The 72,089-nt window shown below is 26.2% G+C and overlaps 5 protein-coding genes across 5 annotated transcripts; 1 reads left to right on the forward strand and 4 right to left on the reverse strand.

The window, feature by feature from the left end:
• Window positions 1-10,645: 10,645 nt before the first annotated feature.
• Window positions 10,646-14,068, reverse strand: LOC132928895 (uncharacterized). Its single transcript, XM_060993840.1, has 4 exons — window positions 13,872-14,068; window positions 13,617-13,772; window positions 12,393-12,560; window positions 10,646-10,822 (listed from the first exon to the last, which is right to left on the reverse strand). Exons 1-4 carry the CDS (start codon window positions 13,953-13,955, stop codon window positions 10,646-10,648), a joined length of 585 nt encoding a protein of 194 aa, XP_060849823.1. The 5' UTR covers window positions 13,956-14,068.
• Window positions 14,069-14,328: 260 nt separating this feature from the next.
• LOC132928896 (zinc finger MYM-type protein 1-like) lies at window positions 14,329-16,746 on the reverse strand. Its single transcript, XM_060993841.1, has one exon. It carries the CDS (start codon window positions 16,744-16,746, stop codon window positions 14,329-14,331), a length of 2,418 nt encoding a protein of 805 aa, XP_060849824.1.
• Window positions 16,747-21,936: 5,190 nt separating this feature from the next.
• On the forward strand, window positions 21,937-33,568 carry LOC132929893 (histone acetyltransferase KAT2A-like). The gene is made up of 12 exons (XM_060995524.1): window positions 21,937-22,185; window positions 22,625-22,724; window positions 23,401-23,570; window positions 25,574-25,708; window positions 29,118-29,251; window positions 29,333-29,530; window positions 29,599-29,693; window positions 29,761-29,866; window positions 30,901-31,027; window positions 32,339-32,523; window positions 33,005-33,225; window positions 33,291-33,568. The coding sequence occupies exons 1-12, from the start codon at window positions 22,072-22,074 to the stop codon at window positions 33,407-33,409; spliced, it is 1,704 nt and encodes a 567-aa protein (XP_060851507.1). The 5' UTR covers window positions 21,937-22,071; the 3' UTR covers window positions 33,410-33,568.
• A 2,221-nt stretch (window positions 33,569-35,789) lies between these two features.
• LOC132928897 (zinc finger MYM-type protein 1-like) lies at window positions 35,790-38,207 on the reverse strand. The gene has a single exon (XM_060993842.1). It carries the CDS (start codon window positions 38,205-38,207, stop codon window positions 35,790-35,792), a length of 2,418 nt encoding a protein of 805 aa, XP_060849825.1.
• Window positions 38,208-48,138: 9,931 nt separating this feature from the next.
• LOC132929855 (uncharacterized) lies at window positions 48,139-50,223 on the reverse strand. Its single transcript, XM_060995462.1, has 3 exons — window positions 49,594-50,223; window positions 49,271-49,415; window positions 48,139-48,748 (listed from the first exon to the last, which is right to left on the reverse strand). The coding sequence occupies exons 1-3, from the start codon at window positions 49,754-49,756 to the stop codon at window positions 48,379-48,381; spliced, it is 678 nt and encodes a 225-aa protein (XP_060851445.1). The 5' UTR covers window positions 49,757-50,223; the 3' UTR covers window positions 48,139-48,378.
• Window positions 50,224-72,089: the final 21,866 nt, after the last annotated feature.

Genomic DNA, 72,089 nt, shown 5'->3' on the forward strand with positions numbered 1-72,089 from the left:
AAAATTATAAATTGTATATTATTATTTTTCTTTTCCAATTTCTTTTCTTTTAATTTCGCTTGTGATGTACCGATAAGTAGCAATACAAGTGATCGGCGAGGAAACACTTATTTTAAAATATTTATTATATATGAATAAAACATCATCACTAATATCTCAAGTCCAGAAATTTATTTAAAATTAAGATTTTCTTTATAAAATTATAAAACTTATATTAAGATATAAATAAATAAATAATTGTCAAAAATGCACCAATAAATTTTTAATATACACTCGTAATGCTATAAAAAAATGTATACTTTACTTAGCTATGTTTATAATGTTTAATGATTTTTTAAAAACATACAAACTCCTATAAATACCTAGCCTTATTTATTAGTTATATTACTTAATTAGGCTCTGGCACATAGGACGCGGGCTGACTGTGTGGTCTCTATAAAATAATACAACCTGATCGCTGTCCGCGGCGGTCTGCGTACCGCGTTCTGTGTGCCCGAGCTTTTTGAACATCGAACTAAAATATTATTATATCTTATCGAATAATAAATATAATATTATTATAATACACCTATAAAGTTATTTCACTATTACCTAAGTGGTTAGGTATAGTACCTATAGTTTTTTTTTTAATTTCTGATTAAATGCTCAACAATATTTTTTTAAATACTTAACAATACCGAAAAAGGTATGAAAATTAAAAAAGTTATGAACACGTCAATTAACAAATGTTAGAATCTTTTGCCGCTTAGAGCATTTGTCCCTTTCGCCCTCCCCTAAATGCGCCACTTATGTTATGAATTGTGTAATGTTTATTCTTAAAATAATATAATTAGTATTTTTAAGAATAGAATATAAACAAATTGTTGTATTTTTTAAATTTATTGAGAATATGATAAAATATTTTGAATATTCATAACATTATTATAACTCATTATAATACAAAAACTTAGTTGAATAACTAGAATAATCAAATGAACGAAAGGATTAATTTACTATAATATTTGGTATTAATTGTGATTCAATACTCGAGTAGGTATAATATATTTGCAATCAAACATTTCAGATTCAGCAAGGACACAAGGTTATGTAAAGACTAAAGACTAAAGATTATAAGTTATCATTATGTATTAATTAATGAATTTAATTTTAATAATATTATGATAATATTTGTTTAAATTATAAATTAATCAATCAAGTACAATGTTCTTTAAAGTTTGGGAACGGTCATTACACTAATTGGAACTGATAAACGATATTATGATGTAGTTGAGCTTGTTAAATATTTTACATTATTATTATTAATGTACCTATAGCAGTGTTCTTTGTTATTTCTCCGTATAGGTATTAAAATATCCATACTATAGTAATTAAGAGATTAAAAACGTTTTGAACACCTGCAGGTACATATTATATTGATTATAGACAATACTCATAATTAATATAAATGAAACAAATCTATTTAGCTATTGCTGAAAAGTATACTAGCTACAAATCTATCAACTAAAACATATTATAAATGTAATCAACAATATGTATACCTTCCCCATTACCTACACTCAGCAGATATTTTTATAAACGTGAAAAATATTTACTATTTATGTAATGAATAAGCTTGTATAGTGAAACCTCTCGTAACGGACATCTCCCAATAACTGTCGGTTTTTCGAGAACGAGGACGTTTTCGATACTTTTTATGGAGAAACCTCTGATTAGTGGATTACCTGTTTTAATTTTAATTTAAAAATAATGACAAAAAGCTGTAAAAATCATGCTTATACTATAGAATAACAATAACAAACTTGTTTAAAAACCCATTTTTTTTCACAAGATTGAATTGTATTTATGTATGTATGTTTTATCTTTTTTATATTTGTATAATTAGGTATGTACTTCTATTATTAAAATATTAAAATTATTATACTATTAAAACATTAAATAATAATATTATAATTTAATTGAACTTCGTGCATATTTTTTCCTTTTACACATTTATCCTTTATGAATATCATACCCCATTTCACCCTCCCCCCTCTCCACCCCTTTGTATTGTATAAGAAATTTCAGTAACCGAAAGTATCCACTATTCGTCTATTCAGTCATTTCAATATAAATGTACGTAGATGAACACAAATTTCTTGAGTAAAAAATAAATTTACTAAATTAGATAACTACAATTACAATCGGACTCTGGTGAAGCCGTGAAGGTGATATGTTAGTCCAGGTCCAGCTAATAAATATGCGTGTTATTCGATCAACAAGTAGGTTAGTTGGTATAATATTGTATTATTATTTTCATATGACATATTTGTAAGCTATAGAAAATAATAATAATAGGTTTCAAATACCAACGAATATAAATTAGTAATACTTAAAATATTAACTATGTGTTATAAAATTATTAATTATGTATGACTGTATTTATTGTTATATTTTACTTAACTTTCAATGAAAGTATAATATGCTATATTATTGCAATATTTTTGTATACACGATATTTTTATTTTTGTGATAATATTGCAGCGATATTTTTACCACGACAATGTTTGCGCGATGCTTTGACATGTAGCCATGTTGAATAATACGCAGTATATAGCTCATCCCTACCACTCTTCTTGTGCAACCTAACTGTGGATTTGGCCACCCATATTATTTGGGTGTAAATCAATACTGTAGCGCCGAAAACTGACACGTGTCTGACCTTTAACCAGCTTCGATATCAGCTCTTACCCGGCCGGATTATGGGTGGTAGGGAGCACGTATTGCGAGCCCACGTAGCTGGTATGTCAAGATAATATAATTATGTTGTCAGCACAACAGTTTTGTATAATTTATAATTTTTATGACGAAAGTAAATATTTTTTAAAGATAAACTAACAAGTGAAAAAATGATAAAAAATTGATACTATACTATAATAATTAAAAATGGGTAAACAGTATACCTGTATCCGATACCATCTATACCAGAACGTGTTTTGGCCATATTTTAAATAATTAATTCCCCGAAAGAAGACGAACGTCGACGACACTCACAACGAGAACAACAACAAAAATACTGTGTTAAATATTGTTTTCATTGGTATAAATATATAATTAAAAAATAAAAATAAATTAAATCAGATTTATTTTTATGTGTAGTATAGATGTACAAGGCAGAAACGTCATTTTTTAGATTGCGGAAAGCATTTATTTGTGTTTTTTAAATCCAATAGTATGTTAATTTGGCTTACTTTTCAAATTGGTTGAGTTGGAAAATGTATAGACTCCAGACAAGGTTGCGGCTTCAGGTTTGCATAAAAATATTATAAGTATTAAAATAATTGAAATAACGTGACTATCGTAGAAAACCAATTGGCGAAGTTTAGACTATAATAAATTGTATTAGAAAACAATATTATTATACACTTTTACTCTTTTTTGGTATACGGCCATATCGGTTGTAATTGTGATCCGCGCACATCAACAATTGTCGTTTTTAATCACCTGTTTAACAACACATTATGCTCGTGTTAATTAAAAACAATAAAAATAAAAAAAATTTATCATTACTGAGGTTTGTATTAAAAATAATGTATTTCACCAAAGGAATTTGACTTTTGCATTGCCGCCGCAAATGATGCGTGTCTAAGTCCCAAAGACATGCGATAAAAGCAGTAGAATTAAAGTAATTATACCATTATGATATAAATTTATATCGGCGTTTAATGACGTCATTTAATTCTCGTAATTAAATCGAGCGAGTATTTTTCATTAACCATAGTTTCACGTTAATAGTTGTAAGTCGTGACTTAACAACATTGTAGTGGTCGTAATCGCTTTTTGAGGCATGCAATTTATCAGCTACCTATGTATATATATTATATATATATAACTTAAAATGTATATTTAATCAATAAGAGTGTTTGTATACAGCAACTTAAATTACTATTTTCTACATCCTTTCTCTGTCTTTACTTTCCTCTGTTGTCCAATTTTGTAGGTTTGACTGTATCCTTCTACCACTGCCTAGGTCATCCTCTCTAGGTCTTTTTCCATTTATTGTTACTATCGTTCAGTGGCATACGGTGGGTGGGTGGGGGGGGCTATAGGCCAAAGTCCTCCCACACATTGCCCGTATTATTATTTTTTGTTTTTATATTTATCCACGATTTAATATAATATTATCTTAAATCGTGTATTTACTTATTTATTACTTTATAGTACAAGCATAGTCCACAGATATCTATCGACTATCATCTATGATTATAACTGAATTGACGTTTTCATAAATTCAAGGATCGTTCAATTAGCCAACATTCTGATACCAGTTTTTTATTACCCATTATTTTTGTTAGTTTTTTCATATGTTTTATGCTTAATATAAGTAAGAAATAAGAAAGCGCAATCCTGTTATAACTGATTAATTATTTATTTTGTAGCCCCTCCCCTTTCATTGAAAATTCCTGCATGTCCCATTTGGCCTCCAGCGGGCTCCAGACATTATTAGCATATTCCAAACGTGAATGCACTTGGTATACGAGTATACATGTTATATATTTGTTTCCAATTGAATAGAGTACTTATTAAATCATGTTCTTTACATTCTTGTTTAGAGACTATTACTATCAAAATTCAATATTGATACGTTGTAAATAGTATAGTCATATTGTGACAACAATATATATATTGACATATCTCAAAGACTAGGAGTATTTACCCATTATAATTTTAAGTATATCTTTTGAATTTGAATAATATCGTAGTTGCAATAAAACATGTTTGGCATAACTATTTTATGATAAAATATATTTCATTATGTGTAGATGCGACAGCAGTTGACAGCACTCTCGTAACACAAACATAGTTGAAGATAAAAGTGCGGTGGCTTAGTTTACGCTTTATAATGATAACCTCACAAAGGTACCGAACAGTTTAAGTTGTGGATATGTCACTAGTTATTAGTTTTATGTACTTGTGTGGGTAGCAGAAACAAATTGCGTCGGTTTAAAAAAATATTTACTTTATTTCTCACGTCACTCAAATTAAATGTATGTACACTATTACACTAATACAAACATAATTGAATAATATTCCACTATTATATTATAGGAATCCGTTTTTTCCTTTACCTTGACAATATAAGTTATAATAATCATATATCGACTATCTTTTACGTAACAAAATATATTATATCTTCCCATTATTTCCTGGTAATATTTAACACTGTCTATATGACTATATAGAATCTGATCTAAAGGTTCACTTCAGTGTTAGTAATTAAAAAAAATCAATTTATATGATCGAAAATAAAACAATGTTATATATAAATTCTGAGGTATTGAATTACCCCTCGTTTTGTTCACGTTAATTAAGTATATAATAATTGTATACGATTTTATTAGTTTTGAATTAGTGATATTATTTTTATCGATAAGAAATGAATTTTTAATATTATTACTTTTCATTGTATTGAACATTTTTGATTTAAAAATTGGCTTTTACTTTTCTCAGTCCAATAACATGCCAAATTCATAAACGCATTGCTTTATTCTATAAAGTTTATAGTCTCTTTCTTCTGAAAAAAGGTACCTATTATTAATATTATTAAAACACAGGTAGCTTGTAGGTAGATGAGTAATAAAACATCGTAATACATTACACACTAGTTGGGTGCTAGGTAAATTGAGTCTGAAACACCTTGTTTGTGGTAAAATTTTTTTCCAGATTTGAATAGGATTTATGGATTTTTCCAAAAGCACATTTTCATTTTCCTTTTCACTTTTACAAGCTTAGGACTATTCGTGTTAACACGCGTGGTTAAAAATGTACTTTTTTAAAAATAATTATTTTAGTTTACAATGTTATACATAAAAATCAAAATGAAGTAGGTATATTTAGAACATACAAATTCAAATCAAATTTCGAACTCAATTTATCTGGACGTTAAAGTTTTTCGGACTCAATTTACTTAGTCCCAATATTCAGCCAATTATTTGGAAAACAGTTTACCATTTGACATTTTCGACTAGTTATGTATGTCCAGAAGAGAACTACGAAAAACGGTCCAGCATGGTATAATTAAATAACAAATACAACAAAATCATACATAAACAAAAAAATTTATATGAACAATAATTTAAAAAAGTATAATAAACGTTTGAAACATTTTTATTCAACTTGTAATACCCGGTGATAAAGTTTTAAATCTATATATAATGTTAGTAACTATAAAAATAATAATTATTATTATCATTACAAATAATTGCATTTATTCTAAAATGTAGATGATATATAGACATGTACCCGTACATCGTGATATTATATTATATCTACATCGTTATTCTCGAGTCAATAATCGATAACTGCATAAAAGTAATTATTATAAAAAATAATATATATCAATGGTTAACATTAACAATTAGGATATTAAGAGCAGGCGGCGAAATGAAACGGCAGTGAAACGGTACAACTAACTTACTAACTGGTTTAAAATTTATTAAATTATAGTTAAAAGTAAGTATACGAATTCTGAATATAGACAATATAATAATAGTTATTTTTATAGTATTATACCCAGAGGACATCGCCACATCGGTGTTGTTTTATTTATTGTACAATCTTTACGTTTTACAATTTTTTTTTATTATTTCAAAACAATAATTAGGTATATTAATGTTTAGGGGTATCTTTATTATCTATATTTAAAATGGTTATAGATGATAGTTATTTATTCTATAATATTCGTTGATTCTAAAAACCGCACAATTTTGGTAGGTTAAAACCGCAAAATTTTAAAAATTGTCGTATCCAAAAACCGCACAGTTATAATTTTGACCCCAAAAAGGTTGATAAACAAAAACGCATATGTGTATGTATAATTAATTATTTATTCTCATTATTCTTATAATTCATCAAAACAAATTTATATATTCAAAAATTTAAATATTAATTTAAAAAAATTTAAAACTTTCAAAGTTTGATTGGTTGAAACCGACTGTCGACGTTATTTAAAAACTTTACACGATCTCCATCACCTAAAAATTCCTCCCAAAATTGAAACAAAATAAATGCTCCTAAAAATAAATGGGCAACTAAAGACTTGATTATTGTGTAGTACTTATCTCATAATGTTATCTTTTCACTATTTTCATTAAAAATAGTGTGCGTTTTTTACCCATTCTAAAATTCTAAATGTGCGGTAATTTGTTATAAAATGAGTAATAAGCTGTGCGGTCAAAATCAAAGTTGTGCGGTTTTTGGATGCAACCATAATATTTTATAAACGTGTTTTCCTGATTCGACATTTTATACATGATAAGATACTTTATTTCATTGTATACAAAATTTCTCTACGAGTAAGATGTAATAAGTTACACTGTTTGGAAATAAATGATCAGACTTTAACCTTACATTTATGAAGAATGTTAACTAATCTTAATTACATCAACAAAAATTATCAGAAATTAATTTATGGTTATCAGAAAAAATGTTCAATTGACCTTTTTATTACCTACCTGTAATAATTATTATAAAGTCGTTCCAACAATGGCCGAGTTTATATTGGTTCATTCTAACAGGTGAACGTAAAATCCTACACGAGTGCTAACTTACAGGTAAAAATATATTATATGTTATTTTCTACATTGTAAAAAAAATTATACATGCGAGTTCCCATATGATGGTATTAGTATCATATATAGTTTCACATTATATTAATTCCTACAAACTAATCGTTCATCTGTGATAATTAAAATATGATAATATGTATTAGTTGTTAATATTTATTATAACGCTTATACTTACTACTATAAATATTCTAACATGTTATATTTGTATATTTATATATATTAAACTCAAATGGTATGTCAACTGTAAAATTCTCTATGATTTTGGTTATATTAGATGATTTTTTATTCAAATACACAGTTGGGCGTTTGTAAATTGCGCCCACATTGAACAGGTAGTAAAAAAACTATAGTAAATTGCGCCCAGGAATTTTGGTTTCTAAAATAGATATAGTAAATTGCGCCCGGGATATTTCAGGGTCTAAAATTGGTATAGTAAATTGCGCCCTTAGTATAGAAATTATTCAACAATACAATGACAACATTACTATGCAGATAACTTGTAACTGTATTTTTTATTATTATTTATTTCTAGGTATATAATTTAACTTAACAAAAAATATTTTAAAACAACTGTTATAAATATCATAATACATATATATATTTTTAAATTATTTTTCTATTTTTATTAACTAATTAATTAATTTCGAGAAAACCAAAAAATCATTTTTAGATGACAGTGGTAGTCGACTCTTCGTGGTGTCCTCTGGGTAATGCTAAATGATTATCATAAAAATAATATTTTTATTGGAAGCAATTTACTACATAGAAAGTTGTACTTGAAAAACACAACGGCATAATTTACTACACATAATTTTGTACCTAAAAAATACTGGGCGCAATTTACTACACAGAAATTTATACCTGAAAAATACCGGGCGCAATTTACGTTTGCCTGCATATTTACCTTGAACGGTAGATTTTTTGTTTTTCGACCTTGATAAATTGCTGTTACTAACAATCGATATTTTCCCCGTTACAATACAAGTTATATAACAGCTGAAACTGATTAATTACATTTTCAATAACATAAAATATGTTTTTTTTTAATAATACAGGAATTTATTAATTTACCAAAGGTAAGTTAAGATAAAATTAAAAAAAAAATCATTTTGATATTCTGCGACCAGCTTTCATAAAACTAATAATCAATTTGAATTTAAGTTATTGAGAATGAAATAAATATATTATTAATTATTATTATGTAACTATTTCTACAGACTATACATTTAAAATATGGATCATAGATCTTCTAGTATACATTTACATTAAAATTGTCCTTGTGTTAGTAACGTAAAACACTACAATAGGATTTTGTTTTATCATGACCGTAATATCATTTTTTCACACTATTACAAGTACAATACGACATGGATAATAGGTAGGTAATACAAAACAACTTTATATATAATATAATTTACAAATCAATATGATATAGATGCTAATCCTCGTCCGGTTTATATTTTTATTTAATGTTTTTATCATAGATATTATTATTTAATTTTTGTTACTTGCATTTACATTATGTTTTACTATGCGCATACTACAATGCGATCTCTTAGTTATATCAAATTTTTAATATTTTAAATATATAATCCGCTTATAGATGCATGAAACACAGTAAAGGACAGTCTTCGGCAGTGTGCACACTAGGAAGGGATATAAAAGATTTCGTAGTGAACTATATTATCAGAAACTCTATCGAGTTTAAGGAATAAGGATGATGAGATCCAGAAATTGAATTCACGGGTTGATAAGAATATGCACCAGGATCATTTAAGGACGTCGAAATAGGACAATAGTCAATAGATATAAATTTAGTACAACTCTATAATATTTATAGAAACTAAACAAAAATATCAGCCTAATCGAAAGTGTAAGACAGTTTAAAGCAATTGTTGCTTTACTGTAAAATACATATACATACGGCTACACGAATTACGCTGGCACACATGTTATATTGCCTCATATTCTAAATCTTATTTTTTGACTATTCGTAAATTAAATTTTTTGGTCCACTGTACAATGATCGTTAAGTATAATAAAATTATAAATCGGTTTAATGGAACAACATCATACATGTTATTGTTCTAATAGTCAAAAGCCATGCATCCTTCTGATGTATTCGTGCGACGATATCACGGAGAGAGATTTTCTAAAATAAAAGTACAAGTGCAAGCATTACATTCGAATATTTGATATGATAATTTGTTCACCCCCATCAAAAATAACGACGACGATAACGTCTGATCCTCACCGTTTTCGTAAATACGATATTTTTAATAAATTGATATAATATTATACATACAATTTTATTATGTGCATTTATTAAACACTGTGATCTCTGAGTTATATCACCTTTTTAAAATTTTTAAAATAATATCAGTTTATGGGATAACTAAATCATGAACAGATTGAATAGTGATATACTATCATCAAGTTTTCGATGAAAATTAATTTATGCAGCCTAACAGTCTATCAGCATATATTTCTAATCATATTTTATTATATTAAGGAAGTGCGATCACTGGATGGCTTCTTCCCTCACCCTATTCATGTTTTTTTTTAATATAATGTAGCACATATTCTTATTATGCCTTTGGGTATAGATTGTATATTTTCTAATAAAAATAATAAAAAAAAAAATATTTTATTATATAGTTGTATCTTTATTAAAACTTATTAAAACTATATTCATATTTGACAAAAAAAAAACAATTTCTTATTAAAATATTATTTCATATTTCATTTAACAATGCTCACTGTTCTTAACTTATAAACCATACAAATTACTTGCGTATGTTTTATTTTAAAATAATAATGGTGAAGACGACTTTATTTAAAAAAATTGACAACAGTGGTTATACCTAATTATTTAATTTTGTTGGTAAAACAGTTGTGAAAAACAAATACCGATAAAATAGAAAATTGCATTTTATTGAATTTTATAGTATGTACACTGATTTCATTTTAAATGTATATAATTACAATATTTCCTTACACCACATGTATTTAATTAGGTAATATCTATACGCAAAATTCATTCATGAAATTGATTCCCACGGCCGTACAAGGCTTAACTCAGCAGCTATACAACCAAGTAGCTTATTATTTTTGTTTTTTACTTTACCTACATATTTATATTTTCCATAAAAATATACTTTAGGAAAATTGTTGTCATTAAGAAGTGTTGTGTCGATTCCCGGTGATTTAAAAATACCCTGTAAATATTCAATAATAATATTAATAATACGTCAACAAATGTACAAAACATATATAAATTATTTAATTATGTATAATTAATTTTTACTATAAAACATAAATATATCATTGAAATTCCTTGTTGAAATGTATTTAGAAACATTTATCTGCAAAGCGTCGACCCTCGTTCGAAATGTATAGTACTAACATTAATACATTAATAAAAATAGGGCCATTTCAAATTTTTAAATATAAGTTCGAATTCAGTACATACGTCATAAATCATTGTACAAACGTAAATGCATCATAGATGAACGTCTAAAACAGCGATATCAAAGGCATACCTATTTACGGTTCATTGATTTTTCTTGCATTAGAGTAAAATATGAAGTAGAATTATACCTTCCCATCGTGTAATGTAGCAGATGTTTGTATATGTAACTTGCTCTTGTTCCAGATTTTTAGTAGCCCATTTCAGTGGCGTAATTTGGAATTGTTTGTGGGGTGGATTGGGATATAAGTTTATATATATACTATCGTTCTAGTGGGGCTATGCCCCCCACATCACCCTTTACCATTAAATCCCATAGATCAAAATATTATATTAATTTATTATTATAAATTAAATAAGGTAAATGGTATAATAATGGTTTTTAAAGACAATAAAGTAAACAATTAAATTAAATTAAATATATTTTTCATAATTTATAATATCAAGTCAATTTTCCTTTTTGTTTTTTTTTCGCTAAAATATCCAGTACGTCATCGGGGTTCAACTTAATATCCCGGTGCACTGATAACATCGTAAGTCCATTCAACTATTCAAGCCTTCCTATTAAGTATTTAAATTAATAAAAGTTCATAATTATTATGTAATTTACACAAATAATGATTATTACTCGTTTTATTATAATAGACATTGGTGTTGCACTGTTGCTCAAGGTATATTATAATACCTTTATACCGCAGAATAAATTGTTTATGTTTTCATTCATTACCAGTCTACACCACATTCATATTATTTATTTTTGTAAAAATTTTTAGTTAAAAATGATAACAAGAGTCGTAAGTTGTAGATTTTATCAGTGTTATATCTTAACTATGAGCTATACAATTTTCTTGTCATATATTGTAATTGTTGAGCCGTCATAGTTTTATATTAATAAACTATGATAATATCCATGAATTCTTATTTCTTATTTTAAAATATTTCTGATCTTAAAATCTTTTAAAGTTTAGTGCTTACGGAAATTTAATTATGGCTATTATAAAAAAAAGCGTCTGAAGTGGGATATATCCCTTTATCCCCCCTCCCATAATTACGCCACTGGCACAATTGATATTTTTCTAAGTAAGTGTGTTCATACATTATAATATTTTAACTGGTTCTTTATTTCTTATACTAAGGTTAATATACCTATTTCTTTTCATTTTATCAGAAATAGATACATGTAGTTATTGCAGTAGCCAGTAAGCATAAGATATTCAAATGATTTCAAATTATAATTGTATACCATTCGAAATGATTACATTACTTAAACCAGAAGTTTACATAGAATTATACAAATATAAGTTAATATTAAATATTACCATTGGTAATGGGCAGTTTGATGTTGTTGCATTGAAGGACTTTGTAAATACAAACCATACATTTCCAAGAATACTTTTGAATTTAGAACAGGCATTATTAGTGACATAAATAAGAGAATTTGGTTTCCAACCACCAGTTAAACTCCAAGAAGCAAAGTTTGCATCCAACTAGGTATACACAAATTTAAACCATATTCAATATTATATTAGTAAATAAAAGTTTAAAATTGTTTAATATTTAGCTGAAAATAGTTCAACAATAATAATACTAAATCGAAAATACTTATTAAATAAACTGTTGTTTTACGGTATTTACAAAAATATGTTATTACATTTAGAGTAATAAAAGTTGATTTGTTATGGTTTAAATATATATTATTAAAATATGTAATTATTAATAATAAAAAAAAATCAATATACTCCAATAAAATTATATGAATCTACTGTAGTATAAAAATATTAAAAATTAAATAAATTATTTTAATAGTAATGTCTATCAATAATCATGTTGACTAGCCTTCTCCGCCAAGAATCGTTTATTAAATAATAATAATAACACAACACTATATCACGTAGGTAAGTCATTTGATACTTATAATGTACGGCAGAGTGGTATCAACTTTCCTGCATTTTAATAATTGGTTTTTAATATAATGTGGACAAAATTTAATATACTTTTTTGTATTATTTTTTTTAGTACCTATAAATATTACCTATTAAATTTGTAGTTTGAAAACATAAAATTTAACAAAAATGATTGGTGTAGTTATACTACGCATTTTTATTATTATTAAATTATATTTCATTAGGTATCGCACTTAATAATTGTTATTTCTAAAACATAACTTTAAAGAAAATTTATATATATTTTAATATATGCCCTAATATTTCATTTTAAATTATTATTTTTAACTATTTCAAAAATGTCATTAAATATAATATGTGTTTTGTTTAATTTTACATAACCCTATAATTAATATCTTTGAATTATATATTTATATCATAATAAAATTATGCACTTAGACTAAAAATATATTTATATAATTATATAATTTTATTGACCAACGATTTAAATGTTTAATAATTAACAATTAAAATTAAAAATTATTATAATACTATAATAATAAAGGTATCTTATATTATCAGTATTATCACATACAATATAAAAATCTATTGAATTCAATTTATTGTAAACTGAAATAGCATACTATTTGAAACACTTACTATTAAAGAATCGTCAAATGGTATGTCAGCTGTAAAATTCCCTTTGATTTCGGTTATATTAGATGACTTTTTACTCAAATATAAATTTATCTTGATCGGTAGATCTTTTGTTTCTCCACATTGATATATTGCTGTTAATAATATTCGATATTCTCCCTAATACAATACAAATTATGTAACAGTTGAAACTTATTAAATAAATGTATAACATAAAATATGTTTTTTTTTTAATAATCTAGGAATTTATTAATTTACCAAAGGCAAGTTGGGCATAAATTTTGTTCGTGCATTAGAGACGGTTAAGAAGCCAACTAACAGGTACAATTTAAAAAAAATCATTTTGATATTTTCCGACCAGCTTTCATAAAACAAATAATCAATTTGTATATAAGTTATTGAGAATGAAATAAATATATTATTAATTATTATATTGTGTAACTGTTGTTATAAACTGTACACAGGGCCGGATTTAGGAATGTGGGGGCCCTGGACCCATCATTAGAAGTAGATATTTTTTTCGATTACATAATAATATATTTAATAACCAAAATTCCAAATAACTAGAATTTTGGTTAGGAAAAAACAATGATTTGTTGTAATGAAACAATAAAGATAATAAATAAGCAAATTGCATTTATTAGATTATAATATGTACTATCAATCATCATAATATATGTACAGAACTTAAATAATAATTGTTATAATAATATATTCATATGATCACTTTGCGAGATTTTGTTGCCGCAAATTTTTCAACTACTTGAGAAAAATCTAATGATCTAAGTATGTCACTTTCAATACTTAACAATGCAAGTTCTGATAGTCGTCTTTGTGTCATCGAAGTTCGTAGTCGGTTTTTTATTAACTTCATTTTTGAAAATGATCGTTCTCCACTACAGTTGGACACCATCAAAACCAAATATATACGCAGTACTACTTCTATATTAGGAAATGTACATTGTAAATTATTTTCCTCAATAATTCTGTATAAAAACATTTCCCATTGCTCATTATCTTTACGTGTTTCTATATATATTTTTACAAATGAACCGAACTGTATAAGTTCGTTACCGAGTGAAGATTCTAAATCTTTAGGATAAATGCTAACAAGATAATTTGCAGCAGATTGTAGCTCAGAAGTTTCTAATTTTTCAATTTTATTTAAAAAACCAAAACGTTGACAAATTGTTTCATAAGCACCTATTCTTTCGGTTAATGATACTATCAATTGATCAACTACTGAAATAAAGCTTTCTATTCTAAATTTTTCTTTTGGTGATAACTTGGTTGTTGCTGTTTGATTACTATTTAATGAACCTAGTCTTACATTTTTTTTCCGATTATGAATTTGCGCATAATCTTTTGATCCTGACATTTCTTTTGCTTTTTCTTCGTATTCTTCATATTTATTTCGTATTTCTCGAACAAATGATAAAAGAGAATTAAGGGCATTTACAGCAGTTTGAAGAACTATTTTCGGGTCTTGTAAAAGATGGCTTGTTAAATCAAATCTCTCTAAAATATCATTCCAAAAAATTGCATAAAATGCCACTTCAAGTTGACACATTGATTCATAAAGTTTTTTGGATTCGATTTTAACAATTTCTTTTTGATCAAAATCGTTTGAAATTTCTACTAAAGCTTCTTTTATATAATCATAACCAAATACAACAGCTTTTGTTGCATCTGCACGACATGACCATCGGGTTTCATTCAAATTCTTTAAAACGTAAACACGTTTATTTTTATCTATGCAAGCTAATTTTTTTGTTAAAAGTGAATAACGTATGGGAGTTGCAGTAAAAAACACGTAAAGATTTTGTATGAAATCAAAGAAACGAATAGCTGCAATACACGAGTTGGCTGCTGTTTTCCCAACTAAATTTAACGAATGACCACAACAAGGAACAAATTCTGCGAATTCATTTTTATTTTTAATTAAGGCTTGCATACCTTGATATTTTCCACTCATGTTTGCCGCATTGTCATATGATTGACCACGGCAGTCAATCAATTCAATTTCATGATGGTCCAAAAATGTAATGAGAGTATTTGCCATTTCAATGCCAGTGTGGCCACAATTTGGTACAAATGTTAAAAATCTTTCTACTGGATTCATTTTTTCCATATAGCGTACTACTATAGTCAATTGATCTATATGTGCTTCATCGGGAGTAGAATCTACAGATACCGAATAATATTTTGATTTTTTAATTCTTGTAATTATTTCGCCTAATACTTCTTTAGCCATAAGATCAATTAATTCTTCACAAATAGTTGATGAAAGGTAATTTGTGTGACCACTTTTTTTATTCGCATGATCTTTTATATGAGCTGACAGAAATGGATCAAACTCCGCCACTAATTCAAGAATTCCAAGATAATTTCCATTTCTTGGTGAACCAATTATTTCGTCATCTCCTCTAAATGCTAAGCCACGTTCTGAAATAAATTTGATCGTGCTAATTACTCGCTTTAGAACTTGGCGCCAATAGGAAGATATTTCTGCTATCTGTTTTTGAAGTTGTTGATCTAGACAATCATTTTCTCTCGCTCGATGATTTATTGCAATAATTGCTTCAAGATGATGTTTTGATGTTTCATGTTGGGATAACTTTTCAGCTGCATGCTTCCAATCACAAAATCCATCACTAGATAACTTTCCATTTTTTGTCCCTAATAGTTTGCAAATATAACAATACAATTTACCAGTAATTGGAGAGAAACATAGCCAATTACGATTAATAACTTCTCTATTTTTAGTTATCCGTTTGAAAAAATGTATAGAACATTTTCTAGTATTATTTGCAGAGCGATCAACCCGATTTTGTAGGAAAGATTTTGTTTCTAATAACTTTTCATCGCAGTTTTGCAAGTTTGTAGAACCTTGTTTTATCCAGTATTTTATCATTTCATTAGTAGAATTTTGAGGCCAAATACCAACATCATTTTTAAAACCAATAAAAGAGTTTGAAATTTCGGGTTCTACGATGGGTTCATTTTCTATAATATTGGTATTTTTGGCATTTAATTCAAGATGTTCAGAATCATCATTTGATTTTTTTTTTTCTATAGATGAATTATTCTCCGCTGTTGAGCTAGACTGTTGAATTACTACATTTTCACACATAGTTTCATTTTCTTTGGAGGTTAAAATTTCAACATTTTCATTAGTAATATCATTATTTAAAACATTTGTTAACTGCCTCGAAGAAGAAAAATAGTTGGTCAGTTTTGGAATTTGGGAAATAACTTCTTCTATCTGTTTATCACGTTCTACCTTCAATTTTCTTTTTTGTGCACCAGAAGTATATATACGAGGTTTTGTATGACGATCGTTCATAATTTTGGTTAACGAAGAATTTATGACTATAATAGAGTAAAAGATATTTATATTTTTTTATTAATTATATAATAATTAATTGACGATTATAATTTATAATATATAATAATTAATAATAATTAAATATTTTAATAATATAATATAAATATAATTACGTTAAAGTGAAACGTTTTCACAATAAACTACATCTCAATCCGACGACGACAGAAACTTAATAGAATTTGATAATGTACAAATTAAATAAAATACGAGACACAAATTTCATTAAATCGATTCGAAATTACTTAGAATATTTACAAAATACACATTTAAGTATTCAGTGTATGTTTCAATCTGGTAGGATTATTATTTTAAAAATAACAATTAAATAACTAATATCGACGAAAAATCGTCAAAATTTAATTTGTCTTGTGTGAATTTCTAACTTTTTTCGCGTATTTGCGGTAAAAAATTTTAATCATTGGAAAGAGGAAGTTCTGGAAAGTCTTAGATTATATTTTCAAGTCTTTACTTAATAATAATATACATATAATACAATAAATAATAATACATTAAACTAACCTGGATAAATATCACGATCAAAATATTATACCAAAATATACTAGCGTGGTTGAAGAGTGTACACGTCTACTGCATCAAATATGAAGGTACAAATGAAATCTTTATCTACGTTATCGTCGGCTATCGCATATTTTTATTTATAACTTAATCGGTACGTATTGTTGTATTTATCTACAACAGCGGCTAGGCGGCTTGCTACACAAGTTGTATGTGTATATTTATAACTTGTTTTTTTTTTATCAATATTTAAAACCATACCAAATTACGAATATTATTCAATCGGGATTATCCTATGCTATACATGTCCATAATAATCGATTTTAAATTTATATTTGTAAACTCGCAACTTATTTTTATGAATTTATAATATACACAAGTATATTAATAATAAGATTTATTTATATATTTATGACAGTATCAACGATTAAACATTTTTATTGAAGTTGTGGTTTTATCTATTTTTAAAATATTATATTATCCCGTTTTATATTTAAAAAAATTCCACTGAGAAGAGGCCCTTATTTTGTGGGGGCCCGGGGCCCGGGGCCCCCTGGGCCCTCTCCTAAATCCGGCCCTGACTGTACATTATATGGATCACGAATCTAGTCTAAACAGTCTAGTATAGATTTACATTTTACTTTGCCTTGTATTAGTAACGTAAAACACTACAATAGGATTTTGTTTTATCATGACTGTAATATAATTTTTCACACTATTAAAAACACAATACAACACGCCACACGGATAATAGGTAGGTAATACAAAACAACTTTAAACATCATATAATTTACAAATCAATGTGATACTGATTCTAATCCTCATCCGTTTTGTACTTTTATTTAATGATTTTATCATAGATATTATTATTCTATTTATGTTATTTGCATTTACTGTATGTAAATATACATGATGATTCTTTTATCATAAAACACTCATTATTCAAAAAGTATTAATGTTTTTGAAAACATTTTTTTACATAGTTTCATGTTGTTAAAAAACAACATTTTTATTAAAAAATTATAATTTTAAATATTTTTTATTCTTATATAATTTTAAGTTTTTTACTTTTTTGAATGACAATATAGTTTTAATTTCATATCCAAAAGCAGAATAATTTTCTGAGTATTTTGATACATAAAAATTGATTTTAGGGAGAGTAGTTTATGACTACAAGTTTTACATATTTAAAGTTTGACAAGCGGAGTAGTGGACAAACATTTTGCAGGGTAACCCCGTACCACTCCACTCTTCGCATCAAAATTTTAAATACCTAGATTTAAATTTTTAAGATTTAACAATTACACTTAAAAAAATTATTATAAATTTAATAAAGTAAGTATCTTATATTATCATTTATATGCAAAAATAAATTCAATTCAATTCATTGCAAACTGAAATCTTGTATAATTTTAAATACACTTATACTACTAAAGAATCGTCAAATCGTTAAATGAATTAATAATTGTAAAAAACGAATTTCTTATATTTGATAATAAAATTATTTAAGCTATTAAATATGATGCTATTATTTTAAAACAAAAAAATATATTATTATATATTTTATAGATAAATAGTTAAAAAAAAATATTTAGGTACTTTATTTTATATATTAAATGTAGTCAAGTAGATGCTAATGTCTTCAAAAAAATAAACAACAACCAAAATAAGTCAATTCTATTAGTATAGTTCCCATGTAGATCGTAGGAACACTAGGAACTATCTCTAACCTGATATTATAGTGTAGGAACTTAGTATTCCTCATTTAAGCATTTACTGGGAGTTTCCCGAGTGCGTCCCGAAATTACCTTTTTTAAGGTTCCGAATGCGTCCGAAATAAGGTATCACACTATCACCCGAGTGCGTTCCATGAAAAAAGGTCATATTTTTACATAGCCCTAGTCACTAGGGCCTAGTGCGTCCTACTCCAACACACTTTGCCACAGTGAATATTTGAAAATTATTACAAGTGTTGTTTTTGTTATAAAGTTTACGTGCCGCCATTAATTAATTAATTGAATCATAAAATATAAATGAAAGGTATAATTTAACGTACCTATGTAGGTATAAAAATTATTTATAACAGAGCCTACCTGCCTACCAATGATCTAAACGTTTGATAAATTAGCAATTATCGTAGACCGAAGACCGCTTCCAAGACTATCATTTATAAAGTAACTCTATACTTGTATAGCGCATCTTAAAAACAATTTTACTTTTTAAAGCGTCTTTGCGTCCTAATGACATTTAAAAGTAAATTTATTTACCATCCATAAAATATTTTTAATAACCCTACATTTATTCCTCATGTAAATTTTAATTTAATCACTATTCACGATTTAAAATACGTATCTATTTAAATAACAATAAATTCATGCGGCAGCAGAGATTAATGCGGAAACAACGATAATAGATAATTAGGTATACGATATACGATGGATATGAAAAAAAAATATTTGTGTTCTTATGTTGAAATAATAAAATATTATGTTAATTTTAACAGTAAACTATATATAGTAAAAATAAATTTCTAAATTTTGATTTTTTGGGGTGGGGAATAATATTAAGGTTTTAATGGGGCGCAGCGGGTGTCCCGGTGGTACAACTATAATATTATATACACTGTGCAGGTGTATAGTCAATTGTTTTCAATGATATTGTCACTGCATAAACTAATGCAAGGGATGAGGGACTGGCCACAGTCCATAATATGATATTATCTGATTATGTCTATGCCATAGACCCAGACGGACCATTATATGAATAAAATTATGCAATTTGGTATTTCTATAATTTTTCGATAGTCAGGTCCACCGCATCGGTATGCTTGTATATTATAGTAATGTGACTATATAGTTTAAAAATTGAGTGCGTAGAGGGGTAACCCATAGACTTCAACGAAACCGCGGTTTGTTAAATCTACATTAACATTATGCAACGGTGGAGTACGAAAAAAAATTCTGTCCGGGGAAACTATTTTACCAGTTCTCATTTTGTTCCGTCCTGTACATATTTAATAATTTTTTTAGGGATATAAATGTATGCTAATTTTGTCGTTTTATCGTACATATTGTTATCCAAATAGTAAATTACTAAGCAAAATAATTTATATTCCGTACTTGATAAAAACAGAGTATATGATATTGAATTAACCCAATTTAATAGGTCCTCGGTTGAATACAAATAATAATTGTAATAGTGTTATTGATTTGGGTGTTCAAGAGACCACGTCGTCCTGAACCATAGCAGTAATTGAAATGAAAACCCATCGCGTCAAAATAATATTGTGACAATATTCAATTATGTCGAGTTGATGTAAATTCGTTTTACTCGTGTTTACATAAAGCGCAAAATAAATAAAATATGCTTTTGAAATATTGTTGTTTACAGCGTGAAGGATCTAGGGGTTTGGGAATCCTCACAGCTCGCGGGTCCCCTACCGCTAGGTTAACGTTAACCTAAAATGAAAACCCATCGTCATCGAATCTAAATAATATTGTGACAATATTCAATTATGTCGAGTCGATGTAAATTCGTTTTACTCGTGTTTACATAAAGCGCAATATAAATAAAATATGCTTTTGAAATTGTTGTTTACAGAGTGAAGGATCTAGGGGTTTGGGAATCCTCACAGCTCGCGGGTCCCCTGCCGCTTTTCCGTGTATATGTTGTCACGGGACACGGTTTGAACTGGAAAACGGCAGCCGCGTCGGCTGCGAGATGAAGTGCGGAAAGTTGTCGCCCACGGCCGGGCGGTCCGGGCGGTTTGTCCGTAGGATCCGCGGGTGGTCGTGCAACCGTGTTAGTATGAATGCCGTCTAGTGAGTATGCGCGCCGGAGCCAAGCGCCACCTACACAGGTGTTTTTCGGACGAACACAACGGGCGGCGTCGCGGAAGCTGCTCGTCTGCACAACTTGCGGAACCCTTCTCCAGCCGAGTCTAGCTAATCGTCAGTCTGCGCCAGACAGTCAGTCGCCCAGTCCACTGTCTATTTCGTACACGTACAAGCCGTACCCGTACTACTGCTATTACTGCTATTACTGCTATCACTACTTCTATCACTTCCGCCCGAATACAACTCTATAGCCTTTACACTGACACGGTCGCGGTCGCTACCGTTGACGTTTCGTTCGCGCGGCACGCGTTCGGTCTCCTTATCATAACATTCGTTATCTGTCGACGTAAATAGTACACCCATAGACTTCCGTGTTACGTCGCTTGTTGCGTCTCGATCGAGTACCTACCATCGTCTGCTGCAGGTGGTGGCGCGGTCGCATCACAACACCGTATACAGATCTACACCTTCAACCGAACGGCAAGTACCTATCTATAAATATTGTTGTTGTTGAAGTCTGAACGCTACTGATATCGTCTGATAATATTATTAATTGTTATGTGATTACCTATTAATAGTATTACAACCGCCGTACAACCGCGGTCGTCTGCAGAACCGTTGCGACCGGGTGCAGCGGAAGACGACGGAACGTTTGAATCAAAACAGCGCTGAGATAATATTATCGTTGCGAGGTCGTTACGTGACTGTACTCAGGAAGATGAGCGATATCGACGAAACGATTAAATCGTTCAGACAGCGTGAACAGCCGGTGGTGGTGATGTACTCCAGAATGGAGAAGCTGGCCAAGATCTCGAACTATATGCCGTGTCGGGTACAATAATTATATTACTACCTACATAATATAGAATTTTTATTATTTGGGGCGTGCTTAACGATTCACAATTTCGAGTCTGCACGCCGTGCCTTGTAGGTAAATAAAATATTTTTGAATTTATCGTACGTTGACTACCTATGTTATTGTATAAATTCCTTCTAGTCAACGTTTTGATCTAAACGAATTTCTAGCATTGGTAGGTATTAAATACAATGAAACTGCATTCTCATATAGGTATTCACTAAAGACTGAGCATACACTTTTAGCTAAATGTAAGATTAAATGCTTTTTAATAGTTAAATATATTTTTCATACACAATTACACAAAATGTTTCTGTGTTATAAGTGTTTAAATTATTGCATATAGCATATTGATGAATTATAAAACTACTAAACTAGGATTATTATTATTATTACATAATATTTAAATTTATAGATGTTAAGATGTGTCTGCCATGGATGGATTTGTGATGAGAAAACTAAAAAAGCATGGATGAATTCTCACTGTGCTAATGAAAATTGTAAACATGAATTATGTAAGTGTCATTATTGTAATGTCATTATATAATAACATTTTGTAAGTATAATAATATATAAACATATTATTCGGCTAAATTTTTTTTCTCCCTTTTTAATTATTACTTAGTTGCATACATTATAGGTATATTAGGTATGGATAAATAAAGTGAAACATAATGAATTAATTTTTAATGTGAAAGAATTAAGTAGGTAACTATTTACACAAATTACAAGAAATAGTTGAAATGTGTATAATTTATGTCGTATATTATCTTTTGGAAAATAGTAAAATCTATTTAAAAAAACATCAATTCAATATTTTTGTAAAAAGACTTATAGCAAACATGGAAAAATTACTCCTAGTTCTTAATGAAATTATTTATGAATAAATATCCACGAGACATAGTAGACAGAAATAGAAATTGCACAGATCGCAAATAATAATAGAGCCTATTGTATAATGATCTTTTCAAAATTATCAAAAATATTTTTATTTGTATTCCGTTTAAAATGAACGACTATTGCCATTTTGTGCATTTAAATATAATAATAATAATAATAATAATATTACTCACTGTGGTTTGTGATTATATTTAATGCATCATTTCCTCTTTTGCCCACAACTTTTATTTGATATGAAGTATGAACTAAGAATTTTTAATTATTTTTTGAATAATTAATTTTTGTATTTAGATGACCATGTCTCACATTTGGTAAATGCTTCAGAGAATATGTTAAATGCTTTGATAAGATTAATAAATGATTTTGAAAACATAAGAGATGAAATAGAATATCTATCAATGTTGCCTACTGATGTTGAAAGAGATTTTTTACTAAAGAAATGTAAAGATTTCATATATCATGTAAGTTAATTTTATTATGATAAGTAAATTGTTTTGTCAAGGTTTGGAATTTGAAATATTGTACTTTAATATGTCATTATAAATGAAAGTTATGGATCATGGTACTTTATTTATAATGATTTATAGTTGATGAATAAATAAATGTGATTATTATTAGAAATTGTTAAATAAATATTATTGGGTATCACAAACCATTATAACTTTTTGGTTATCAGAATTAAAAAATACAACAGTATATTTTGTTGTATTATTACCATGATATAATGCTTCTTCTTTTTTTTTTTTTTGTAATAACTCAATGCCATATAATACTATTAAGACTGATTCACAGCTATATTGTTTGTCATATCGCATTTTAATTGGCTGTTATAATCACTAAACACTACCAAGGTCTACTGTAAAATTTTCAGTTGGGCCTAGCTCAACTTTAAACTCAGCACAACAGACGATCTGGCTGTGAATCTGTTTTTAGCTTGTATATGATATTTATGGTAAAAATATTATATATATACAAGTAGTTTTTTATTTAATTCAAATTATTTTAAGTCAATATTCAACACATATATTTTCTAATAATTTAAAACTCTAATTTACAATTCACTCAAATGGAAATAAAAACTACTTGATATACTTGTATTAACTTGTCATTGGTATCGTAGTAAGCACTTTGTAAATCATTGGTTTAAATATTATTCGATTCCTATGGGACTAGTAATATCTTTAATCGACATCTTCCCAATTCAATTTAATAAATAAAAAAATCTTATAAATATTTCTTGATAACTTATCAACCTGTAAAGTTATTAATATCCATATTATAAGGTGTTCGTCTGTATGTCACTTCATACGTGTAGATACAGTATAGTTAGTGTAGTAATTAAAAAAGTATGTCACACCACTGGAACCAAGATGAATGATAATGTAACATTTTTATAGAAACTTAAGAAAATAATGAAAATAATATTTCACATGTATTTTAGGTAGAAAAATTGTTTTTATTTTTTTAAACTATTTAAGTATTTGAAATAATTCCTATGTTGAAAAAAATGTAGAATTATTTTTTGTAAGAATATAAAAATAAATAATTTAGTGTTAATTTTAATTTCCTATGTTAATTAAATGGAAAAATAGTGAGATAAGTGTGACTCAATACTAACGATAGAATGCCACATAACGATACCAATGATAAGTTAATTTTTTTCATTTTTTATGACAAAATAGACTGTAAGTAATTAAAATAAGTAAGTTTTAAATATTAAATTAACAAAAATTACTTTGAATTTTATTGAATAAAAATAAATTTGTTTTGTAGTTTCTCAATGTATGTATAAACGCTTAAAGTTCTATAATTCCAAATGTTGTTTACTTGTGTATAATGATTAGGGCTCGGAAGTTGATGCATTTTGCATTTTTTTTTTGGAACTTTTTAGACGATGCTTTCCTGGCCACAAATGTGTTTCATTAGCATGTGAATCTGATCTACTAATTTTTATTTTGTATTTTTTGGTGTTTATTACTTTTTAAGTCATTTTTCGATATTTTTAGGTCATTTTCCCACATTTTTAGTCATTTTTACTGATTTCACATTAGTTCACTTATTATTGTTTCTTGTCGATTGCCATTATGCCGATAACTTACTTAAAATTTTGAAATTACCACGGACTAAGATTAGTAACTATCCAATTTTATCTCACCTATTACAGTCGTCGTTATCGTGTTGTAATGAATATTATTGTACCTAAATTTTATTATTTTTTCGTAATATTTTCGAAATGCCGAAAATTAAAACTCGGTTAATGCTTGTCTACATCTACTATGTTTGTAATTTTTTTATTTAATTTTTAAGGACACTTTTTGTCATTTTTGAGTAATTTATAAGCTTTGATAAATGTATATAGAATTTTAAAGTAAAAAAAGTACAATTTAAAAAAAATCAACTTCCGAGCCCTAACAATGATTATTATTACATAATTTTTGATTTATTGTGTTTGTTTATGGTTTAGGAAATAAAGAATTTTATTAGTCCTGATTCTTTAATCTCATTCAATGATTCAATTGAAACACTGCCATTTGAGTCTCCAACTATAGTTGAGATTTTAAAGAACTTTTGCTTGTATAAGTTCTTACCTAATCTCTATGTAAGTCTTTAATAATATTATACGAAATAAAATAAGAGTATACTCTTGGTCATAACTGACAAATTAAAAAAAAAATAATTTAACAAAACATATACTTGTTTTCTATAAATATTAAATTAATAGATAAGTATATTAGATTATTTTTAATTAAATAACAACCTTCTAGTTAATTAATTATAATCAAATAATAATAACAGGTAGTATAATATTATATATTTTATTACAAAATTATTATAAACTATAAATATTTTATTTAATTAATAAATACTACAAAGTAAAATAATTTTTAAAAAATCTCATTTATTTTGGTATGTATATTTTTATTACACAGTCAATATGTGACATTTAACACGGGTCTGAACTCACTATCCCAAAAGTCTCATACTTTATCAACTGAGTTAGCTCTCCCATCACTTATATATTATAGCTTAACCTAGTTTTCTATGTTGCTACATAATTCTGTCTAAGGATTTAATTATGAATTTCAATGTATATTAGATAATATTTCTTAACCTAGTTTTTATTTCTAATTATGTTAATTTCATGAGGAAAGACATCAATCTCAGTTGTTCTTAACTTTTTTTGAATTACAGAATACTTAATACCTATTTTATAAGGTTTTCACGGAACACAGCAATAAAATACAACAGTAATTATATACATTTTTTAATATTTTTCTTACTGATTTTAACATTTTGGTGGAATACTTTTACCAAGTCCACGAAACACCAGTTAAAAACCACTGATCTATCTGATAAAAGTGAGCCCAGATAAATCGGTCAGAATTCATTGCAGAATACTAGCAGCATAGGATATTTCGTGATTTTTTTGTTATTTTATTATAAATGATATTACTTACCAACAAATATTATACTAGATAATTTAAAGAGTAGAATTAATTTTTAATTTGTTTTATGTATATTATTATTTATTTTAAGTGATAATATTATATCTAAAATTATTTGAATTTAATTGCCTTTATTATTTGATTATACTATACAATATATTATTTTAATTATAATTTTTCTTATTGTTATTTGATAACTATTAATTATAATGGTATAATAATTGGTAATTATTAATTAAGGCAACATTTTAATTCAAACCATACAATAAGAGGAAAAAATACTAGCATATATTCATTTTTAAAACTAAAATTTGTTAATTTAAGTTTATTTTGGATTGGTTTCTATCATACAAAAATCTTGTGGGCTGTGAAAATGTAGGTATCATGTGATCCTAATTTAATTATCATATAAGTTCATAAAATACTCAACATTATTGGCTATCCTAGGAATAAATAAATAAATATGAACACTAAACTTCTATTACTATAAATTTCTAAAAACGTCATAATAATTTATAAATAATGCAAAATTTTAGTGAATTATCATTTATTGAAATGTCATTGATTTTTATTATATCAACCATAATAATAAAAAAAAAAAATATAAAAAATCAAAGATTATTATAGCAACATAGAATACTAAATTAAGCTTTAAAGTAGTAAAAGATAGAAATATACTATAGAAGGTTCTTTAGCCATGACTGCTTAATGTAGTCACCAGTGGCGGATTTAAGGAAAAAATCTCAGGCGGCATATGATATAAAGGGCCCAATAATTTTGAATTGTCGTGAATACTAACTCGTAGAGAACTTTGCTCCCACCTTCCCACTTAAAACACAGTTAAACTAGATAGGCAATGAAACATATATGTATATAAAATAACAAATATAAAAAAAAATAAAATATTTCTTTAAATTTTCCAAACTTGATATAATTTCTAAATATCCTTATAAAAATTTAAGCTTTGACAATCAAAATTATCATTAAATTTAAACAAAAAAAAATTAATATTGTTAAAGATAATAATATAATATCTTAACATCTTGTACGACGTATAATAATAAATCTCTTTAGCTTATTACTTATGTAATTCAGTAATTGTAAATTGTCTTCTGGCTTTCTGTTCAGCAAATATTTCAACAGTTGTGTCTAGATTAATTTTATTTGCCACTGATCTTTCAATAAAATGTATACTTAATTCATTCAAGGTTTTTTCAGTTAAAGTGGCACAAAGATGTTCTTTGATTCTTTTTAAAGACCTTATTACTCGTTCTGCACTTTCCGTACTAACATGGAGTGTAAAAAAAAATCTTTAAAGATGCTGTGATTCGACGCCGTGATAACGTCGTTAAATACCCACGAAACAATATAAATAAGTGTGTGTATTTGATTGTATATAGGCAATATGTACAGGTACAAATATATTACACAGTATTATTATTACTAATTTCTTATTATTATCCTAATTATTACTTGATGTGCTACAATCTAAAACTTCAAAAATTTAAGAAATGACTAATTATACTTGAAAATTTTTGTTGAAATGAAAAGAAGTGAGGACTGAGGACTAGGACATTGGATCCGGGAACCTTTTCGGGTAGGGGCCCAGGGCCCCTGGCGTCAAATTTTTTTCCTGTTAAATCCGCCACTGGTAGTCACTGTATAAAACATCAATGTCAATAAAGTGCTTTTATATTAAGAGGATATCATATTCATCTAACCATGGCTAATTAACACAACAACAAATTTTACATTCAGAAGAATCTATATTTTGCTCTGTTGTTTTAATATCAGTGTAATTTTACCTTATATTAAAATTAATATTAAAAATATTATTCGTTTATAATTTTTATGATATTTTAATTTAGTAAGCATGTTATAATCATTTTAAAATTAACAAAAATTTGATATTCAATTCACTCAATATTAAATTTAATAGTAAAATGGGTTTTTTTATAACAATGTCGTACATTTATAAGAAAGAGACAACATATGTGGGTACTCTTAATTGTTATGACAATATTATCTATACTAGTGTTTCCCAAACTTTTTCTTTGCCATACTCTTTAATATTTAATTAAAAATAATAATAAATATTAATACTATTAATTTTATTTTCTGAACTAAACTTATTTACTCAATTAACATAAGAAATTACCTTGGTAAAATATAATTTAAAATTAGATATTTTTACAAAAATATAATTTTATAAGCTTATAATTTATAACTATTTCAAATTAGGTATATAAAAATATTTTATTGAACACTTAAAAATCATTTGATTAGGGATTTTAGTTGAGATTCTAAGTTTTGTGTTAAAGGAATAGCATATATAACGCTGAACACACAGTATCTTTATTTGAACATCATAATATTACTAGGAAAATATGCAAATTAATTGTAGCTTGTCATTATACTTTTAAATAAATTTTTATTAAAATTAAAACCTATCAACTCCGTGATTAAATATGATATATAATTAAAAATGTAAACTAAACATATTGGCTTTTTATTTTAAATATATATTAAATTATAGTAAAAATAAATATTAATATGTTTTAGCATTTAAAAGTTGCATTTAAAATCACTAAAATAATCTTAAAAAATTTTGATCAATGGATATGGTATACGCCTGAGGAGCTTCTATATTTTAATAAATTACAATACAACAACAGTTATGACTTTTATTATCAGAGGTATTTAATACACTTATTATTTTCTATTTGTAATATTGTTCCTACATAAATCTTAAAAATGAATTCAATGATATTTTTAAGGTACAAACAGAATTGCCTTACTCTTAATTCTGTTCAATCAATAGTGAAACCAAGTTATACAAGCAGTATGATATTTGGTCAGGATGTTTTAAGATACACTCTAAAAGTATTTAGAATATCTTTTGCCAAGTGGTGTCTGAAGAAATCTAAAAATTGTAGCTTCAGTAAAAAATGCTTATTCATCAAAATTTTGCCAAAGTGATTAAATTTAAAAATAAATATAAATAATAATATTGTGGTAATACATCATTTTATTTTTGATTTAGGTTTTTGGATTTACTAGAACAAGAAGTGTATACTGTTGATTCACCAATATGGAACCTAAATTATATGAATACCTCTTTACCAAAAAGAGTGTTAGGTATGCTATTTATTTTAGTAATACATATTAGTTACTTTTGTTACTTTTAACCCATTTTATATTTTAGATAATTTAAACTCAAAATTAAATGAATTGATTCAAAATCAATTAAATGCAGCTATAATGAATTCCAAAACACAGGGAAAAATATACAAAAATTGCTTAATAGATGGGTAAATATTATTCATAATTTTTATTTACAACTAGTAAACTGTCTTATAACTTGCTAGGACTGATATTATTATTATACATTTTAATTAAAAAAAAAAATATTGAATTATACAAGCTATATTAAAACATTACACTTAGTACCTACATAAAATAGTTTATTATTACTCAATGTATGAAATTTTAACTTTTTTTGTTACCATTGTCAAAATTTAACTTTTACCTTTAACTAAATATTTACATTTATATTAAATAATGTAAGTATTTCATTAGTTTTACATTTTAGAACGTTTGACTGATTATACTACTATCAACAATTAATCTTTTGTCGTTATTAAAGTACAAATAGACAAGACTCCATTATGTATACTATTATTACAATTTGATTAAAAATATCTGTATACAAGTGAATATGGTATTGGATGCAATTAACTATTATTTTCATTATTAAAAAAAAAAGAGAAAAATTAGTTACCGCTCTGCTGTATTGCTGGTGTGGAACGTACCTTATTATTGAGAAGTCACTGTAATTTTTGTGTTGAATTTTAATTCAACTGTTTAATATTCAGAAATAACTGCTTTTTTCTGGACAAAAGTCTTTCTGATTTTCTGGAATACTATGGCATACATCGTTGATATTTAAATTTGTCTTGAAAACTTTGTCCATAGTATGTAGAAGTTCAGATTATCCAGTTTACTAATTAAACTTGGATATTGTATTTATATTTTGTAATAGAAAATAAAATAGATACAAATTAAGAATTTGTCATAATATCAAATGATAATAAGTTTTAGATAATTAATTATTTTTAATATAAAAATATTATACCCAGAAATTAAGTTGTTTTAAATTAAACTGCATAATTATAAATTTGAAAAATGGTATTTAGATGTTAAAACATGTAGTGTATAATTAGCAGTTATATAAATGTATTACAATAGAAAATATTATGTTAAATCTTAAATATATTGTTTTTAATTTATTTAGACATAAATTATAAGTTTAGATAAAAATTGATTTTTTTATAAATGATTTTAGAGTTGTATTACATATACCAGACGGAAAATATAATTCAATGCCAAGTAATAATCATTTATTAATGGACAAACTTATTGATACGTTTGAAAATATTTATATTGATATTGGTCCCAGCACATCTTTAAAAGTAAATATTCTTAACAAAATAATTTTTTAGATATAATTAAAAGTGTTATGTAACTAACAATCAATTAGCCTATTTAACCTGGCTATTCTTTGCACTAGTTATATAATAGTATAATAATTTTAAGCGCATTGAATCAAAGAAGTATTGCTGAGATTAGACATTAAAGATGTTAACATAAAAAGTTTATTTTCTCATAAGACTAGTGGTAGTAACAGCATATTTATGAGGTTGGGGATTCAGAGAATGAAAACTCATACATTGACATTTTTTTTATTTTAAAAATATTGATTCATAGATGAGTATTTTGTAATACTACATAAATGCAAGTCTTGTAATACTTGGAGATATTTTATCAATAAATGTCAAATAAAAATAATAACTAATGATCAAATGGTCATATTGGTTTGAATAAAATGAATGTTATAAATGTATATACTATATATTAAATAGATAAAATATATTATTTTATTGAAGTAAAACATATTAAACCTTCCAGATGATCTGTTATATTTATTTATTTGATGGTATAATTTATAATACATAGTATTGGTATAGCATAGGCATTAGCGAGACGCTATAAAAGAAGAAGTTAAAAGTATGTAATCATAAAAATATAAAACATAATATATTATTAAGTTTAAAGCAAAATATAGTAAGGTGGTCGAAAACTAAAAAAAATTATTAAGTTAGCAGAGCATATTAGTCATATAATTATTGTGTTTATAGAAGGTGGGGTGCAATAATCTTATGGAGTATGTATGTATCTAGCGCCAACTACGCTGCTAGGTAAGAAGGGAAGAAATAAATTAAGAATCTACGTCAAAAGGGTATGAGGCAAGGGTAGGAATGCCTATTGTCTAAAATAGAGCATAGTGGAGTAGTTAAGAGGTGGTTAGAGATTATAAGAATAAAAGTGAAATAAATGATTGATTTTATTAACCAACGACCAGATGTGACCAATGATCACATTAGGTAAGCTCATTATAGTATATTTAACTCATTAGTTGAGTAACCTATTTAAAATAATACCTAATATATCATTGATTTTATATTATTAGTATTTATAATCAATATTCAATGCTAATACCTACTATATATTTTACTATTCATGATTATTGTACTTTACTATAAAACATACAAATTTATAATAACAAGAAGTAATGTAATTACAAATTATACATACCTAAGCTATATTATCTCCAACCAATATTTATTTTTTCAATGTTTTCTAAACTAGTTATTAAATCTTAGTTATTTAATATTCACTACGTTTGAAGTTTAATTACTAATTTTTTATTAAATTATTATTAGGGTTTTATAACAGACCAGAATAAATATCAAACTCAAGCAAACGGCTTAGGAATAGAAATGATAGTATTTGATTGCGAGTCAAATTTTACAAAATGTGTGTTATGCCGCAAAAAGTTAAGAAATATGTACCATACTCGGTTGCCGAGGCTTCCAGATATGTATATTGCAAGATTGGAAACAGATAAGTTAGTATATTGTTACTTCTATTAATTTTTTTTTTTCTATTAAAACTTATTACTTTAAAAATCCCCTAGTTAACTTTATTTTTAGAAGATAGCTAGACTATTAGTTACTAGTATCTATTTTCAGTATTTAAAAATTAGATGGCTGATGAGAAATAAAACCATTAAAACTTAAGTTTAATTAAATATATTCTGTATAGTTAATTGATTATTTGTTCAATCTACATTAATTATCCATCATAATTATAAGTTTAATGATTATTTTTGAAAGAAAAAAGGAAAACAATTTTTAATGCATATTTTTCTTTTTCTTTTTGAAATTAATAGTGCTTATTATCGTGTTCTTCATTGCTAAAAGTTTTGAAGCCTGTTTCAGGCTGATAAAACAGTACATATAAACAATTATTTTTAAAGTCGTTATTCATTCAAAGTTAATTAGTCTATTGTTATATTAATATTTATGTATGTAATTGTTTGTAATTAGACAAATACAAACATTGGCTATGTTGGAAGACGGTGTTCCTGTTGGTGGTATATATTTCTGCACATTCAACTCTCAAGGTTTTACTGAAATAATATTATGCATGTTCAAAGTCGATTTACATGTTAACGGATATGAATCGCGTATAATGAATTATTTAAAGGACTATCATACTCAACATAATATATGGAATTTACTGGTTTATGCTGATAAAGAAACATTTGGTATGGCTTATTAAGTATAATACCTGATAATTTATATTTAATTATAACATTTTATTTATTTTTAGAATATTTTAAAAGTCAAAAGTTTAGTTCAGAAGTGAAAATCTCAAAGACAAAATATAATAAATATATAACACATTATGAAGATTCCAAGTTGATGCATTGCAATCTAAAGAAGAAGTGAATAATAGCTTAAATTATTATATTATATAGGTAGGCGTAGGAAAATAATTCTAATGAATAAAATACATCTCTCCAGATCAAACACTCCCTCCCCTAATATTCTTCCAAAAAAAATATATATTTATGCTGAATATAATTGATTTAATAGTGATTGTTTTAATGAGTGTTAAAAAAAATGTATTATTAATTTAAAAGATATTTTTCTTGGTTTTATAGATACAAGTTAGATAATTATGTATAATATATAAGCAGCATTCTGTTTTTAAAACTTTTATTTTTAATATCGGTTTTAAAAATTAAAAATTGAACATGATCAAATTTATTTTGTTGAAAACAATTTTAACAGCTGTGTTCAAAAATTTAAAGCTGATACTACTGATTACATTTATGATTTATGAAAATATTTACTTTCTTTAGAAATAATTTTTTGCATAGCAAACTATTTATTCAAGTATTTTTAAATTCTATGTCAAATGAAAAGTTTAGAATTGTTTGAGCCATTTGAGGTTGAGTGGAATCAGGTATTATTTATTTGGATGATTTCATTAAAAATCATAGTTTTACATTGATGTTGCTGGTATGTTAAAGACTTGAAAGAATTATGTTTTTTTCTGTGGTCAATTATAAATATTTAATCAAACATAAGATTATTAAAATTTAATTAAATGTTTTTATTGTAAGAATAAGAAGTTTTTTTGATGTTTCAGTAATGTTTAGAAAAATGTAATAACCAATTTAAAGCTAAGTTTATGTTTAGATTTAGGCAATTTAAAGGTTTTATATTAAGAATTTTCCTTGTTCAACGTTTAGGTCAATTTGATATTGGTTTATCACTTAATTAAAAAAAAAAAATGCTCTAGCTAGTTACATAATAAGATTATTGAAATTATAACTTTTTTAAGTTATTTCAGACTTTAAGTTCTATTTTTGATTACATTTTAAAAATGTATTTGTTTGTATAGTATCCTAATCAGGGGCGGCTTGTTATAAAAATACTAAGAGCGATTGCTCCTGCTCCAAAAATGGGGGAAAAAAATGTTTTAAGTTTAACAGGTTTATTTGTAATTAATAACAAAAGATTGATCATTCAAGTAAAAAATAAGTGTGTTTATATCAAAAATTGTAAAAGTTAATGAAAAATTTAATTAAAGAAGAACCTAAAAATATTACATTGGTCCTAGTAAATGTAGTTGGTGGATGGGTGGGTTGTTTAGAAACTTGTTCCTTGAGTTATGAAGACTCAAGTCGCCATTGATCCTAATCTGGTTAATTTTAATTTTTAACAGTCAATGATCATACATAATGTATAACCTTTATACAAAATTATGTTTTTTTCACAATGCTTATATTATATTTTAACTATTGGCTGTTCAAACTTAAATTAAATAATTAATATTATATTAAAATATATATTAACTTAATACAATTTTTTTATTTTCTAAATTGTGTGTAATCACAATACTTATATTATAAGCTAAGATATATTGCATATTATAATGTTTTAAAATGTTTTAATTTATTTAACAAATAATGTTTTATCACAATATTTATATTATAAACTATTAACTAAGCTATATTATATATTATAATGTTTGAAATTATTGGGTGTGCTAATAAATAATTAATATTACATTAAAATATATATAAGCTTAATACCATTTATTTCACAAATAATGTTTTATCACAATATATATTTATATTATAAGTTAAGCTATATTATATATTATAATTTTTAAAATTATTGGGTGTGCTAATAAATAATTAATATTATATTAAAATATATATAAGCTAAATACCATTTTTTTATTTTTTAAACAATGTGTAATTACAATACTTAAAATAAGCTAAGATATATTCAGTGGCGGATTTAACGATCGTTTAATTGGCAAATGCCAACGGGGTCCCCTCCTAAATTGTGTACTGATGCCCACCTAAATTATAAAGTTAATTTTTAATTTTGACTAAAAAATAAAATGAATTTTGCAAACTTGAATATAATTTACCATTTATTGAACTAATAAAGTAATAACTTATACACGTAAATCCAAATTATTCTACATTTGGTTACTACTAAATTAATATTGGTTATTTCAGCAATTTTATAAAAATAAGCGTAAGTTTGTTACTCAGGGCCGGATTTAGGAATGTGGGGGCCCTGGACCCATCATTAGAAGTAGATATTTTTTTCGATTACATAATAATATATTTAATAACCAAAATTCCAAATAACTAGAATTTTGGTTAGGAAAAAACAATGATTTGTTGTAATGAAACAATAAAGATAATAAATAAGCAAATTGCATTTATTAGATTATAATATGTACTATCAATCATCATAATATATGTACAGAACTTAAATAATAATTGTTATAATAATATATTCATATGATCACTTTGCGAGATTTTGTTGCCGCAAATTTTTCAACTACTTGAGAAAAATCTAATGATCTAAGTATGTCACTTTCAATACTTAACAATGCAAGTTCTGATAGTCGTCTTTGTGTCATCGAAGTTCGTAGTCGGTTTTTTATTAACTTCATTTTTGAAAATGATCGTTCTCCACTACAGTTGGACACCATCAAAACCAAATATATACGCAGTACTACTTCTATATTAGGAAATGTACATTGTAAATTATTTTCCTCAATAATTCTGTATAAAAACATTTCCCATTGCTCATTATCTTTACGTGTTTCTATATATATTTTTACAAATGAACCGAACTGTATAAGTTCGTTACCGAGTGAAGATTCTAAATCTTTAGGATAAATGCTAACAAGATAATTTGCAGCAGATTGTAGCTCAGAAGTTTCTAATTTTTCAATTTTATTTAAAAAACCAAAACGTTGACAAATTGTTTCATAAGCACCTATTCTTTCGGTTAATGATACTATCAATTGATCAACTACTGAAATAAAGCTTTCTATTCTAAATTTTTCTTTTGGTGATAACTTGGTTGTTGCTGTTTGATTACTATTTAATGAACCTAGTCTTACATTTTTTTTCCGATTATGAATTTGCGCATAATCTTTTGATCCTGACATTTCTTTTGCTTTTTCTTCGTATTCTTCATATTTATTTCGTATTTCTCGAACAAATGATAAAAGAGAATTAAGGGCATTTACAGCAGTTTGAAGAACTATTTTCGGGTCTTGTAAAAGATGGCTTGTTAAATCAAATCTCTCTAAAATATCATTCCAAAAAATTGCATAAAATGCCACTTCAAGTTGACACATTGATTCATAAAGTTTTTTGGATTCGATTTTAACAATTTCTTTTTGATCAAAATCGTTTGAAATTTCTACTAAAGCTTCTTTTATATAATCATAACCAAATACAACAGCTTTTGTTGCATCTGCACGACATGACCATCGGGTTTCATTCAAATTCTTTAAAACGTAAACACGTTTATTTTTATCTATGCAAGCTAATTTTTTTGTTAAAAGTGAATAACGTATGGGAGTTGCAGTAAAAAACACGTAAAGATTTTGTATGAAATCAAAGAAACGAATAGCTGCAATACACGAGTTGGCTGCTGTTTTCCCAACTAAATTTAACGAATGACCACAACAAGGAACAAATTCTGCGAATTCATTTTTATTTTTAATTAAGGCTTGCATACCTTGATATTTTCCACTCATGTTTGCCGCATTGTCATATGATTGACCACGGCAGTCAATCAATTCAATTTCATGATGGTCCAAAAATGTAATGAGAGTATTTGCCATTTCAATGCCAGTGTGGCCACAATTTGGTACAAATGTTAAAAATCTTTCTACTGGATTCATTTTTTCCATATAGCGTACTACTATAGTCAATTGATCTATATGTGCTTCATCGGGAGTAGAATCTACAGATACCGAATAATATTTTGATTTTTTAATTCTTGTAATTATTTCGCCTAATACTTCTTTAGCCATAAGATCAATTAATTCTTCACAAATAGTTGATGAAAGGTAATTTGTGTGACCACTTTTTTTATTCGCATGATCTTTTATATGAGCTGACAGAAATGGATCAAACTCCGCCACTAATTCAAGAATTCCAAGATAATTTCCATTTCTTGGTGAACCAATTATTTCGTCATCTCCTCTAAATGCTAAGCCACGTTCTGAAATAAATTTGATCGTGCTAATTACTCGCTTTAGAACTTGGCGCCAATAGGAAGATATTTCTGCTATCTGTTTTTGAAGTTGTTGATCTAGACAATCATTTTCTCTCGCTCGATGATTTATTGCAATAATTGCTTCAAGATGATGTTTTGATGTTTCATGTTGGGATAACTTTTCAGCTGCATGCTTCCAATCACAAAATCCATCACTAGATAACTTTCCATTTTTTGTCCCTAATAGTTTGCAAATATAACAATACAATTTACCAGTAATTGGAGAGAAACATAGCCAATTACGATTAATAACTTCTCTATTTTTAGTTATCCGTTTGAAAAAATGTATAGAACATTTTCTAGTATTATTTGCAGAGCGATCAACCCGATTTTGTAGGAAAGATTTTGTTTCTAATAACTTTTCATCGCAGTTTTGCAAGTTTGTAGAACCTTGTTTTATCCAGTATTTTATCATTTCATTAGTAGAATTTTGAGGCCAAATACCAACATCATTTTTAAAACCAATAAAAGAGTTTGAAATTTCGGGTTCTACGATGGGTTCATTTTCTATAATATTGGTATTTTTGGCATTTAATTCAAGATGTTCAGAATCATCATTTGATTTTTTTTTTTCTATAGATGAATTATTCTCCGCTGTTGAGCTAGACTGTTGAATTACTACATTTTCACACATAGTTTCATTTTCTTTGGAGGTTAAAATTTCAACATTTTCATTAGTAATATCATTATTTAAAACATTTGTTAACTGCCTCGAAGAAGAAAAATAGTTGGTCAGTTTTGGAATTTGGGAAATAACTTCTTCTATCTGTTTATCACGTTCTACCTTCAATTTTCTTTTTTGTGCACCAGAAGTATATATACGAGGTTTTGTATGACGATCGTTCATAATTTTGGTTAACGAAGAATTTATGACTATAATAGAGTAAAAGATATTTATATTTTTTTATTAATTATATAATAATTAATTGACGATTATAATTTATAATATATAATAATTAATAATAATTAAATATTTTAATAATATAATATAAATATAATTACGTTAAAGTGAAACGTTTTCACAATAAACTACATCTCAATCCGACGACGACAGAAACTTAATAGAATTTGATAATGTACAAATTAAATAAAATACGAGACACAAATTTCATTAAATCGATTCGAAATTACTTAGAATATTTACAAAATACACATTTAAGTATTCAGTGTATGTTTCAATCTGGTAGGATTATTATTTTAAAAATAACAATTAAATAACTAATATCGACGAAAAATCGTCAAAATTTAATTTGTCTTGTGTGAATTTCTAACTTTTTTCGCGTATTTGCGGTAAAAAATTTTAATCATTGGAAAGAGGAAGTTCTGGAAAGTCTTAGATTATATTTTCAAGTCTTTACTTAATAATAATATACATATAATACAATAAATAATAATACATTAAACTAACCTGGATAAATATCACGATCAAAATATTATACCAAAATATACTAGCGTGGTTGAAGAGTGTACACGTCTACTGCATCAAATATGAAGGTACAAATGAAATCTTTATCTACGTTATCGTCGGCTATCGCATATTTTTATTTATAACTTAATCGGTACGTATTGTTGTATTTATCTACAACAGCGGCTAGGCGGCTTGCTACACAAGTTGTATGTGTATATTTATAACTTGTTTTTTTTTTATCAATATTTAAAACCATACCAAATTACGAATATTATTCAATCGGGATTATCCTATGCTATACATGTCCATAATAATCGATTTTAAATTTATATTTGTAAACTCGCAACTTATTTTTATGAATTTATAATATACACAAGTATATTAATAATAAGATTTATTTATATATTTATGACAGTATCAACGATTAAACATTTTTATTGAAGTTGTGGTTTTATCTATTTTTAAAATATTATATTATCCCGTTTTATATTTAAAAAAATTCCACTGAGAAGAGGCCCTTATTTTGTGGGGGCCCGGGGCCCGGGGCCCCCTGGGCCCTCTCCTAAATCCGGCCCTGTTGTTACTGATAATTTTGTATGAGGCCCCACTCATGGATTTGCTGGCTTTATTTGAACCCTTTAAGGACCATCCAACTCAAAAAATCAATAATTATTTTATTATCGTATTAAATATAATAGAGTCTAACTAAAGACAATGATAAAACTAAAATTTGTTTATGACTATTTGTTCGCTATAGTTACGGTGAATTTTGACATTGCGCATAACGTCAGTTACAGTTTAACTTAAAATAACTGCGAATAAACTTATTTTTTTTCAAATGAACTAATCAAATGTATTTAAGAGTATCTGACTCATAATCTTTTCATTTGTATAATTATATTATTTTTTGGTTTAATATTTTAGAAAAAAATAACACTTAAATAAATTATGTTATGAATTTACCATATATTCACTGCAGTAAACGTGTCTATCATCCAAATTCACTGTAACTAGCAAACGGATTGTAACAAACAAATTTTAGTGGTATCATTTTTTTTTCAAAGTGTGTACAATAATTTAAGCCAAAGAAAATTTTTTGAGTTTGAATAGTTGGATGGTCCTTTAAATATGCCACTGGATATATTGTATATTATAATGTTTGAAATTATTGGGTGTTAATGTGTTATAAAAAATAATTAATATTATATTAAAATATATATAAGCTTAATGCAATTTTTTTATTTTCTAAATAATGTTATATCATAATTCTTATATATTATTAACTAAGTTATATGGTATATTATAAATTTTAATTTATAATGTTTGAAATTACTGGGTGTTATAATAAAAAATTAATATTATCATTGAAAGAAATATGTTAAATAATAATACAGACATTTCGGATAAAATAATAATAAACTGTAATATATATTATATAATATGAATGTACCTAATTGTAATAGATGTAATATACATCTACATATATATGAAGGCAATGGGTAACGTAGCTTGACTACTCAAAAAAAAGGTGTGTCCCTCCCACGAATTCATTGTCTTATCCGCAAATAAAATTTGTCATATAACCATATAAGCATTAATTTTTACTTTAATTATGTATAACAATACTTAAATTATAGCATGCAATCTTATATAACTAATTATATTAAATGTTATAGAATATTATTTAATTTCAACAATTATATTTCAAAAATATATATATTATATAAACTTATTCCATTTTTTTTATTTTCTAACTAATGTGTTATCACTAAAGACCGGATTTATATGCATTTTAAATTGTAAAATATGCATGCAAACATGCACTAAAAAAGTCAAAATTTGCAAGGAAAAAATGCAAAACATGCAAAATAAAATTTCAATTTTATATTTTATTAAATTTTTCATAAACAAAAAGTGACATGTATAATATATTACAAAAATGTAATTTTTTGTTAAATTGTAATTCAAAAATATTTTATTAAAATTAAATAGTAGATAGTACATTGGTGATATAAATAGGTAATTGGTGTTAGATAAAATAGGTAAAGCCATGTCTCCACTATAAGACCCGTACAACCAATCTATGGAACTATTTTTAGCATCCGAATATTCTTTGAGACATAAAATATTTGATATTATATAAGCGTACCTATGATGTGAGTTTTTTTTATTGTTAGTTGTATATTTGTGCGGTTTGCAAAAATATGCAGAACATGCATTAACGTCAGAATATGCAAAAAGATAATACAGTATAAAATTTTGATATTTAATCAATCAAGTAATGATTTGTGGATACCATTGACTGCATGTATATGATGTTTAGCAACATGCATTTTATGCAAAATCCAGTCTTTAGCTTATCACAGTTCTTATATCATAAGCTAAGATTTGTATGTTACAAATGTTACAATGTTTTAAATTATTGAATGTTATAATAAATAATTAATAAAGTTACACTTAAGTGTATTAATATGACTGTTTTACAATTCATGCATATAAAAGATTCAAAAAAAAGAAGCATAGCACATGCATTCATTTTTTATGTGTTACATACACATAACATACCGAGTTAGGTGTGTATTTATCGTATTATTAGAACTTTTTTGTTGTCTTTAATAAAATTATTAAATTAGAAAGTATATTCAAATTTTTCATGGTATTATTTAAATTAAATAATATACTACTTGTTTACTTGTAGGTTTTTTAATACAGTGAGTTCCGCTTAATGTGATCACTGCTTTATAGAATCAATCGTTTATTGGAATCAAAATTGAAAATCCCAAACCAGTTCTTATGTTATTAATGTTAAATTAACCTTTTATTAAAATCACTGAGTACCGGATAATTGAATAATTTTTAAGAACATTTTTATCGTTTTAATGGTATTTCAAATTTCACTAAAAAGAAACAAGAATTGTTTTAAAAGTTAAAAGGAGCTATTCAAAAAAATTTCAAAAACTATACTTTTCAGTTGCTCCAAAAGTTATAGGTACAATATGTACATACATTATTATTTATTTATTTTTAAATAATTAAAAATCATGTAGATATAAATTATTTTATTAACTAAATATGGATTTTAATTTCAGGCTAGTATGAAAATGAAATTAGTAGATTCTCAAGTACAATAAAAAATAGATAGTTTTTTTACTTTATTTTATTTTAATCTAATTTTAAACATACATATAAATATAAACTCATCAATAAAAAAAAAAAAATGTTTTATGGAATCAACCAGTTTATAGAATCAAAATGATTTGAACCAATTTGGTCTCATTGAGCAGAACTCACTGTATTTTAATTTTAAAGTGAGTTTTGAGTAAATGAAATACAATATTGAAAATTCAGAGTGTAAAGGTATGTACGTGTGTTACACAGAAATAATAAATGCATCTAAAGCATCCTCTATTTTTCTTTTTTAATGTATTTTAATTTATTGGCAAATGTTAAATAATTAACTATTTTACATATGATTAACTAGATACTAAAAATAAAATGTGTTTAAAATATTTTATTAATTTTTAACATCATAATAATCATTTCACATTGACTAATGATTATTTAGTTAGTATAAGGTCAACTAGGCCAAGTTAGCTAAAATTATTTATTTAGCTACAACATTAAGGTATAACAGCTTGACAGTCACAATTAATAGTTAAAATTAAGTTGTTAACAAAAAAAAAAAAATATTCTGTATAGATTCAAAAAATAATGATGACCTACTAATCTAATTACTTTATAATTATATATTTATACACACAGCCAATAGCTAGATAGGTTTGTATTAATATAACGATTACTCTTTTATTAATTATTATTAACTATTATACTACTAGAAATATAAAAAACATAATAAACATGAAAAAAAAAGGATGAGCAAGTGGGTATCGCTTTGCTGTATAGTAGAGATGAAGAATAGGTCACTATAATGGATGTGTTAAATTTGAATACAATGACGGGTATCATTGTATACGAAAAACGATTCTGAGCGGAGATGATTATTGTCAGTCTAGGATAATAAGTAGGATATATTATATTATTATACCTATATTTAAATTTAATATATAGTTATTTTACGTGATTTGGTATAAAATTTAATTTCACACGCTCATAAAAAATTTTCTATTATGAAAATTATATTATTATTATTTATTTAATACTTTTAAAATTTTATAGGAAATCAAAAATAAATACATTTGTGTTCAATTGATAGTATATTATGACGATTTTTGTCTTGCAAGTCGCATTATGAAAATAAATGACAACTCGCGTCACAGAATATAATATGAATATAATATAATATAATATTAAAAAAACTGGTATTGTTTCTAGAAAGAGCACATATTGCGACGACGTTTATAGTAGGTACACGACAGTCGACAATATTACAAATATCGATTATTTACATATAACTAACACGCCATAAGAATTTAATCAATCAAAAATAATTTACATACAGTCAACAGATAATATTTACACGGATGCGTGTGGTGGTTGGTGACAAAATGTCAAAATATAGGATATAGGTCGCTGATACATGGTTATTAGGTAAAGTGGTGCGTGGGCCATTATAGCGGCTTATTGATCTCAACAAATATGTATTGTTATAAACATAATTTGCTGTTGTTTTTAATAATATACATCTAATTAATCGTATGCTACCTATAAAACAAATTACTTCATTTAATGGGTGCTATAGATGAGTTAAAGAATTCTAGTCCTCTACACAAGCGTTGGTTTTAAAGGTAAATCATTTAATTTAATAATGACATAGGTAATGTTTAATAATATAAAATATTTATAATAACAATAAACTACTTATATTGTTAGTTATTACTATATCGTTTTTTTAAATTAATTTTCGTTTAATATGCTAATAAGTGCCGAAATGTAAATTGTTTTACTATAATATAGTCTGTGGCATGTTTATTGAAAACTTTATCCCTTCGGGACATAAAAACCCCCTATATTAGCCATAAGCTGTTTCGCTTATATTATCATCAGCTCCCATGACCCTTTCCCTTTTCTGGCTTATCCAGATGAAGTTTACCTGGATTGACGTTGGGTCTTGGGTGGAGGTGTACGTTGTCGTCGGCGTAGTGTGTGCGTCAGAATGCCTCGTATGGGAACTCGCCAAATCCTGAACAGCCTTCGCGGTCTCCTTAACGACGGCCGCGGTTGTTATAGGAACAGGCCGATCAATAATGATGGATAAACAAAGTTGTTTTTACATTATCCCTATTCCGCAATAAGCACCCCAATTCCCGGGACGACACGTGCCAGCGTTCGTATAATAGTATATTGTGTTACCAGTGCTCGAATTGGGGGGGGGAGCTCCCCTTCAAAATTTTATTTATTTTAGCGTACACAGCTTCTTGTATTTTTAATTAAACGGCACGTCCCCCATATAAATCATTATTGAAAAACGCTTATATACTACATAATTTAAACAAAATATGTATAATAAATTGTATATTTCATTAATGATAAAAAATCAAAAGATATAAGATAATTATTATAATAAAGGGTTACAGCTGCTAATAATATTTATATACTTATATAATATATACCTTACCTATATACTTGAGCCTTATGTTGTATCACAGAAGGACAAACGATGTGCTGTGATGAAGTTAACTGCCCTAAGCGACAAAATAACGAAGAGAGCCATTCATATTATATAGAGCTATGGAATATATTAGAAATTTAAATAATTATAGTTTGTATTTCAAATAAATTAAAATATTTGTTTTTAATTAATAGTAATTATTTATTGTTGTTGTGTACATTTTGTATAGTTGTAATGTTTTTTTGATTATTGTCGATAATACTATTTGGGGGAGGGGGCTTTTCCCTCTACGATGTCCATTTCACGAAAAGTAGTTATTCATATAGTGTAAATTAAAAAAAAATTTCACAAAGTGATGTAGATATAATGATGGATATTAAATACATTTCTGTTCAATTGATTGTATATTTGTATCTATTTATCCTATACCGTTTTAAATGAAATTTGATTGATATATAACTATATAAGATATATTATAGTATTGCTTTTTAAAAATAATTTTATAGGTATACTGTAATACTGTATATCTCTGTATAATTGCTCAAATAATGAAATATTTTCTATTATCAAGTCTAAATAGTAAATATTGGTCAATATGTCATACTGTCATAGAAAGTATATGTATACTTAAATTTTAATTTACTTGGCTTGTTATATCCTATAAGCTTGTCATATCTTGTAACAATAGTCTCACTAGTTAGTGAAAAAGGAGAATAGGCAAAAAAAAAAATTAAAAAAAATTAGCAATACCCACCTTATTGTCTTACATAATATTATATTATAATATTATTATACATCAAAAGGCGATTACGACCGTCACGATGTTGTTATAATATGACAACTTACAACTTACTACTGACGTGAAACTATGATTCTGAAAAATACTCGCTCGATTTAATCACGAGAATTAAACGACGATATAAATGTATACCTATTATTATTAAAGTATAATTCTACTTTTATCGCATGTCTTTGGGACTTATAGACACACGCGTCATTCGCGGTGGCAATAATGACAAGTTTTTTATTTTTATTGTTTTTTTAATTAACGCGAGCATAATGTGTTGTTAAATAAGTGATTAAAAACGACAGCTGTTACTTGTTGATGTGCGTAAATCACAAGCACAGCTGATATCGTTTCATACCAAAAAAAAGTAAAAGTGTATATAATAATTAATAATCGTATTCTAACACAATTTAGTACAGTCTAAACTTAACCTTTTGGTTTTCTGCGATAGTCACGTTATTTCAATTTTTTTAATACTCATATTTACACAATACAAGTCCGAAGTCACTAATTCTGTCTGGAATCTATCCATTTATCAGCTAAACCAATTAAAGAGGAGGCCGAATTAACATAATATTGGATTTTAAAAACGCAAATAAATACTTTCCGCAATCCAAATTCCAAATTACATTTACTGTCTTGTACATCTACACTACACATTAAAATATAGCTGATTTAATTATGAATTTATATCTATATAATAATTATAAATATTGTTGTCGTTTTCGTCGCGAGCGTCGTCGACGTTCGTCTTCTTTCGGGGAAAAATTATTTAAAATAAGACCAAGACACGTTCTGGTAGATATAGATGGTACTAGACACAGGTACACTGTTATCACGCTTTTATAATATATTGGTAGCATTAATGTTTATCATTTTTTCTCTTATTGGTTTATCTTTAAAAAATATAAACTTTCATCATCAAAATTACAAATTACACAAAACTGTTGTGCTGACAACACTATATTATTATCTTGACACACCTGCAGCTACGCGGGCTCGCGAACAGCAGCTCCCTGCCACCCAAAATCCGGCCGGGTAAGAGCTGATGTCGAAGCTGGTTAAAGGTCAGACACGCGTCAGTTTTCGGCAGTACAGTATTGATTTACACCCAAATAATATGGGTGGCGAAATCCCCAGTCGGGGCCCACAAGAAGAGTGGTACGAATGAGCTTTATAATATTGTTTTACTCAATATAGCTATTACAAGTACGTTATACGAAAATAATAATGTAATTTTATGCCGACCAACCTACTTATTGATCGAATAAGACGTATGTATATTTATATTAGCTGGACTAACATACATCACCATTCACCAGTTCTATTGTAATTGTAGTTCGTTAAGGATAAATGTGTGAAAGGAAAAAAATGCACTAGAATCAATTAAATTATAATATTATTATATTTAATGTTTTAATAGTAGATATAATATAATTTTAATATTTAATCAATAAGGTACATATGTATATAATGTATAATATGAAGAAAAATATGAAAGCATACATATTATTATATAAATACAATTCAATTTCGTGAAACAAATTTGTTATTGTTATTCTATAGCGTAAACATTTTTTCTCTCGTTGTTTTGTCGTTATTTTTAAATTATGATTAAAACAGGTATTCGGAGGTTTTCCCCTAAAAAGTATCGAAAATGACCCCGTTTCCGTTACGGTAGGTTTTACTATAGATATACAATACTGATTCAGTACTCGTAGGTATACCTACGTTAGATATTTTCCACGTTAATCAGAGAATCTACTGACTGTAGGTATACGCATTTTTAATTACATTTACAATGTGTTTTAGCTAATAGATTTGTATAGCTATATATAGTACTTTATAACAATAACAGATTTGTTTCATTTCTATATTAATTGTGAATATGGTACGTAAACCTGCAAGTGCTCAAAACGATTGGAAATTCTTAATTATAATTATATGGACATTTTAATACCTACACTTAATGGATAACATTATTGACTATTATACATTTATAATGTAAAATATTTAAGAGGATGTCATCACTGAATAATGTTACTTGCGGCCCCCAAGAGAGGTATTATTTTCCAAGCAGGTAGTATTGCGAGTTACGGTGAGCATTTTAAACTCATTTACAGTTTTAATATTTTACATAACTATAACTCACTTAAAAATTAAGATATCAATAAAAGCCTATGGAATAATATGTCCTACTCAGCTCTAGATAATATCATGAAATAAATGTTGTGCTCACTGCTCACTTAGCATACCATACGGTCAATCAGAATAAATATGCAAATGCATTCAAATCCGCGCTCTAATTATTACCTTTAAGTTTGATAATATAGGTAAATTGACTCTAATATTAAAGCTAATAGCATAAAAATTGATTCTGCTGAATGTAAATTTGCTGTTTTAAGTTCATAAGACGGAGATAACTCATACGTGTATGACGTCCTCTTAACAACCTCATTAATTTCATCATATTATCATTTAGGAGGCTGTCATATAGTATGCGATCTACCGCAAATAAATTAACAATAATTATATCATAATATAATATCATTATTTTAAATAATTTAAAAAAAAATTAATAATTAATATGTATTACTATAAGTATACTTAATAATAATATTATATCTAGCTATTATATTTTATATTGTATATTTGTTGATTCGTGGTACATACGTTTATATTTTTGTATATGTGTACCTACTTGGGTAATTTTTAATATATTATATTTTTAAAGACTTGAATGTTAACTTACATATTATTATTTATATATTATACTTATATAGTTATGTGGTAATGTTTAATGGACTATTAAAGTATTATCTAATATATTGTTTTTAAAATATTTTGTTGAAATAAGTAATGCTCTTATAAATAATGTTAAATACATATAAATTTAAATTTCACTAATAATTATTTATTTTTTATATAATTATCTGAAAACTTACTGTCTTTGTCATAATTATAATTATTAAAATTTGAAGTACTGGGGTATACTTTACAAGTTGATGCATGTTGAAGAAAATTATACTGACCATTGTCCATCATGTGTACCGTATGAATCGTGTTACTTCTGCAGAAGTTGATGGATAATTGTACTTATCTTCAATCTCTATATATGCTGACAGCATTCTTAATTTTGCCTCAGAAATTCCTTTTGTTGGTAATTTTTTTATTGATAAAGAAAGACTTTTAAAAAAATAATCAATATCATCGCATTCATCGGGTTTTTTGTCATTTTGTGCCTGGATTGTTTCAAATGTTTGTTGCTCCTTTGGCTTCTTTTCAAAACTTTTGTGTAACTGATCATCTTTTTTTTTATATTCTATTTTTTGAGATGATTTGTTGATATTCATTACTTCAGTGACTTTATTTTGAGAGATGACTTTTTTATGATCAAGATTTGAAGTCGTTCTGTAATTTAAGTTATAAAATAAAATAATAAATATTAATTATAGTCATCATGTATGGGCAATGATTACCTACGACTAAATTACAGTAGTTCCAATAGGCAATAACCTATTCGGGCTATTAACCCTTAATAACCAATAGGTACACCATGTTTAATTTCATAATATTAACTATTTACTATTTAGTATATCATAAATTATAATATATTGTTGTTTATTATTATTACTAATTACTACGAGTTTTAGAAGTATAATTGATTACGAAAATTACTTTCAATGTGTATTCCTTTGAGGTACTTGGCAGTAATATTATATTTTTTAAGTAGTGAGTAGGTATCCAATAAGTTAATAACCTTTTGCGAGATATAAGCCCTGACGCCCAGTGAATAAATGCACATATTATATTTTTTATGACGAATAAGTAATAACATTAAACATAACTAGTTATGTTTTTACTTTTCCGATCATTGAAATGTATCTTAAATAGGCAATATAAGTAAAATAATTTATAAAACTTTATACGTACTTTCGTTTGTTTAGCATTTCTCCTAAAAAGCTAAGATGAGGAGCTAACAACAATATTTTCTTTCTGTCTGGAGCTCCATATTCCATATCAAGTTTGCGCTTCTTTTCAGAATACGAAGACACAATGGTTTTCAATGTATCTTTAACTATAAAATATTATAAGTTATAAAATGTATTATTATTATTACAAAGTATTATTGTATTAATAGCATTTTAAATTTTTAAAGGTTTATCTAATAACAATTCATAAATAATTTTAAACTAGAATATTTAGTTTTAACCTTATTATACTACTTTATATTTTATATTTCATATTGTACTTACCAGATTTATTTACATCAATGGTCGTTTCCCGCCACGCCGGATCTTGTAAAATTAACTCCCTAAAACTTAGTTCAGATTTTTTTTTATTTCTTTTTTTGTTTCCTGTTGATAGAAAATCTTCATTTACCAACATTTCGAACTTGTGTAAATTATTATTATGCATAATATATAAATATATCTACTTTAATATACAAGTAGATACTATATGTACTATATGCAGTATGTACCTACTATATTTATAAATTGAATAAATTATAATTAGATACTAAAAAGATATTATATGTATTATGTGGCAGGCGGTCAAACTTGTTGCTTTAGCGTACACATTCACACTCTTACTGATCACGATGCAGTCGTTTCGTCGGTCGCCGCTACCAAAAGATCGGTTGCCGCTAGATGGCATGCATGCGTCCTAAACCAACTTATATTATAATGTTCGTAAACATTTATACTAGCGACGTGTCGCGACGACTTGTCGCCGTTACCTCACACGCCTCGGAAACCGTACCTTTGCTAATTACTGATTAGATATCCCAACTCACATTTTTAAATTTTTAAAACCCAATACCGGTCGTACCGCGTAGTTCTGTAGCTCCACATGAATAAAAGTATTTTGTAAATCCGTACCGTATAGCTCCGCAGTCCGCATGCACCGTATTTCCGCACGATCTAAAAAATGAACGCGCCGTAACTCCGCGTTCTAAAAATATTTTTAACACCAAATTTCCACATGCCATAAAAATAAATTAAGATTAATAAATTGCTACCTATATCGGTGTAAAACTAAGTTGAAATTAAAATTAAACTATTGTATCTGTAAAGCCATATCTAATCGTTATTATTGTGTATCGATTATAATTTACCATGCCTTTGTGATTCAACGAATCAACAGTGATCACTGATCAGTTCTCTAAGTAGTAGTTACTTAAAATTATAAGTTATTACAAATCTATTTAATTGAGCGAGTCTTTTCATGCCAAATTTGGTGATTTATTTACTTCAGTACATCCAAATATTGCAGTTATTATTAAAAATGTATTAGTTACGCAAACAGATTCTTACATACGAACAAATTCTGCCAATAATAATAAAAGTAATATAATTAGAACTCAACAAAAAACTAATATGCAATTTATAAATAAAAAAATAGAATTATACAACGACAACCAAATTGAAAGATATAATTTTGTAAAAAGTTTTAATTTAATAATATTACCTAATTTTAATTTACATTATAATTGTATTACATTTAATTTTATACTGGCAACGACGATGTTTGTTGTATGTGTTGATTATTATTATTTTTATTAAATAATTCGTTTTTAATTATAACTATATCTATAGATTTAAAATAATTGATATAAATGTTAGTGATATACATTGTTTAGATTATGATGTTTCCGGTATTTTCTATCTAATATTATTTTTATTTAATTTTAATAACATATATTGTATTTTAACAATAAAAAAATAAAAAACTTATGTGCGGAGTTACGAGGTTAAAAAAAACGTAATGTGGAGTTAGGAGGACGTCTCACCCGCATGTGTTGTCTCCGTTTTACACACGTACGACATAGTAAATTTTCGTTCACTAGTTTCAATAGTGTGCTTTTAGTTTAAATACTACAGTGAATTGACCTATTACCAAACTTTTTGGTAAGAACATTATCTGTGTTCTGTCGTTGGCTTTTTACGATATTTTAATTTTTAAGTAAATTCTGAGCATTTTTAAATATTTAGTAATTTCATACTCATAACTCACCTAAAAATTAAAATATCGTAAAAAGCCAACGAGAGAACACAAATAATGTTCTTACCAAAAAGTTTGATAATAGGTCAATTCACTCTAATATTAAAACTAAAAGCACACTATTGAAACTAGTGAACGAACATTGACGTACGTCAATATGTCGTCAACATGTCGTACGTGTGCAAGACGGAGACACACATGCGGGTGAGACGTCCTCTTAAGGTGATGTATTATAAAATGGCCACGATGCATATACGCAGTACGGTGCACCACTAATACCTATCGTTAGTCGTTACTTATTTGTATAAATAACAAGATTTATAATTTATTTAAAATTATTCTTCTTATTGAACTATTTTAAATGTCCAAAATTTCAAATCAAAGAACGTTCACATAATTATACGCCTTGTAAAATGTTATATATAGGGCCCGGATTTAAATGCACTTTAAACCATACAAATATGCTCTAAAAATGCCTTTAAAAAATGCATTTTACCACGAAAATGACCTTAAAAATGAAAAAATGACCTTAAAATGCCGTATATTTTTTTTATTCAATTTATAATTTATAAATAAGCTATAATCATTATTTATTATTTTATCAAAAAAAAAAAAAATGAAAATTTGAAATGATGATTTGATGCTGACACGCTTACGTTTTGGCCGTTTTAGGGAAATATTATTCATTCTAAACATACCAAAATATAGATTAAAATTTATGTCAAATTAAAATTCTAAGAGCCTATTGTACTTACTAAATTTTGGGCATTGAATTGAACGATAATATTATGTTGTTTAATATTAATATGTTCAAACTCCAAAGATCTTCTATTTATCGTATATTGAATAAATACGTATTAAAAACCAATAAAATGACCCAATAATACTAAAAATGAAAAAATGTCAAAATATGTAAAATACAATTTGTAGCTTTGAAACCCTCGTTACAAGAAACGAATTATGTACTTAGAAAGCATTGTGTAAGATCAACCAAAAAAATATACACTTTGCATTGAAATTCGGGCCCTAGTTATATATAATTATACCAGTACATATAAAAATTAAATTATTACATACAATTTATATTAAATACATTCATAATAATAAATATCTCCTATTTATAATTTAAAGACATCACTCATGCATGATGGATCATTGCGTATTAGTCAAAAGAATGACGATAATAGGTATTAGTATATATAGTTGTATTTCGTAAATATTTTTCATTCTCACGTTTTTAAACTTTCAATACCTATTAATCGTTGCTCTTTTCTGTGAATATCATAATGTTTTTATTGAAAATAATTCTTCTTCTTGGAATTTTTTATGTGTCCAAATCAAAGTATGTTTACATGCCAAACTTGCCAGTGGTAAATAATTTAATCCAAGATATATTAAAAGTGAACATATTTTCAGTTTTGGCCATTTATAAGTTAAATATAAACTAATTTTTAAGTTTTCTTTTATTTCAGAGAGAATATCGAATTGTGATTAAAACGATACGTCCCTGTGAGACCACAGAAGATCTACAAATGTAATTGAATCTATATTTAAGTAAAAAGGCAAGAAATATTACAGAAATTAAAGGAATTATAATATCGCAAGCACCTCTTGACGATTTATTATCTGTAAGTTAATTTGAAATTTATAATTGATTCTTAAGTATCTATAATCGTATATTATAATCATTAAAACACGATATATAAAAAATAGTCAATATAATTTTTAATTTTTTCTAATATAAGATTAGAATCTTTAAATAAAAATAACGATTTTAGTTATTGTGTAGTAATTAAATAATATTCATTGGAATTTGATAATATTACGAATATTATTAGATGTTATTATATCTACGCAATGGCGATTTAAAAATATTTAAATTAATTTTAAACTATTGAACCTTAATAGTTTATATTGTATTACTAATACTTAAATCATTTATTATAATAGTTATATAAATATATGATAAAATATACTTGGTAATAATGGTTAAGTGTTGACAAGACCGTCTCTATTTAGAATGGTTTTTCATTGAGGTGCACTGATTTATCATTGTATTAAAAATTAGTCTACCTATTTATTACCTAGTTCATTACAGTGATTTATTATTAAGCTTTCAATACCTATTACTTACATATTAACCATTGCTTATTTGTGTGAATGACAAAATGATTTTTATTCAAAGTCAATCCTACTTGTTGGACTTTTTTAAATGAACAGTAAGATATTCAATGACGAGGTACTTAACTTGACTTACTGTCCTACTGTACATCAGACCTGTTAAATACTTGCCCGTTTTTCTTTTTAATATTTTACTAAGCTACTATAACTATTATTAATTGTGGTAAATTTTAATGATTTTTATTTATTATATAAAAAAATATGTAAATTATTTTTAATATTATTTAAATTATTTTAAGTTATTCTCTAAAAATATTTAATTTAATTTAGTATGTTTATGTAATTATTTACATTATATTATACAGAATTATAATATGGTATACATATATAAATTAATTTTTATTTTGTAGGTAGACTATAACCTTTCTTCTTGGAGTTTAACTGGATGTTGGAAACCAAATTCTTATGTCTACAAAAATCCTAGAGCATGTTCAACAATGAAGTTTGTCCTAGGAAATGCTTGAAATTCAATACAAAAGGCTTTTAAATTAAAACTGTCCTTTACCATCGGTAGACGGTAATATTTAATGTTTATAAATTTAATATGAGACGTGTTTAATATATTGAATTTTGTGATAATTTTGAACATGATAATTGTAATATTGTAAATGAGGGAGAAATAATAAATTTGAATGGTCGTAACTGTGGGTAGAACCCGATTGTGTACGATTTCCCTTTTTGGGAACACTATTGCGTTTGCGTATGTTTGCTGTATAACAATGGAAACCCTTAAAACAATACGATTGGGTATGCACCGTTGCCAAATTTCTAATTATACATTTATACTGTTTTTAAAAGTTCACCATACGTTTTGAAAAAGGTTTAAAAAATTTTCGATGGCCTAAATGGTTATTTACATTGCGTTTACGATTTTCTTGTAAAATTTGGTGTTCGATTTTCTCTGTTGTATTTAAAATATGATTGCGCTCACCCAGTATTGATAGTATTTTTGAATGGCCACTGACTGTTAACATGTCCTGTGTGTATACACAATCATTTAATATGCCCGTCTTTTCGTTGACGTATAAAACGATATTTGTTTGAGTCAATTAATACCAAGTTTTTTCTGCGTTCCACCGTAATTATTTTCATTGTTTCATTTTCATATTTTCTATTTATTTTATATTAATTAGCTACACTCTATCAGAACCGACAGAATCTTGAACGGTCGTTGGTCAACTAATAAAATCTATACAGCGGTTATAAGTGGTGTGAACTTTTATTTAACGATGGTAATTTGATAATATTTCCAGTTTCGTCTATATGTGATTCCTATGTTGCATAAAAATAACGTAGATAAGCAATAGTGTTATGAAAAAGCTTGAAAAAAGTATCGGTGATAACTGATAAGTAACAAAGGCAATCTTATTCTATCTGTAACTGTAACATATCGTATATAAAACTCGCAGCTTCCAAAGTCCCAACTAATAATATGATTCTACTTATTGATTAACTAAATTGTTACCTATATATATATACCGTATATTTCTATCAAAGAATTACAAAAAAAGAATTACTAACAGTTAATAAGTAAGTACCTACTTAAAATAATTGTACTTATATATTCAAAATTTATTTTAAGAATCTATTGCTTGGATAATAAAATTAACAAATAATACCTACCTATACCTATACAGTATACACAATAGAAACTTTAAGATATTATGTTATTATTTTAAGCTATAATATATAATATATATATAAATTGTTAACTAATATTAGTTATAAATAGGGTTCAAAAACTACATGAGCTAAAATAGGCAAAATATTCACAAAAAAATTATAAAATATGTATAAAAAATGCAAAATATCTTTCTAATTACCAATCAATTTACTAACAAATAAACAATAGATAGACTATAGATAGACTTACGATAAGATAACATTTCCGCATATTAATGTGATATAGATTAAATGTACATTACACCATTTTCGTCAAATTAATTTAAACTCACTCAAATTGCATACCTATGTGGAAACTTAAATTTTAATATATTTATTTATTTACTACTCAAAATGAAATTTTTTATTGACGTAATAATAATTATTTTAAAATTCAAATTTTTTCCTTACTTATTTTTTCACTATTTAAGTAGATTTTTTAGTGAATATGTTTGTATTTTTAGGCTATCAAAAAAATTTTTACTCATAAATCTATAGTATAGGTATTTTATAATATTTTATTATATAAAATCTTTTAATAATCGCTATAATAGGTATCTGTACGTGTGTTTTTTTCTAAAATATACCTAGTGATTATTGTGTGATACAATGATTTAAAGACAGAGTATTAGATAAGATCTCAATGAAGTGTAAATACTAATAACACTAAACAAACATTATTATTTGTATATAATAGAAAATTCAAAAAAATATATCATATTGTTGTCGCTTATTAATTTATTATGATAATTTATCTATACCAAGGCCTTGTAAAATATGAGATATAGAATATAGATAAAAATAATTTATATCCCAACCAATACATAATACACAACTACACAAGTCTATAATATATGGAAAAAACTTCGATCTGTAATTATATTTCGTAACTTTTTTTTAATCTCAGTTTTTAAACTTTCAAAACCTACTATATATTATTTGTTGATTTTTTGTATGAATTTAAAAATGTATTTATTTAAATCATTCTTCTCGTTAGAATTTTGTGTCCAAATCAAAAAATATTCACATATGACAATGGTAAATAATAACTCCTCGATGTATTAAACACAGATACATTAAGTTGAAATTATTCTATCTTATTACAGTGAGATTATTAAGTTGTATTTTATAAAATGTATACTCGTAAGACAAAACAAGATTAAAAATTAAGAGCCAATCTATATTTTAGTAAAATGACAAGAAATATTTCTGCAACTAAAGGGAATTTTATATAACAAACAATTCTTGGAAATTTATTAATAATCTCTATGCTTGTTAGAAATTTTTACTTAATTTGTAAGTTAACCAGTTCAATAATTTGTGGAATTTTATGTGTTATGTATGGATATTAATTAATATATATATATTTTTGTTACAAATAATTATACAATATTAGTACTTAGTATAATTAGCTATTAGGTATAACAATTTATGTAGATAATAATTATTTATTGTATAGATAATAGGTACCTAGTACCTACATACATAAATTATGTCTACAAATTAGTAAAAAAAAAAAAAATTATTATGACTTATTTTCCATGAATTTATGTAAATTATTGTAATTACAGCAAAATTGTTACCTATTTTACAAATGCAAATTTTAAATTGAGTCATCTATTTTTATCCAGATAATTATAATCTTAATTATAATATATTTATATCTTTATAATTATTTGGTTATAACTTATATTTGTACAATACTAAGTTATTGTTCTTGATTAATATTGTCATCCCAATTGTCTAATATTAATTGTTTACCTGTTATAAAAAAATACCAAAAGTAAAACCTTTACTGCAGATACCAGATCACCTTCTAATAATGTTTATTGTTCAATACTCAGATAGTTACACAAATAACTGATTTAAATATTGGACTAAGCAGAAATTAGCTAGAATAAGAGGGTAATTTATTAATAAATTAAAATATAGAATTATTATAAATTACAATTATATATTATATTATTTTATATAGGTATCAATAAACACATTTTTTTTTACATTTTTTTTTACAATTATTTTGAATTTATGATGGTGATATATTTTAGTATTATTTTTGACCCCTATTTAAATACCTAAATTATATAACATTAATAAAATAATAATTTATTAAACATAGATATAGACGTATTTCACATATGTCGTGTAGTATATAAACTCAGGTAAAGCTCAATTATCAAAATGCAACATGAAAAAATATAAAAGTTATATTTGTTATTTGTAGATACATGTGTAGATATAAAATTAGTTATTTTATAATTTTTTGTATATAATTATTTTTTAATTTATAGAATCAACACTGTAATATTAAATTTGTGAAAGAATTAATTTAACCAAGTTCTGTTGAAATCGAGAGAAAAATTAATGTTAATTATGTGTCAATACAGTTTTACAAAGAGAAAAATATTAAAATTACCAATCAAAATGTAAATGAACAATTTTATTAGAGGTAATACAAAATATGTTAATAAATATAACACTTCTCAAGGTATATAAACAATGAAATTTAAGCTTTTGTGTACTTATATAGTTATATTTATAATTAACATAATATAAAAATATTTTTATTTTCTTAGAAGAACTTGATAATATAATTTTGAATTTGAATATTAATGTATCTTTACCATTTAATCTCATTGATTATGAAAGTTTTAAATATTTAAATATTTAATCAATTAAGGATTTCCCAAAAAAATATTCTATGCCAACAAACCCTAACAAGACGTCAAGACCTATTCATTTAAAATTTAAAGCCATGTTTGAAAAATTAAAATCAAAATTGAATTCAATGAAACATGTAACTACCAGTGTAGATGCATGGTAAACTTCTAAAAGATAAATTATACTTAAAAATACTATACAAATTTAAAATTTACTTTACTTTGACTACAATAACATTATTATAAACTTAAGTTTTTATTAACTATTAAATCACATTATATCAATTTAATGTAGTATGAATAGAATGTTTTATCTTAAAATTACACGTATATTACTATTAACACTCCTAACATGTTACAAGTAGTAACATATGTTACATAATATATGTATGTTACATTGTTACAAGAACAATTCTATGAATGTTACAAATTGATATTTTTAAAACATTTTAATTGTATTCTTAAAATGTTTCAAAATAATGAATTCACTAAAATAATATATATTTCATAACCTTTACTGGATGAAAAGGAATAATTTTATTTGTAGTATAAAAACAAATTTGAAATTAATAATAAACTAAGTGTATTATTTTAGTTCAAAACAATTTTTTTTACAATAAATATATAATAAACTGGTATGCATTAGAAATATAAATTAACTAACATCAACTTCGCACAACATTTAACATAAAATAATTGATGATACTTATTAAACAATAATAATTTATTATATATAACATAATATAATTACAACAAACTAACTTAATACTTAATATATTTTTTTGTCATATAAATTATTATTTATTAAGATACAGATATTTTTAATAATACATTAGACATAAAATATATTTTCTTAAAATTATTGTTTAGATAAGTATATACTAACTAAATTCTAATCAACACAAAAAATAATTTTATAATTACAGTAAATATAAATCATAAATTTATCAGACATCGAACAATTTAATATTTATTATAATTTGAGAATATTATTGTGGTATATCTAAAATTTAAATCGTAACATTAAGTGATAATTATAGCTTTTTTACTGATATTTGAATAAGATAAAATATACTTATAAATTGATGATCTAAAATGTATGAGCCAATTGTCATTTCAACTCAATTGAGTTCCATTTGTCTCAGTGGCGTCATTTGTGGGATGCAAGAGTGTACAAATGCATCCCATGAACAAAATTATTGTTATTTGTTTTATACTATAATTTCAATAAAATGATCTACATTTACACAAAGAGTGTGTTGAAAAAAATTCATGGGATGACTCTACCATGCGAGTAACTGGTATTACTATATATTACTATTGATAATAGATTGAATAGAATTTCAATATTGGTTTTGCATCTCATGAAAAAATGTGAAATGACGCCCCTGATTTGTCTTTAGAAGAAGAATTAGATTAATCAAAAAAAGATAAAAACTATTGTATTTTATGACAAGAAATTTAATTTCATTGATTGAAGTTATTATAATTTGTTCAACACAAACCAAATCATTATTTTTAACATTATAAAATTGTTTATTGTTGAATAATTTTACAAAACTACTTTTTCATAAACTGTTATTTGATAGATGTTAAATTTTATGTAATTCTTTAAAAAATGCAGGATATTTAATGAATCTATTAATTGTTTTCTAGAATAGAATTTATATTAGATTTTTTTTATTATGGAAACTAACTTTAAAAAAAAATATGTAATTTTAGTGATTAAAATAATGTCAATTATATTATCTTAAGCTTTGTTCTGCGACGAGTGTTTTCGTGTACTTTATTTTTCAGCATTTCAGCAAAAATGATTGTTTCTTCGACTTGGTTATTTGTGAACGCTAGATTTCTAGATATTAGAGACGTGCATTTCAAATATTTATTAACTGACATTTCCAATAGACCATAAATTAAAAGTTTCCTTTTTGCACTTATTTTATTGTAAAGTTGATGTAATGATTTTTTCATGATTAGCATTATGTCTTGCTGTAGTTGGTGTTGGTTACCGATAATACAGTTCTTATTTGGTATAGGACAAACAAGTATGTTGTGAATACAAGTAATATACTCATACAGTTCATGTGGAGTAACCTCTGAATTCAAAGACTGAAATAATAGAGAAAATTATTGGTTTTTAAATTTTAAATTTGATATTAATTGTTAAATAAATTGTAAAAAGTTACCAATATCAAATTTTCACATCTCTGTTTTCGATTTCTTAATAATTTTGTCTCGAAGCAGATTTTTTTTCGTGCCTCTTTTGTCATAGAACTTTTATTAACCTTAAATATAAAATATTCTATATTATCCTCATTGATTTCTTCAATTTCATTGAAATTAAGTTCCATAAAGAACCATTTGTAATCATGTAGCTTCTTAGAATTTAACCACAACATTACTGGTTCGACCATTGATTGATTAAGGATTGTTTGTTTTGGAAATATCTGCAGGAAATTGGAAATATCAGTGTATCCATTAGATTTTGAAATTGTAATGCATTTACCGTTGCTAAATTGGTCTACTGAAAAACAAATTTATAAATAGTTAATTTTTTTTCTCTGTAGAAAAATGTATGGACCTAATATACAAATCCTACGTTTGAACTTTGAAGTATTATTGTAAGGATAGAGCGCAGTTGGCCAAACAGGGATGTTTTGGTGTTGACCGGGTGGGGTACTCAATTGTCCAAAATTATTGTTTTCATCATCCCATAAGCTTTTGATAAAATCTTCTTTTTCTTTAGGTCCAAGTTTGTAATTTTGATACCTATTATATTGTTTAAATATTAAATATAATGCCTTTGTGATGATTTAAAATTATTTTAATTCAAAAACAATTCTTAGGAAAAATTAATCTAACTTACTCATGCATGTCCATTAAGTATCGTTATTAGAAAATGTATCTCAATTGTGTTAATCTACAACAAATTATTAAATATTATGTAGTTTTTAAATAAACTTTCTACTTATGTATACATTTATTGATATTAATATTATAGTACTTATGATTAATTATTGACATTTATTTTACAGTTTTTTCTCAAAAAATAATTGTTTAGTTATATTTATATCAATCACAATAGTAAATTATTTTATAAAATATTTACTTATGTCTAAATACTAGCCAAGTATGCACTTATATAAAAAATGGTGGACAAATGTGCGAAATAAAATGTTTTAATTGTTATTAGAAGACACTATTGGTATTTTTCTATATTCATTAAATATATGTTGCAGATTACAATATGTCAATATTTACTTTAAGTCTATGCAATAAAAATAAATAGGTTTTAATAGATATATATTTTAACTAAAATAGCTAAGACCTATTAAGAATAGTATACAGGGTGTAACAGATAGACATGACCAAAAAAAAATAATCATATTTTTAAAAAAAGTTATTAAGTTCCAAATTAATTAGATGATATTTAGTGATAAATAAAAAAAAAAAAATATTATTTGGAACAAAAGTAATTCCAAAAGTCAGTTATATCTGTTACACTTTGTATATTACAATTTTGACAATAATGTTAACTTAAAAAAATATAAAATTTTAGTGTTTTTTAAACATAGGTACACCTATTTTATTCATTTTCACTACAACCATGTATTTTTTTTATATAGAAATCACATGTTAAATTTATAACTATGCAGTTAGATAATAAGCTGACGTAGTTAAGTATGAATTAAACAAAATATAGAGTTTAAATAAAATGAGAATAATCAACAATACTAACTTTTAGTATTGATGTTATTTATTAAATAAATATAAATATTTTTCTTAATTTTTTGTGAATAAATACTAAGTATAATTATCGTAGGTATACCACCAATAAACTTTATTTATTTTAATGATTGAATCGTGCTTTTGGTACATGCATCATGCGTAATATTAAAAAATAATTACTTGTTGGATGTCCAGCGTAAAAAGACTTGTGACGTGATTGAGTTCAAATCGTATAAAAAATGTTATTATATATGTGAGCGTTTTTGGGAAATGTTCGATTCTTCCAATCTGATGGGGTTGTTGTGTTTGACGACAGTTTTATAACATAGTTCCGAATCCCCACCGATGAATCTCCCACTCTGTGCGCGCGATAATAACTCCTGAACTACTACTTAAACCAGTTCACATATGAGTCAGAAACCCTTTTAGATTATAAGTTTAAAGTTATAACGATTAAATAATTATTAATATGTTTTCTTAATTTGGCATCTATTGTTAAATTATGTACTACAAATGTAATAATATAAGTAAAATAAATCAAATGATATAAAAAAAAAAAATTATGAAACTGTTTTTTTTTTTTAATGTTATGTATATGTATTAAAAAATAGTGAAAATAATATAGTTTTTATATTAGTTTACAATTATTGTTAAGCTGTCCAGTTCTCACTTCGTATGTATAATATACATATACTTAACATTCAATTTGTAAGTTTAATCATAACAAATTGTCAAATTACGACTAATTATTGTGTGCTTACATATGGGTAAACTATAACTATTTATAAATTATGTAGGTACGTATAAAATTAAATTGGGCTTCCATTACTATATAAATTATTTACATAACATATTAGTTGACCATTTGTTAAATACCTAAGTGGATAATTAATGGATATGTATATTATATTTTGCTCAGAGGTAACATTTTGGGTAGAGAAATATTTTTTTAACTTTTACCTTAATAACATTATAACATGGTTTTTGTAAAAAAATAATTAAGGAACGTCTTAAAGAATTACCTATGTATAATGGTCGAAGTATAATGGTGTAGTGGTGCCATCAGCTATTAAATATTGATTAACGTGTCTAGACGAATACCTATATGTGACTCATTCGAAAATGTTCTGATTTATATCAAAAGCAGTTTTAAAACTAACAATATATTTTGATAAGGGATAAAAGATCTAGTGACTCATAAATAACATTATCCTTGAAACATATTACAATACAATTTATATAAAAATATACATTTTGTTTTATTTATAATAATCAAAAATACGTATATTGAGTAATATTCATTAATTATTATAGTTTAGCTTGTAATTGCATGATGTGTAAATTAATACTGTGTAAATACATTCATAAAATTTCATTAAAAATAAGATTACAACAAATAAACAAAAAAAAAAAATCATTTAAGTCTAAAATCAAAATTTAACAAATTAAGTAGATTCAACATAAATTTTTAGTGATATACATATTCTATCAATTATTATACTAACATGTTTTTTAAAGTTAAGTGTTTGCTATTTAAAGTTTGAAAATATATTGGTATATAATATTGAACAATAACGTGTAAAATATTTTTTACTTATACACGGCCAGTGGCGTAGCGATTGTGGGGGGCAGTGGGCCATACCCCCTCTATCGGCAGTATCAAATTAATATATAAAAATTAACTATTATTGTTAATTATTGTTGATTATGTTTTTTTAGTATTTTGGATTTGGCCCGACATTTTAAAATCCTGGCTATACGACCGTTAAGATTTTGATATGACTGATTATGTCGCATATTTTCAATGCTTCAATAGTATTTATGTCTTGTTTAGTAATTTGGTTTAACATATAGACTACGTTATTATTGTATATGTGTTAATTTTTAATATTCAAGCATTACGTATCCTGCTACAACTATAGAACACAAAGACTGGCGACATTGAAATAAAAAGATCTTTTTTAACAAAAAAATATTAAGTTCTTATTTTTATTATTATTATTGTTGTTTGTTAAATGATTTGTGATCAAAAATAAACACAGCAAAATAATAATATACTTATCAATAGTTATTATTTTAATTTATGCAAATTAATTTTCATTTATAACTTATTTTTCTACGATGAAAGTACGACACTACGACTCGACTATATATATTATTATAAATGAATATATTTTATATTTGTTTTATAGAAAAATAATAATATACTTTTATCCGAAAAATTCTCATATAGTATGGTTTATTTTGATTAATATCGTAAATCTGGGAATTCAAACTTCATGGCGAAAAATGCGTTAAAGGATTACACATACACTAATGTTCATTTACTTCTTACACATTGACATAGCCAAATGTACAATGTACATGTAATATGAAATGCCTAAACCTTTTAATTCTTAGAACATGGTATGCTCGTATGTTTCAGGTTTTCAGCCCTCTTAAGTGTTTGTAAGTAGGTAACACAATAGGTATTTTGTATATCTATACACTTCGAGAATACAATTTTTACATAAAATACAACTTTAGTGGTTCACATCGAAGGTATTGTGAACCACTTATTTAATACATTTCTATATTATAAACTTATTTTCTTTAAATACATATTATTTATTATCTAGCTAGGTATAGTAAGTATAAGTATTTATTTTATTTTTATTTTCAACCAATACCTATAAAAAAAAAACAGTATGCACTTATTATTGTACTAGCTGAATTACCTGGCTTCGCTTGTGTGTAATTTTTGTTTTCACTAAATTAAATTCTTAAATCAACATGCATTGTTGTGTTTTAAAGAAGAAGAAAATGTATTTTACTTAGTTTAATAAAGTGATAAATAGTAGTAGTAACTGAATTGTACAAAAAAAATAATAAAAATAATATTTAAAAAATTACAAATGATTCCAATGGTTCACATACTATAATTATAATTGGCAACCGAAATCTTTAAATACAATTCCTTCTCTCCCATCTCTCAGACAAAAAAAAAAAATGAAAAATTGGGCAACATGGTGACACTCAGAAGAGTATTTGGAACATCTCATATTCTTTGGGTTATGATTAATAAAAAAAAAGTTATAATCATAATAATTTTCAAAAAATTGAAGATACGCAAATATTTTAAATTTTAATACATGGGTGTAGGTAGTTTTAATAAATTTATGGCGAAAGGTTCTTAGTCTACGATGAGTATCAACATTAATTTCGTGTGTTAATACGACAGCTATTAAAAACATATTAAAAATAAATTAAAAGAAAATAATAATATGACGCATTGTCGAGGAATCCTCTCGGTCATTTCCGTTTATATTCACGATATTAATAACCAATGTAACTATGTAAGCGATATGGTCCTCGATGGTCGAAAATTAAAAGTGCGAAACGCGGACATCTTTTGGTTGGGTAAAAATTAAGATAGCAGAACGCGGACACTTTGTATACTATTATACATGCGGATACATAAAATATATATAAAATATAAACAAGTCGTTATAGCATCTGTTCAAAACGTAACTCTCTTTAAGAATTCATTCAGACGAAAATCCAATGCTGGTGACAATAATAAGCTATTAAATTTATATAACTAGCATGAAAAAAAAAATGAAATAAAAAATTTCGAATTTTTAAATGCCCAACATTGGCTATATTATACATTGAATTATACATGACATGTAGTTTTTAACGATTTTTTTTCAATACAATTATTTCATTATATTTATATCGTACAGATTTAAATTTATTTTTTAACATAATATAACTTTTGATAATATTGTAGTAATAAATTAAAAAAACTATTTTTTTTTACTTATTAATATACTATATTTTTTAACGTTTGTAATATTGAGTTTTTATTTAATTTTTATGTTTTAATAATTGATATTACTGCTTAGGTATATAACTTATATTTACTTTATGTCTTTATGTATATAATAATATAGTACAATATTATAAGTGTTTGCGTTAAGCAGTTTAAACAATAGACCATACAAGTGGCCGTTTTCCAATCAGTGTATACTGTATACGTGGGCGAATGTAAGTTCCTACACGAGACCTAGCAGGTAAACAAGATACATATGTTAGTTCCTACACGATAAAATAAGGTACATGTGTAAGTTCCTACACAGTAAAAAGCAGGTACATGTGTAAGTTCCTACACGGTAAAAAAAGGTACGCGTGCAAGTTCCTACACAAAGTATGTTATAAGTTATCAATCTAATATTAGTTATATCATATTCTAATACTGTCATACATTTTAACCCTTTATTCTATATAATATATAATTCTTTAAAATATTTAATAATTTACCTTATAAATATTATCAATTTAATAATTTTAAAAATAATAATTGTAATAATATAATAATAATTTGTCATTTATTGTAAAAAAAAATATACAAATAAGGCATTCTATATAATATTTAATAATTTTAAGTATTTTATAGACGTAGATTGATAACTTATAATATTCCTAGTGTAGGAACTTACACATGTACCTTTTTATATCGTGTAGGAACTTACACAAATACCTGTCTTTCGTCGTGTAGGAACTAACATACGTACCTTTTTTTTTCGTGTAGGAACTTACACATCACATATGTAGGAATTAACGTATGTAATTGTCTACCTGTTACTCTCGTGTAGGAACTTACGATTCCCCGTATACGTATGTAAGTATGTTAATTGAATTTTTATGAGCCAGTGGAAGACACCGCATTACTTACCTATATTTAAATATAAAAATGGTATTGTTATTGATACGATTTCTTACAAAACCATATTATTTCGAATTTTCGACTCGAAAATTGATTTGACTCAAATGAATTTTAGAGTGTACATGAACTCATATTATACTTATATTACTTTTTTCTTCATTTAATCGTTACAGATAATAGATAATATGTAAAATATATAAATAATGAAATAAAATTATTTTTTGCCAATACAAATTATATACTTACATTGATTTTATTAATGATATGTTTAAGTTCCTTAATAGTATAAAAGGTACCTACGTATATAAATTCTTACATTATAAACATTAATATTATATTATCTAACTTGGTTTCTACAATAAATGTATTGATTTATTTTATTTGTTATTTAATATATTTAATTTATGTTTAAGACATTAGCATCCGTTTGACTACATTTAATAAATAATATAATATATAGTATATTTTTAAGCTATTTATTTATGAAATTAATTATAAGTAAGTTTTTTTTATTATTTTTCTTTTTTAAAGACTTAAGTCTTAATGAGTTTTGAATAATATTCAGTTATGAAATAATTTTAAATAAAAATGAAAAAAAAAATAACAAATGTATTTATATTTTATTATTAGGTAATATACAATACAAATGTATTTCATAAATTAATATAATATTGAATATTCAGAATTGAGTATTTGACAGTTGACAACAATTTGAAATTTGTTTGATCTATAATGTATTCATGTAACGCCTATCAAATTATCATAACTTGATAAAACATACTTATCAGTATATAATATTTTTTACGATGCCGTCAAAATTCACGGTGTCGTATTATTTCACTCGTGAAGGTACACTACACTATCATAATTCATAATATGGAAGTTGCGTTATCTACTGCACTGGTGATAATAATCATTATCAAGTATACCGTGTACACTAGCGTGCACTAATGTTGACAGAAGAAAACTAACATAAAAATAATATACTATTAGCCAAAAGTGATACAAAACTGAAAACACAAATTTATTTATTATGGCTTGTATTTCTAAAAATTCAACAGGTAAAAACCCGGGCTTATTAAAATCAATTCCATTACTACTTGATAAAAACACCTATAAAGACATTTTAGAAGCATTTTTCATATCTAAAGAAAAATAATATTTAATGGTAGTATTTAGCAATGCAATTAAAATAGCTTTGCCAAACAAAATTAAAATGATAAAAAATAAAAATAAACACTTAAAAAATATAATATAAATGAATATATTTCCAAATAATTATTTCTTATAAAAATAAAACACAATTATGAGGAAAGGAGAAACCAAAATAAAATACGAAGATTCCATCAGTATTATTTTTATTTATTATTATTATTATTATTGGAGTTCTTCTTGGACGATTTATTCATTTCTTCATCCTCGTCTTCATTAGGAAAAGGATCGAGGTCGACTTCCGGCCCTACTTCACCGATAGGCGAGTAGGTGGGCATATAAATATTAAAATTGGAACGCCGTTGTCCGGTCACTAAAAACGAGGATAATAATTAATAAAGACGATTAAAAAAACACACTACTCAATATTTAAATACGGTTGTCGTGGAATATGTTGGAGGAATTCATTAATTCATAATAAGTCAAATATTTATAAAAATAAAAATTCCAATCTAGGAACTGTTGATCAAATATAAAAATTATTTCAATAAATACCAACTCATTTTAGGTTCAAAATTTCTATAATGCATAATTCTTCGCAGAAAATACTCATATTGCCATGTACCTATACTCAATTTCAATTAAGAGGACGCCATACCCGTATGTGTTGTCACTGTTTTACTAACGTACATCACAGCAAATTTGCGTTCAACAAAACACATTTTGTAATGTTAGCTATAGACAGTGCTTGAATTGGGGGAGAACGTGGGGGGACGGAGTCCGCCTTCTTTTTTCTTTTTTTCTTTAGCGTACCCCTTCTATTTATTTAAAACGGAACGCTGGAAACGCAACATTTAATGTAGACGATGTAGTGAATTTGTAAATCATCAGTTTTTTTCTAATGCAAAATATACCTATAACCTATTAGAGCCATAACATTTGTATCGAATATAAAAAAAAATTGGTTAATAATAATGGGTAATTACTAATTAATATAATCAATCGTTTGGCTGCGGCGACCATACCTAGACCTTTTTTCTATGCGACCGCTACGATCCTAGATATTGTGAACGTAACTATTTTTTACTTTTATTAAAATAATATATAAAAGAAGATGTCAATATGTCAAATCTATGAGTGTTTTTCAACAAATTTTACACTAATTCGCTTTTAACATCGATTAACTACAGTTGAGTTAATTGCTCATTATTTATAGGAAATCTATAAAAAAAAATATTCATAACTAAGTGTTTATAAATAATAAACTTAACTAAATGAACCTGGATATATGTATTCCTAAAAAAGATCTTGTATAATAGACAATTATTATACGTTACAATTTTACAAACACTACCAAAAAATAAATTAACGTTTTCGTAATGTGTACAATGTTTCGAACAGATTCGTATGTCATTCAACGGCGTCACAGCCACCGAATAATCGGATCAGAATAGAATCGCACGCGTTGTCAGATCATTACAGCGGCACACGAGACGGGCAGCTCAAACGAGAGCGATACACCCGTAACGCGGAACTCTGACGAGTCATTGGAACTGTGCCATCTGCTCGCTAGATCCGACGTACGCGCGAATCGTCATTTCTGCGGAACATAACCTGCCGTAGCTCTGTGCGTCTCGACAATGTCAATAACGCAAAGGGAAACGAGGTTTTTACGAATATACGTTCTGTTTGGGAAACTTACTTGAACACTTACGAATAATGTATTCCTACGAATGACTGTTTATCGCGTAATACGGGAATATGGAAAAATTAAAATACACAAATATTTAACACAGATGTGACGATCAGTGTTCTCGCAAGTCGCAACCGCAACTCACCAAACACTGGCAGTCTTGCGCCCGAACTGTGCCAGACTTATATAGACCACGGAACAAAACCAAGGTCGAATTCTGTTAGTGCATACCAGAGCTTGAGCTAAAGAAATGTTATAGCTGCGAATAGGTATGAATAAAATCACTGTTTAATAATACGAGTACAAGCAATATAATGTGCAGGCAACATAATATGCTAAAAATCTTCAACAAAAAATATAGATACTCCTATACCAGATGCCTTTCCTAATCGCGCAAGTCTGCCCGGGTGGGTCTTGCTACGACGGAGGAAAGACGGTGAATTTCAGTGTTGGTCGTTTCGCCGGGCCTTTTATACCTGTTTCATTAGCGATAACAAAGGACCGGTGTTCTGTGGCAGATGACAAGAAACCGTCGAAACCCCAATAGTGCAATAGCCGATAATCGCACAATTTAGATAAGTTATTTTATTTTTAATAAGGTAATTATAATAATAATAAGAAAAAAATTTGACGAATGATAATAATTATTATTAGTGAATAATTCTCGTATTATTATAGAAGAAGAAAATGTCAAATCTATGAGTGTTTTGTCGACAAATTTCACACTAATTCGCTTTTAACATCGATTGGCCACAGTTGAGTTAACTGTTCATTTCCAATAGGAAATCTATAAAAAAAATATATTCATAACTAGGTGTTTCTAAATAATAAACTTAACTAAATGAACGTGGATATATGTATTACCAAAAAAGATCTTGTATTATAGACAATTATTATACGTTACAATATTAAAAACTCTACCAAAAGAAAAAAAAATTAATGTTTTCGTAATGTGTACAATGTTTCGAACAGATTCGTATGTCATTCAACGGCGTCGCAGCCACCGAATAATCGGATCAGAATCGAATCGCACGCGTTGTCAGATCATTACAGCGGCACACGAGACGGGCAGCTCAAACAAGAGCGATACACCCGTAACGCGGAACTCTGACGAGTCACTGGAACTATGCCATATGCTCGCTAGATCCGACGTACGCGCGAATCGTCATTTCTGCGGAACATAACCTGACGTAGCTCTGTGCGTTTCGACAATGTCAATAACGCAAAGGGAAACGAGGTTTTTACGAATATACGTTCTGTTTGGGAAACTTACTTGAACACTTACGAATAATGTATTCCTACGAATGACTGTTTATCGCGTAATAAGGAAATATAAAAAAAATAAAATACGCAACACGCCAAACACTGGCAGTGCGCCCGAACGGTGCCAGACTCATATAGGCCACGGAATAAAGCCAAGGTCGAATTTTGTTTGTGCACACCAGAGCTTGAGCTAAGGAAATGTTAGAGCTGCGAATAGGTATGAATATAGATATGAATAAAATCACTATTTAATAATACGAATACAAGAAATGTAATGTGCAGGCAACATAATAATATGTTAAAGATAAAAAAATATGTATACTTGATGCCTTCCTTCATCGCGCAAGTCTGCCCGGGTGGGTCTTGCTACGACGGAGGACAGACAGTGAATGTCAATGCTGGTCGTTTCGCCGGGCCTTTTATACCCGGTTCATTAGCGATTACACAGGACCGGTATCGTGTTCTGTGGCAGATAACAAGAAACCGTAGAAACCCCAATAGTGCAATCGCCGATAAACGCACAATTTAAATAAAAGTTATTATCGTTATAAATCGTTTCTCGACGACGTTTGCGTCTGCAGTATTCATGTACATGGGTGTATTGGTGTATATATATAGGTAATAATACATGATAAGTTTTTTGTAGATGTATTGATGGAGTTATTATAATAACATATTATATATCTATATAAATCGTAATTTAAATTATAATGTCATTGGAATCATTGGATGATGCGTAATAAATAAATAAGTGTTTCTTTATTTAAAAATATTTTTATATAATATAGAAAATAAAAACCCACAACTTCACATCAATGAAAATGATACAATATTAAAATAAATATACAGTATCTATACACAAAAATAAAAATTAAAAATGTATTATAATCATCCAGCCATTTAAATTAAAAATAATTTTATTCATATCTTGGAAAAATTTAAAATTGCCAAAGATGAAGAAAAAACAAGCAAATTTATTTTACTAATTCAAAAAAAATTTTTATTGGCTATAACACTTTAATTAGATATTTTATAGTTAAAATTACTATAAATGTATTTTGAGTTTTACTATATTAAACTGTTATAAACATAATTTATAAGCTGTTGTACATTTTTAGTGAATTTCATTAATACTTGTATTATTTAATTAATTTGATGTCAATAATGTAACTAGAAACTATAGTATTGGTATAATTCGACAAAAATGAATTGTTGTTCTTACAATATTTTTGACATTTTAAACAAAGATTGGGAGACTGACATTTCAAACTTTATCATACATTTTCACAGTTATAACTTATAACAACAAAGGATATAAAATCAACATCGAAACGGGATTGAAATCTCTAACATACATTATATTTTATATGTAAAACAATCATACTAGCTTACCTCTATTTTCAGCACTATACAACTCATAAAAATACTGCAACATCTCTAACAGACATTCTTCTTGCGTTTTCTAAAATTAAAAAAAATATATTATTTTTAAAATTAAAAAAATGTATATTCTTATTTTATGAATTATTTAATGTTTTTATATTTCCATTTTTCTTAACTCGATAATCGTTGAAATAAAAATCTCAATCTTAAAATCATATAATTATTTGCTACATTGCCTAATCTGCTTTGGAAATTTGCTCCTCTAACAATATAACTAAATATTATTTGAATATACCTCTACATTGTTTTCGTCAT

The sequence above is a fragment of the Rhopalosiphum padi genome, chromosome 4 (assembly GCF_020882245.1).
Source record: "Rhopalosiphum padi isolate XX-2018 chromosome 4, ASM2088224v1, whole genome shotgun sequence".
NCBI lineage: Eukaryota > Metazoa > Arthropoda > Insecta > Hemiptera > Aphididae > Rhopalosiphum > Rhopalosiphum padi.

What these genes read in the sequence shown, in the direction of transcription:
- LOC132928895 (XM_060993840.1), bottom strand. Translation starts at nt 13,955, where the DNA reads ATGATTTTTTTTAAATTGTACCTGTTAGTTGGCTTCTTAACCGTCTCT. An exon ending in TTATGCCCAACTTGCCTTTG is followed by an intron (nt 13,773 to 13,871) that starts GTAAATTAATAA and finishes GTATTGTATTAG; the next exon opens with GGAGAATATCGAATATTATT. An exon ending in CAAACTGCCCATTACCAATG is followed by an intron (nt 10,823 to 12,392) that starts GTAATATTTAAT and finishes GAATATTTACAG; the next exon opens with GGTATTTTTAAATCACCGGG.
- LOC132928896 (XM_060993841.1), bottom strand. Translation starts at nt 16,746, where the DNA reads ATGTGTGAAAATGTAGTAATTCAACAGTCTAGCTCAACAGCGGAGAAT.
- LOC132929893 (XM_060995524.1), top strand. Translation starts at nt 22,072, where the DNA reads ATGAGCGATATCGACGAAACGATTAAATCGTTCAGACAGCGTGAACAG. An exon ending in GTAAAGATTTCATATATCAT is followed by an intron (nt 23,571 to 25,573) that starts GTAAGTTAATTT and finishes TTTATGGTTTAG; the next exon opens with GAAATAAAGAATTTTATTAG. An exon ending in TTTACCAAAAAGAGTGTTAG is followed by an intron (nt 29,694 to 29,760) that starts GTATGCTATTTA and finishes TTTATATTTTAG; the next exon opens with ATAATTTAAACTCAAAATTA.
- LOC132928897 (XM_060993842.1), bottom strand. Translation starts at nt 38,207, where the DNA reads ATGTGTGAAAATGTAGTAATTCAACAGTCTAGCTCAACAGCGGAGAAT.
- LOC132929855 (XM_060995462.1), bottom strand. Translation starts at nt 49,756, where the DNA reads ATGCATAATAATAATTTACACAAGTTCGAAATGTTGGTAAATGAAGAT. An exon ending in CATTGATGTAAATAAATCTG is followed by an intron (nt 49,416 to 49,593) that starts GTAAGTACAATA and finishes AATATTTTATAG; the next exon opens with TTAAAGATACATTGAAAACC. An exon ending in GAAATGCTAAACAAACGAAA is followed by an intron (nt 48,749 to 49,270) that starts GTACGTATAAAG and finishes CTTAAATTACAG; the next exon opens with AACGACTTCAAATCTTGATC.